The following is a 72089-nucleotide window of genomic DNA, read 5'->3' as shown; positions in this document are numbered from 1 at the left end:
GCCAGACTGGGTAAGGACAGCAGGTTTCCTTCTCTGAAGGACATATATAGCAAATCAGCAGGGTTAGAGTGACTGGGAGACAAAATTCACTCAGTAATTTAAACCAATAGGTTCATAAAACTTCCAGTCGTTTGGTATTTCTTGCTGTTTTTCACATTACATTAACTGTATTGTAGAATTACTTCCGTCACATTATATAAAGCACAAGATATAATGGGGTTGATTTTCATCTTGTCGCCCAGGTGTGAAGCTGATGTTGTGGATCGGCCGCCCGTTATAGAAACCAATCGATCTTCACATCCATTGATTTCAATGGCAGCCGACCCGTAGCGTCACTTTTGTAAGTTGAAAATCTACCCCAACATTGCAAAAGTGCCACAATAATCCCATTCAGGCCTTCCAGCCCATTATATAATTCTTATTTCAACACCGGTGTAATACCAACCATGTCACATACATTAAACCATAATTTTTAAAAATTATATTAATTCTCAGGTCGTTGGCGTCGCTGGCAAGGCCGACATTTATTGCCCATCTCTAGTGGCCCTGGGAAGGTGGTGATGGGCCTTGTTGTTGAATCACAGGTCGCGGCTTAATACAACTGAATGGTCATCTATGCCACTTCAGAGGGCTGTTAAGAGTCAATCACATTGGTGTGGGGCTGGAGATCTTTTCCATTTTATTTTTCCTTTTCTCCCCTTTTCCGCAGGTACTGACTCATGCTGGGTATTCCATGGGTGATGCTATCTCAACCGAGTGGCCATTTTACAGGTGTCCGCCTACATAGTGATTGTCGGCAGGATATTTGATCCTGGGGCATTGCAAACAACCCTATCGTGTCCACACAAACCATTTTGTGGCTGAGATCACTGCATAGTGACCATGGGTTATAGGAACCCTGACCAATATTTTTCCATTCCCTAGTCAGGAGCTCTGAAGTCATTTGTAGCACCCAGACTGAGATCAGCTAACTCACCACAGACTAGGGATCAAACTGGTACCTTCTTCACCTGTATGGCTCAATACTACAATGACCAAGCCCTTTACTTGATGAGCCACAGGTGATATGACTTAGCCCCATACACCTCTTGAGACACTGGGGAGCCCTTGATAGGGCTCAAAACTTTTGTTTCATTTTAATTTGTCATTTAGAATATGTGTGAAAGTGTTTGTGATACTGGTTAGGCTGTATTTATTGCTCATCCCTAGTTACCTTGAGAAGGTGGTGGGCCTTCTTCTTGAACCACTGCAGTTCCTATGGTGACGATGCTCCTACAGTGGTGGTAGATGAGGAATTTCAGCATTTTACCTCAGCAGTGAGGAAGGAATGGCGATATATGCCCGAGGCACTGTTTGTTTCAACTGATTGGTAGGATGTGAAATATGAGGCCTGAAGCCATTACTGCATCTTTTTGAGTGGGACTGTTGCTGCACAGAGATAAATTGCTTCAGTTTGCTGTCTATCTGAAAAAGCACGAGCTTATCAAGCTTGATAAAACAATACTGACAGGGCTGCTGAGGTTCCCACGCTTGGATTTGTCCCCAATGATATTTGTTCTCTCCGATTTTTAGTGAGTTTTCGTGTTTCTCACAGTGAGGGATGTTAGTGCTAAAGACGGAACGCTTTTCCATTTCAGGAAGTCATAGGTCAGGCACAGAATGGGTCAACTGTAAAGTCCAGCTTTCTCTACTCTGACCCAACAATGTGCCTTACCCCAACCTCACAATAGCACCCACTACACCTTTGACATTTCGCATGCTGGGAGTCCTTGGGCTCTTTGAGTGAGATTTCCAATTTGATGCCAATCATTAAAAACTAAAGGGCTGTCTTGTACAAAGGTCCTTGCATGCTAAGAATAGCATGGTTGCACAATAATTTTAATCATCAATGGTGTTTGATTGCTATCTTTAAGAAAATGTTGGGCCGATATAGACCCGTTTTGCTTTTGTACATCCACAAAAAAAAAGTTTCCTGTTTTCCAAATGTATATCTCACAGAAAGTAAGTATTCATCTCCATTTAAACACCTCAGTTAATTTTGCAGCTTCTGTAGCAGTGCGTTGTCATTCTCACAGCCCTTTGCATGAAGAAAATTTTCTGCATTTGCTTTTGACCATTCTCTTATTACTGATTCATGCTGTTATCCAGTCAGGACAGCAAAATATTTTATGGCCCTGTGTTATAAGAGCCTAAGAAAATTTGGAACAAGGAAGGGCTATGCAGCCCATCAAGCCTACTTCTTCCACAGACTATGTGAACTCCTCTCTATCATGGATATTTACTGCAGGTGGGGAGGGTGCAGGGGAATGCAGTAGCGTGTGGAAAACCCGACAAGGCCGGGTATACGGATGTCCTGCCGAGTTTAACGGCAGACCTCATTCTAATTTTTTCCTTCTGTTTCCCACCTGGCAGCCGGTCAAATTGACAGGCTGGGCGGCTGCCGGGCGGGAAAACCAGTAGCAGGAGGCCGTAGCCGGGGACACTTGAGGACGGACCCCGGCAATCGGGAGTAGAGAGGGAGTGAGAGATCAGGATTTGGGGAGAGGGGAGGTCGGCCATCATGGGAGGGAAAAGCAGAGGGGAGGCCGAAGGCTTGTTTGAGGGGCCAGGGAGAGCACTCCTGCTCCTCATGGCCCACCAGAAGTGCTGTAACAGGCATTTACCTTCTCGAGCCGGCAGCTCCTGCCTCCCTGTCGCTGTCGGGTTTCCCGAGCCCTGGGAAACCCATCACAGCAACTGTTAAATTTAAATCAGGCTCCCATGATTTAAATATGTTGATGAAGTGTCTCACCTCTCCAAGGTGGGATACTCACATGACATGAAACCCACCGCCGTAAAAATGGCAACAGACGCGTACACAGAGGGTTGGGGACGTGTTCCCTGTTCTTAAATTTTTAACCCCTGACCCTCTCCCGCCCATTGTGGAGGGGGTTAACATCGAGGCCATTGAATCTCCTGAGGAAAGCTCTGCATGAACACTCACTGATTCCTAAAGACCATTAAGGGAAGCTCCAGAATATTCATTCATCCATTCAAAAGGGAAATGGATAGATATTTAGCAGAGAAAGCGACAGAGAGTATGAGAGACATTAAGGGAGGTTTTCCATTTCTGGAAAATTGTGTACCTCAAACCTGTTATTTTCCATCTATCAATTTTAATGGACATTATGGGCATAGAGTATGCTCTTTGCAGGGACCTGAAGTGCCAAAGTGGAAAATCTCCTCCACAATATATGGGATTTTCAAACTTTGGACCTAGCTGAATGGACCACAATGGTCTGGTACTGTACATTCCTATCTGCACTATCCAACATCCTCTGGACAACATTCCCCCATCAGCTGTAAAGGCCTTGTGATGCCCCCATGGAGGGAGAGGGCCTGAGCACCATGTAACCATCACTGATGCAGTGTAGGTGCTATGTGTGCCTGAACTGTCACCGGACATAGCATGGTTAGTCTATGTGCATATTTATTGGTGCTTTAATGCACTGGGAGTGCTGGGACCTCATTGTTGGGCATCAGCAGCCAATAAGGACTGCTGGCTGCCCATAGTGTCAGCCATTTTCCCAGAAGGGAGGTACTGGGTAAGGGGGCATTGGCGTCAGACAGCCAGAGGTTCTGGAGTGTGGGAGGGAAGGCAGACTTTTTAAACATTTCTGCGGCGAATTCCCTTCTGTGCCCATTCCAAATATGTGCTGTACAGTTGCAGCGCTGCTTGGGTGCTCCAGCCACATTATAGGTGGGCGTCTCACCAAATCCACCACCCTAAACATTCACTCCCTTCACCGCCGGCGCACTGTGGCTGCAGTGTGCACCGTCCACAGGATGCACTGCAGCAACTCGCCAAGGCTTCTTCGACAGCACCTCCCAAACCTGCGACCTCTACCACCTAGAAGGACAAGGACAGCAGGACAATGGGAACACCATCACCTGCACATTCCCCTCCCCATTCCAACTTGGAAATATATCGCCGTTTCTTCATCATCACTGGGTCAAAATCCTGGAACTCCCTTCCTAACAGCACTGTGGGAGAACCTTCACCACACGGACTGCAGCGGTTCAAGAAGGCGGCTCACCACCACCTTCTCAAGGGCAATTAAGGATGGGCATTAAATGCCGGCCTCGCCAGTGACGCCCACATCCAATGAACGAATAAAAAAAAATACAACTCACATTGCGGTCAGCTTGTGTGCAAGCTCTCAGACCTCTTTGTGCTTGCCGCCTGCATTAAAACGCAGTGAGTGTCTCAGGATTTTCTAGGGCACCTGCCTCAAGGAGTATTTGAACATTTCAGTCTACATCTACTGGCTCAGTTGGTAGCAATCTCAGCTCTGAGTCAGAAGGTTGCCGGCTGAAGCCACACTCCAGGACGTCAGCGCATCATCTAGCCTGACACTTCAGTACAGTACTGAGGGAATACTGCATTGTCAAAGGTGCCATACTTCAGATAAGGTGTTCAGCATGAAGCTCATCTGCCTGCTTAGGTGGATGTTATACATCTCATGGCACTATTGGAAGGAAAGCATAGAGTCATGTTAGTAGATTGTACAACATTCTTTCCATAACCTACACCATCAAAAGATATATCAGTCATTCCCCATAGTGCTGTTTGTGGGATCTAGCTATGGGCAATATGGCTACTTCCTTTGCCTAATTTACTTCCAAGTCATTAATTGTAACTGAAGTGTTTTGGGGTGCTTTAGAGAGGTGAAGGATGGCTCTTTGTAAATTAAATCTCTCTTTTATTTCTCTATAACTAATCCTGGTGAAAATCTGTTTTATCTGTTTTAATGGAGTCATTGACTCAAAGTCAGCTGCTGTTGTTTGGGAATCTGTTACACACATATACATACATACACAGATACATAACCCTCAATACACACAGACAATACATACCCCACCCACATACATTCCCCCTGCTCACAGATACATCACCCATACATACACAGATACATCCCCGTCCCATACACATAGATATAAAACCCCCCACCCACACAAACAGCTCCTGATATTCCACCGCCCTCTCTGTCCAGACACTCAAAATGCACTATACCTGTCCTCCAAGCCTTAGAGCACCTGAATGTGGTGGGTCAGATCGTTTGGATCGCACCCCACTTAGAGGGCCTCACGCCTAGAATTGATGGCAGGGAGACAGGTGCAGGCTTCTGAATCCTGCAGGTGCCAGCCTCAAAGGGCAGGCTCGAAGATCCATGGAGAGTTGGCAAAAGAAGATAGGAGTTACCTTCGCAGGCCTCCCTTGACATGTTGCTTGGCGTCCTCTGACTATCGAATCGGAGGGGGTCCACACGTAAGTTCTAAAGCTAGCTGTTTTGGCGCCCCTCAAAATGGGTAACCTTCCATCACACAGAGAGGAAACCGAGGTCTCATCTCCATGGCTGCACTTGTCCAGTGCCTGCTGTAGATGTGCGCCCAGGTCCACCTCTCTGGAGAAGCCCCAGCAATCCTGAGAGGGGGTGGAGGCCTGACGTAATGGATCGCCAGACCCTTTTCCTCTCTGTAGTGCCTAGGAACTGAGCATTGCCTAGGTGCTATGGAGAGGAATGCCGGGGCACAGATACATATCCACCTTCTCATTTCTAGTCTCAATGAATACAATTCCTTATTTTCTTTGCAGTTGGCTAAGCTACCATTATGAGTTATTGTGTGACAAAAACCTGTAGAGACAGCATAATGCAGGTCAGAAGTCAAAAGATCAGTGGTATCACACCTGTGGTATCATGTGAACCGTACTACAGTAATAGAAGGGCTAAGGAGGGGCCATGTGGATAGCAAGGATACTGTAATGGTAAATAATGCTGGAATGTATAAAGTAATTCATTGCACAGATGCACTGGCCTTTTATTGCATTATTCCTATGAGATTGTATCAGTGTTGTTCTCTAGTTCATCCTTGGCGCCTTCAGGCTTTCAAACTCCTTCCTCCATCTGTAACTGCTGAGATGTAGCGACATGTTTTAAGTCTGGCGGGATTTGGGGTTTAACACAATGTAACTCGTAGGACAGTTTACGAACCTCCACTGTGCTGTGAGACTACAGCTGTTCCTGAACTGGCGTACTATGAAAGGATTTATGTACATCCATGTGCATTTCATTTCTGGCTAAAACAGACTGAGTTTTGCTGGACTTTGAATGTTTCTATATTCAGTGTGGAATGATCTGCCAAGTAAATTCCCATGTGACAGCACATCAATATATCTTATTTCAAGAGGGTCTTGTGATGCAAGCTAACAAAATGGCTGATAGGGTTCATCATCTTTTTAAATTCATTCTCAGGATGTGGGCGTCGCTAGCAGGGCTGGCATTTATTGTTAATCCCTAGTTGCCCTTGAGGTGGTGGTGAGCCGCCTTCTTGAACCGCTGCAGTCCGTGTGGTGAAGGTTCTCCCACTGTGCTGTTAGGTAGGGAGTTCCAGGATTTTGACCCAGCGACAATGAAGGAACAGCCATATATATTTCCAAGTCGGGATGGTGTGTGACTTGGAGGTGGTGTTGTTCCCATGCACCTGCTGCCCTTGTCCTTCTAGGTGGTGGAGGTCGCGGGTTTGGGAGGTGATTCTGAAGAAGCCTTGGCAAGTTGCTGCAGTGCATCTGGTAGATGGTACACACTGCAGCCACGGTGCGCCGGTGGTGGAGAGGGTGGATGTTTAAGGTGGTGGATGGGCTGCCGATCAATGGTATCTCACATATAGCCAACTCCACACAAGTCTAATTTTCTGGCTCATGCTCAGATACGGTTCCACGGACACTGGTCATCCACTAGTGCCTCACCCAAGTGGCCAATCTTCATGCTTAGCCTCAACAGTGAGTGCTGGCAGCATATTCTGTTAATTTATCCTTGTGATTTATATCAATTAGTGTTAATTGTAGTCAGGTGGTGCGTATCAATTGGGGACTCTCTTGTATCCACTTATTAGAGAGCTTATCTAGGATGTAGAGGTTGTGATGTTGAGCTCTGTGAATAAAGGCTTGGAAGCAACTGAAGACCAGGCTTAAGTATTCTATTCTTCACCATCTGGCTATCCAATTTATAACATATTTGATCAGGGGAATAGGGAGGGGGGTGGAATCACCATCTGATGTCCACACATCCAGCAAGGATCACTGGATAGGAATTTGTAATTACAACCTAACCTGACCTTTCCCCTCTCTACCCTAGGGAAGACATGCTAAACCATAGAGTCCCAATTGCCTTGCCAACTGGGATCAGCTAACTCAACACAGGCAAAATTAATTGCACCTTGTGTGCCACATGTATTTCACCTCAACTGCAATGACTAATCAAACAACGGAATTTTAACAAAAAGCTTCCACTTTATCACAGCTTAAAAAAAAGCCCCCTCTGCTGCCATAACTTCCTTGGAATTGCTGCAGAAACGATTTCTGTCGCACCTCCGCTGAATACAGTGGTGGAGGAAGAACAGCTCTGAGGAATTTCCTGGCTAATAATTACCAAGAGAAACAGGCAATCTCTTGTTTTCTGGTTGCCTGGTAAAGAATGGAACCTCACCAACTTTCTCGACTTCTTTGAGGATGTGACAACCCGAGTGGACTATGGAAGCCCAATGACGTGGTGTATGTTGACTTCCAAAAGGCTTTTGATAAAGTTCCACAAGGCTATTAATTAATCTCAAACTGTGAGGGTGTTTTTCCTTAAAGAGCAATTCAAGTGTATAAAACCTTTTCCAGTCATCCCGACCAAATTTCACTACACAATTGTAACTTTTGTACTTTCTTCTCGATTTTCACCGTAATTTAGATTCTTGTAAGATAACAGCTGGAAAATATCGGAGAAGATTTTTCAGAGCAACTGGGAAGGATAAACCTGATTAATGATTTAAACTGGTCAGAGGGCACCATCTCATGGCCGTTATCAGAACTGACTTTTCCTTTTATTACAGCTTCCCAGAAACATTAACCCCCAGATATTCCTTGCCCTAAGAGCATATGCACACGCAGTTCTCACGCCAACTTTGCTGGTGGTCACAAGATCACAAGATAACAATGGAAGAAACCATTAGTTCATCCACTCAGGAGCATCCTGTGCTGCTTCCAATTGTTTCTTAAGTGTTTCCAGGGTTTTAACCTCCACCACTCTGCCCAGGATTCCATTCCAAGTGTTGGTCACTCCGCATGTGAAGAAGAACCTCAATTTGAGTCCTAAAGTTACCTTTTACTAGTTTGAACCTGTGTCCCCTTGTCCTACTCCTACAATTTAACAAAGTAATATTCCAAATTTCCCTTTTGCACACCATTATCTAAAATCAGACGCCACCTTTCCAGGATGAAATGCCCGGGTTTCTACAGCCGTTCCTCATATTTCCGATCCTTGATTCCAGGGAGCAGCTTTGTGCCTCTTCTCTGCATTGCTTCCAGCTCTAGAATGTCTCCCTTGTGTCTTGTCAATAAGAACAGGATGCAGTGCTGAAGATGCGGTCTGAAGAAAGCCCTGTACAGTTTGATCATGACTTCTTTTGATTGTGTTGGCTATGCAATCCCATATTCTATTGGCTTTGTTGGACATCTTTAGCATCGAATCTACTAACACACCTGGGTGTCTTTCCACTTCATCCTTGTTTCTTTGGGAGCCCTACTTCCAAGAACCCCTTACAAAGATGATTTCTTCCAAAATACTCTAAAAAAAAATCACTCAAAAACAACAACCGTGAATATTCAACAGATACAGGAATTTTCATAAGATTCACAAGATGCTCTGTTTCAAATATAAATTGAAATACAGGAAAACATAGATTTGACCTACAAGCACATCCATCCTTGGATGAAACCTAGCCAGCAAAGTTCCCTGCTCCTAGCAGAAGTCACCAGTATAAGAGGGAGAATCCACAACTACTTGTATTTATATAGCACCTTTAACATAGAAAACTTTACAGAGGAAGGAAAGAAAACAAATGAATGTGGGTAAAAGAACAGAGGTGAGCCAAGGTGCCGAGAGTTAGGAGAAATTACCCAAGAATATGATCAAAAAGATAGGCATTTGAGATGGTTTTAAAAGGTGGAGAGAGAAGTGGAGAGATGAAAGGGTTTAGAGAGAGAATTACAAAGATTAGGTCCTACGCAGCTTAAGGATCCGCCACCAATGGTGGAGCAAAGGGAAAAGGGAGGGGGAGGGGAACACTGCGCAAGTGTCCAGTCAAAGAACCAAATGAGTCAGGAGAGAATATAAGCCTGGAGGAGGTTGTGGAGATAGGCGGGGTGGGGCTAAGAGAGACATCACTGCAGGAGTTCCTCAGGACAGTGTCCTAGGCCCGACCATCTTCAGCTGCTTGATCAATGACCTTTCCTCCATCATAATGTCAGAAGTGGGGATGTTCGCTGATGATTGCACAGTGTTCAGTTCCATTCGCAACCCCTCAGATAATGAAGCAGTCCGTGCCCGCATGCAGCAAGACCTGGACAATATCCAGGCTTGGGCTGATAAGTGATAAGTAACATTCGCGCCAGACAAGTGCCAGGCAATGACCATCTCCAACAAGAGAGGATCTAACCACCTGCCCTTGACATTCAACTGCATTACCATCGCTGAATCCCCCATCATCAACATCTTGGGGGTTACCATTGACCAGAAACTTAACTGGACCAGCCACATAAATACTGTGGCTACAAAAGCAGGTCAGATGCTGGGTATTCTGCAGTGAGTGACTCATGAGGGCAGCATGTAGATGAGGAAGAGTAAGGGAGCCCAAAGATGACTGTGCAGGGACAGGAAACGAAGATATTGCTGGACACACACTGGCTGCATTCAGACAAGTAGGAGTGGAGCCGCCTAGTCCCGCGAAGTTGGACAATGGAGGAGAATGGCAGGGTCGACTGTATCAAATGCTAAGAATTTGAGGAGGACAAGCAGGGATCGTGCACCATGGTCACAGTTACAGAGGATGTCAGGTTGACTTTAGCCAAAACAGTTCTGGTGCTATCAGCATGTTGGAAGCTTGTCTGAAAGCATTTGAACAGCGAGATTTAAGAGAGTTGGGCATGGAGCTGAGCATCAATGACACTTTAGGACCTTAGAAAGGAAAGGGAGATTGGAGATGGATAGTAGTTGAACCTGATGGATGGTCCAAGGTGGACTTTTTGAGAAGATGGGTGATGACGACAGTTTTGAAAGAGAGGCAGACAGTGCTAGTTCAAAGGAAGCCATTAACAACATTGGCTATTTTAGGTGCCAGGAAAGGTTGTTGAATGATCTGAAATTGAGTGGGGAGGGGACCAAGGGAGTAGGAGGTGGGCCTCATTGAAGGAATGAGCTTAGAGAGGGAAGACTGGAGAGAAACTGCACAGCGATGAAAGATCAGAGTTAGTGTCGGTAGGAGCAGGGATGAGAGGATGGGGAGATAGGGGCAGACGTAACTGCATGGATGGTCTTAATCTTGGAGATCAAGAAATCTTCAGAATTTGTAAATTGGTATTGGTGGTGAGGGCCAGGGGAGGGGTGTGGGGGGCAGGGTGGGGTGGAGGCATGGGAAAGGAGTTTGAGCAGGTGGGTTAGTCATGGAGAAAGGGAGCCTTAGGTCAACTTTCACTTCCAGGGTGATCCTGGAGTAGTAGAAGAGCAAGACACTGTAACTATTAGCATAGCTGAGTCAAACTTGGTGATGAATGACTAGGCTGGCTGCCTATCAGGTCCGCCCAGGTTTGTAGTCCTCTGATTTAAGGGAACAAAGAAGGAGACTGTACTAAAGGGAGGGAGGGGCAGCAGGGGGGGAATTTGTTGGAATCAAGGGCATTAAAGGCAGAAGCGAGGAAGCAGCTTAACAGGTCAACGGCAGCAGAGGTGTTGTACTGGTGGAGGGCTGGAGGAGACTGATTTAGTGAGGAAGCAGGGGATTTTTTCTCCCCACAGGTAGGTGGTGAGGGTAGTAGGATTGGGAGAAGGTAGGGCAATGAGGGTGGTAAAGGAGTGAGGAAATGGTCAGAGATCGCCTTGTCATTGATCGTGACCTCGGGAGTGGAGTGGTCACAAGAATTGGCCTGGTCAAGGGAGAAGCACAGGTCTGGGTGAGGAAGTTTATGTGATGAGTGAGGATAGGAGGATAGAGAAATCGGAGCAGAGGAGGCTAGGGAAATTTCGGGTGTAGGGTGAAATAACCGAGGATGAGAATTCACTCAGTGCAGGAGGTGAGAAAGGGAGCAGATCTGAGTGAGAAAGTGGTGTGCAGCTTAGGAGGGCAGTGAATGGCAAGGATTTTAAGTAAAAGGCAGGATAAATGGAAGATATTGAGGTGCTCAAAGGAGGAGGACGTGCTGAAGGATGGATTGGGGGTGGTGGGAATTAAACTGGGACTTAGTAAGGTGTGTCACTGTCACAAGTTCAGTAATAATAATACATTCAAAAATATACACTTCACTCTGTGACTGAAGTAACAACCACTAACTTAAAACATTTGGGAGATGGGCTAGACCAGGTTTGTTTTCTTCTAATAGTCAGTAAAATAGTGAAAAATAAATTATACAATATGTAAACTATACCTCATGGGAGCTAAATTGGGCCACATATCGTCCGTTGTGTAGGCGCTGTGCTAACTCTTAAGCCCCAAAAATGGCATCCGAGATTTATGCACACTTCCGGCGTGATGTGCACAGGACACCATCTTGGTAAAGGCGTTTGTGCACTCACACCTAACGAACGCCAGCAACATGCAGTGTGCAATGCTTTTGAAGCAGTCAGCACCATTTTCGAATTCCCCGCTCCAGCCAATGCACTGTCTTAACCTCACACAGCTGAACAGGAGTTAAAGGGCATGAAGGACCGCCCCCACCAGCACTATTTAAAGGGAGCGTGCAAGAGTTACAGGTTAGATGCTGAATTAGATATTCTGGCTGCTGGTACAATTGTGGGTGTTTGTGGAAGTTTCCTATACTTGGAAAAAGTTGCTATATTATACAGAGAGAGGTCTGGCTGGTCGTGCAGTACTGTTAGTAGCATTTAAAATAGTGTGTTGAACAAGGTAACTTCCAGACATGGGTGGCCTGCTAGGGCTTCCACTGGGAACTGAACATGACTGAGAGAATGCAGAGAGGTCACACAGCTGGCAGAAGAGGGAGGAGGAGGAGGAGCAGGGCACTCAGCAGGTGGCCATATCCAACAAGGGTCTTCAGGGACCAATTCTCTTACCTCAACTTCAGTGACGACCAGTGCGTCCGATGGCTGCGGATCACTGAAGAGGTCATGACTGAAATTTGTCAGCTGCTGCAGCAACAACTGCAGCCTCAGAGCAGGGCAAGGACAGCATTCCCTGTGGCTGTCAAGGTAACCGTGGCACTTAATTTTTACAGCTCTGGCTCCTTTCAGGCTGCTGCCGGAGATATAAGCATCAAAGATATAACAAAGCTAAATTAAGACAAGTGTAGGTCCTCTACAGTCAGAAATGGGGGAAATTATAATGGGGAACAAAGAAATGGCAGAACAATTAAACACATACTTTGGTTCTGTCTTCACAAAGGAGGACATAAATAACCTCCCGGAAATGTTAGGGAGCCAAGGGTCTAGTGAGAGGGAGGAACTGAAGGAAACCAGTATAAGTAAAAAAATGGTAGGGAAATTAATGGGGCTAAAGGCTGACAAATCCCCAGGGCCTGATAATCTACAGCCCAGAGTACTGAAGGAAGTGGCTCTGGAAATAGTGGATGCATTAGTGGTCATCTTCCAAAATTCTATGGACTCTGGAACAGTTCCTACAGATTGGAGCGTGGCAAATGTAACCCCACGATTTAAAAAAGGAGGGAGAGAAAAAACAGGGAATTACAGACCAGTTAGCCTAACGTCAGTAGTGGAGAAAATGATAAAGTTTATTATAAAAAATGTGATAAACAGAACACTTGGAGGGCATTAACGGGATTGGACAAAGTCAGCATGGGTTTATGAAAGGGAAATCATGCTTAACAAATCTACTGGAGTTTTTTGAGGAGGTAACTAGTGGAATAGATCGGGGAGAACCAGTGGATGTGGTGTATTTGGATTTTCAGAAGGCTTTTGATAAGGTCCCACACAAGAGGTTAGTGTGCAACATTAAAGCACATGGGATTGGGAGCAATATACTGGCATGAATTGAGAATTGGTTGACAGACAGGAAACAGAGAGTAGGAATAAACAGGTCTTTTTCCGGGTGGCAGGCAGTGACAAGTGGGGTACCGCAGGGATCAGTGCTTGGGCCCCAGCTATTCACAATATATATCAATGGTTTGGATGAGGGAACTAAATGTAACATTTCCAAGTTTGCAGACAACACAAAGCTGGGGGGAATGTGAGCTGTGAGGAGGATGCAAAGAGGCTCCAATATGATTTAGACAAGTTGGGTGAGTAGGCAAGAACATGGCAGATGCAGTATAACGTGGATAAATGTGAGGTTATCCACTTTGGTTGTAAAAACAGAAAGGCAGATTATTATTTAAATGGTGATAGATTGGGAAAAGGGGAGGTGCAACGAGACCTGGGTGTCCTTGTACACCAGTCGCTGAAAGCGAGCATTCAGGTGCAGCAAGCAGTTAGGAAGGCGAACGGTATGTTGGCCTTCATTGCAAGAGGATTTGAGTACAGGAGCAAGGATGTCTTACTGTAGTTATACAGGGCCTTGGTGAGACCACATCTGGAGTATTGTGTGCAGTTTTGGTCTCCTTATCTGAGGAAGGATGTCCTTGCCATGGAGGGAGTGCAACGAAGGTTTACCAGACAGATTCCTGGGATGGCAGGACTGTCGTATGAGGAGAGATTGGGTCGACTAGTCCTATATTCACTAGAGTTTAGAAGAATGAGAGGTGATCTCATCGAAACATATAAAATTCTAACAGGACTAGACAGACTAGATGCAGGGAGGATGTTCCCGATGGCTGGGGAGTCCAGAACCAGGGGTCACAGTCTCAGGATACGGGGTATGCCATTTAGAACCGAGATGAGGAGAAATTTCTTCACTCAGAGGATGGTGAACCTGTGGAATTCTCTACCACAGAAGGCAGTGGAGGCCAAGTCATTAGATGTATTCAAGAAGGAGATAGATATATTTCTTAATGCTAAAGGGATCAAGTGATATGGGGAAAAAGCGGGAACAGGGTACTGGGTTAGACGATCAGCCATGATCATTTTGAATGGCGGAGCAGGCCCGAAGGGCCGAATGGCCTACCCTTGCTCCTATTTTCTATGTCTCTATGTTTCTCACAGTTTGCAGTGCACTACTGTATAAGGGAAGTCATTGAGGCTCTGTACGCACTCAGAAACAGATTCATCTCATTCCCTCTTGACAGAGACAAGCAGCAGGAGTGAGCACGAGGGTGTGCTCGCATTGCAGGCTTCCCCATGGTGCAGGGGACCATTGACTACATGCATATTGCCATGTGTGCTCCACATCTGAACTCGGGCATATTCATGAACAGAAAGGGATTCCACTCCCTCAATGTGCAGCTGGTGTGTGACCACACTCAGCACATCAGAGAGGTCAATGCCCGCTATTCTGGCAGCAGTCATGACTCCTTCATTCTGTGGCAGTCCAATGTGCCACCTATATTTCAACCAGCACGGCAAGTCAAAGGCTGGCTACTGAGCGATAAGGGTTATCCCCTCATGAAGTGGCTTATGACTCTGGACTGGAATGCAGGTACACGTGCACAGCAGGCCGACAATGAGAGCCATACTGCCACACGGAATATCATTGAGCACACCATAGGCGTCCTCAAGCAACGCTGCCTAGACCACTATGGAGGAGCCCTGTGTATCAAGAATTGTTGTTGTATGCTGCTTTTCTGTACAACCTGGCCATTTTGAGGGGAAAGCCCTTGCCAACGCGAGAACCTGAGCAAGAGGAGGAGGAGGAGGAGGAAGAGCCGGAGGAGGAAGTGAAGGAAGAGGAAGTGCCAGAGGAGGAGGTGCAGCAGGAAGTGGAGGAAGAGGCAGGGAGACAACAAGGTAGACAGGCCCTGTCTGCCAGGGCTCTGCATGATCAGATTATTAATGAGTGATTCCAGTAACCTCGACGACACCTCCCCATTCCCCAACTGTCCCACATCCCTTACCTTTCCTCTCTCACATGACCATCAAATCGTCCTCCTTATGATTACACATTGCTTCTTCCCTCAGCCCATCGCAGAAATGAAAACCACCATCAAATACAAATTCAAATCCAAATTTATAAATTAACACGTCATAATTCAAACAAAGTGAGACTATTCACCCTTGTGCATTCCCTTACTGCCTATCTTTCATGTGCCTTTACCTTTCTTAATGCTCCTATGAGGTGCAACCCAAGTGGCTGAGCATGGGTGGTGGAAGGCTGCTGACCTTCGATTGAGGAGAGTGCAAATGGACTTGGAGGACGACCTCGAGCAGCTCTGGGCCGAGAAGGCCGGGCTTCAGACTGCACCATGGGCTGCAGCAGTCTGGCCTGGCTGGCTGACAGGCAACAGCAAGGGCACTGGCGGAATGGTGGGGGTGGGAGCAGGAATGCTGTCACCCTGAGAGAGGACAGCAGGTTTGTCTTCCTGGGCGCTACTGCCACTCTCCCGGGGCAGCGCCCCAGCAATCCCGGTGATCTGCTGGAGTACAGATTGCTGGAGTGCTGTGATGCCCTGGAAGCCCTGTTCCACAGTAGAACCCAGTGCCATGATATCAGCAGTCTGAGCTTCCAAGGCAGCAGTCTGAACTCCAAACACAACAGGCTGACCTTGGAAGGCAATGGAAGCTGTGACATCGGTCACCAGACTCTGTATCATGGTGGGTTCCACAGGGGCTATGCTGATGGAGGTGACCACCTGTTCCATGTGGGAAAGGATGGGCTCCAAGTTCTGAGCAAATCCCTTTGCCAAGTTGGAACTATTTAAAGGGAGCATGCAGGAGATACAGGTTAGTTGCTTGATTAGTTATTCTGGCTGCAAGTACAATTGTGGGTGTTTGTGGAAGTTTCTTATACTTGGCATGACTCCTCCATGCCCCTTGACATTGTGTGCAGACTTTCTGGCAGGCTTTCCAATGCACCAAGCATTTGGTTGTGTGCGTCCATCAGCCTTCTTCTGTAGCCTGGCCTATCAACGTCATCATCTGCAGCAAAACTAGTGAGTGACCTCGCCCTCCAGTGAGCTGACACCTGAGGTATCCGTTCCTCCCGCCCTGGCTCCTATGCACTTGTGCCCGGTGTCTCACTACATGCAGATCCCTCCTCTATCCTAGCCTCTAAACTATGCGCAGTGTCAGTCTCTGGCTGCGAGTGTAAGATCGAGTGATGATGTGTCTGCATCATCACTGTCATCGTCCTCTGCCCCCTCTGACAGTGCCAGTTCCAGTTCTTGGGTATCTGCAATGATAAAGGGACACGGGTTGAGTTGTGGTGTGGGGAGAGGAGAAAGTGAGACGTGCGTGCTGACACCATCTGCAGCATGTGAGTCAGAAAAGATTGTGGGATGAGGGAGAAGTGGGAAGCAGGAAGGAGGATTAGGTGCAGAGACCCTTCTTTTGGCTTGGCGTCCACTTTTGTCTGATTACACTTCTGTGAAGCACCTTGGGATGTTTTCCTACATTAAGGGTGCTATATACATGCAGATTATTGTTTTTGATGTCGAGCTCTGCTAAAGGGAACAAAAACTGATATCAGAGCAAAAGGTCATTGGAAAATGTATTTCCCAATAACTGTTTTTGGGAGGGGGCTGTCATTCAGAGATATTCAGGCTATCAACGAGCCGGCACAGACATGATGGGCTGAATGGCCTCTTTCTGTGCTGTTTGATAGTATGATACTATATCACTGACAAACATCAATGTATTTAAATGAGTATTAAATGTCACTTCTAACATTTTCCCAGTTGTTTACAATTTCGAGATTGCTGTGCTGCAGACCATGCTGTGAACCCTGGCCCGGCCCACCTGCTCTTCTCTGAGTGACCGGGCGATGCCTCCTCCCGGCCGGCAGGGCGGCGCTGTGGAACCGCAGCCGCGGTTTGTGACCTCTCGCCTCGTAGCCCGGAAGCGGAAGCGCGGGGAGGGGAGTGAGGCGGGGGGGGACAGGCTGGGAAGATGCCCGCTGCGGTGATGGCGGAAAACTCGCTGGGATTCAGTAAACTGCTGGAGCAGTGTGAGACCCAGGAGCTGGAGGTAGGGCAGAGGGAGCCGGGCCTGCGGGATACGGCGCGGCAGAAGCTGAGGCCTGGACACAGGCTGACTGACAGTTACTGGCAGACCGGGGTGTACCTGCACTCCCCGAGACTCAGAGGAGGAGGGAGAGGGAGAGGAGGAGAGGAGAGGGAGGGAGAGGGAGGGAGGAGAGGAGAGGGAGGGAGGGAGAGAGAGAGAGAGGAGAGGAGAGGGGAGGGGGGGGGAGGGAGAGAGAGGGGAGGAGGAGGGAGGAGGAGGAGGGAGGGAGAGAGAGGAGGGGAGAGGGAAGGGGAGAGGGAGGAGGGGGGGGGGGAGAGGGATATGTGTGTGTGTAGTTATTTATATATATATATATATATATAGTGTGTGTATTATTTATATATGTGCATGTTATGAATATATGGATAGAGGGAAAACACTCTGAGTTATGTATATCACACTCAGTCACTGGCAGGTTGGGTATAAATTTATATAGAAAGAGCAAACTCACGGCCTGACTGACCTCTCCCTAAGTCACTGACAGGCTGGGGGTTGAGAAAAGCTGAGGCGTGACTGTAAAAGAGGAGCTCATGCAGACACATTAAGAGACACATGCAGGAGAGACCACGAAAAGAAAGACTCACAGAAAGCTCTCTTCGATATAGAGATGTGATTCACAGATTGAAGATCAGTGGCATTAACTAGTCATGGCAGGACGGAGACAGATTGGGGCCAGATTGAGGTCAGGGAGAGCACAGTATGGTAGAGAGGGAAAGATCACGCACACAGATTAAAACAGAGAAATTGGGGGATGTTTCCGGGCCATGAGGACAGACCGGTCGGAAGCAGAGGACTCATTGAGCAATATGGGATTGTATATTGTATCTCAGTTACTTTAAAAAAAAATCATTATCAGGATGTGGTGTCAATGGCAAAAGTGGTATTTATTGCCCCTCCCTAGTTGAGCTGAGAGGTGGTGGTGGCCTTGTTCTTGAATTTCATACAACTGAATGGCATGCTGGGCCACTTCAGAGGGCAGTTTTTTTTTATTCGTTCATGGCGAGGCCAGCATTTATTGCCCATCCCTAATTGCCCTTGAGAAGGTGGTGGTGAGCCACCTTCTTGAACCGCTGCAGTCCGTGTGGTGAAGGTTCTCCCACAGTGCTGTTAGGTAGGGAGTTCCAGGATTTTGACCCAGCGACGATGAAGGAACGGTGATATATTTCCAAGTTAAGAGTCAACCACGTTGTGGGACTGGAGTCAGATATAGGTCAGAGATTGGGTAAGGATGGCAGGTTCCTTTCCCTAAAAGACATTAAGGACCCAGTTGGATTTTTATGACAATCCAACAGCTTTATGGTCACTTTTACTGATACTAGCTTTTTATTTCCAGATTTTTTAAATTGTTGTGGTGGGATTTGAACTTGTATTCTCTGGTTTATTAATCCAAGCCTCTGGATTACTAGTCCAGCAACCTAACCACTACACTAGTTGATAGGGTGGATGTATATCGATCTATATAATTTATTTTTATATATAAAAATTTGTATGTGTCTCATGTGCTTCACTGAAAACTGCTATATGAATATTTCCATGTTAAAATGCCCATAGTTGCCTCCTGTGCTTTCTTATGACAGCAGGTAGTCTACTAGGAGATTGTTAATTCTGACTTGCCTGCCTTGGCTCCCTGTCATACCACCATATGATGTATTATATTTCCCTACAAAATGCTCTAATTTTTCCTCTCAGTAATTGAAATTTTTATTGTCCAAAATAAAGTTTTAAACAAATATTCAAAAAGTTGCATATTCAAACTAATAAATTTATTCACTGAATTATCGTTTGTCTTTTAATCACTTCCAAGTTTTTACTTGCAGGCCTCAGCCTCTCCCAAAAGCCTGGGCTTGAATTTGAATTTATTAGCCCCGCGATGTGACTGATATCTGAATACAGATTGTGCGGTCTGAACATTTAGAAGATAACTAATTTCCCAGGATGCAGCAGCATCATTCAGTCAGCTGAATTGCTGGAATAATTTTCTTTGGCTTCTAGCAGTTTCTGCTCAATTGTTTTTCAGTATTATTTAAATAAAAGTTAGAGAACAATTTTCAAAAGCTTTATTCAGGTGAAGTTTATTTTGAGTTCTTTTTGAAAACAGGCTGTGTGAGAGTGAGATAAAATGACAGTGTAGTGATTACACATCTGTTGTATTTTTTTGTTTTACATTCTATAAATTTTAAGGTATGTTAAGCTGAGAGCAAGTGTTTTCCTCATTTTAGTTCATTTTACCCCCCAAAAAATTAAATATTGAAGGGGGAAAAAGCCTTGAATTATTGCACCCGTGTTTTATTGACAGAAAATATAAACATTTCAATTGCTGACAAATATGAGAGATGGATAAAAGTGTCTTTTTCATTCTAGTTTGATCACTTTTTCAAAAAGTGAAATTTTGAAAGCAAAGTCTCCGAGGGAAATGGGTAGGAGGGGCAGCAAAGAGGAAAACTGGTTGAGAGTAAGGTAGTTTCTGGCCTCACACCACATGTCCTTGAGGGAATGATACGGGAGTTGAACAAGTAGTTCAGAGGGTAAGAGGTAGGAACAAGTATCCACACAGTCTTTCACTGCTTCTACTGGCTCAGCCCTTCTCTTTTGTATTGCCTACTATCTTCTCCCACTCCTGTGCTCTGGTACGGCCTGGAAAGTTTTCTGTTGACACTTGATTGGACACCTCCACTCGTTGCCCTGTCCTTGTCTGATCCCATACTCCTATACTGCTTGCTGTTTTCTTCGAATCCCACATTCCCATACTGCCCGCTCGTTCTCTCCACACTAATGCTTTTTGCCTCGCTTGAAGCTGTGCCACCATTTGAAATTTTCCCACTTCTTTTCACCCTCTTCTGCTGAAAGCCATGTCATACCATCCTCTGCTGCCTGCTTTCTCTTTCCATTGTATTGAAAGCCAAAATGCCATTTGTGGAAAAGTTTACTTTTTATGGACAGCTTTGCTGGTGTCGTTGAAGCTGTTCTGCAGTTCATAGAGTCATAGAGCCATAGAGTTATACAGCACGGATAGAGGCCCTTCGGCCCATCGTGTCCGCGCCTGCCAACAGCCCTGTCTACTCTAATCCCATATTCCAGCATTTGGTCCGTAGCCTTGTATGCTATGGCATTTCAAGTGCTCATCCAAATGCTTCTTGAATGTTGTGAGGGTTCCTGCCTCCACAACCCTTTCAGACAGTGAGTTCCAGACTCCAACCACCCTCTGGGTGAAAAAGTTCTTTCTCAAATCCCCTCTAAACCTCCCGCCTTTTACCTTGAATCTATGTCCCCTTGTTATAGAACCCTCAACGAAGGGAAAAAGCTCCTTAGTATCCATCCTATCTGTGCCCCTCATAATTTTGTACACCTCAATCATGTCCCCCCTCAGCCTCCTCTGCTCCAAGGAAAACAAACCCAATCTTCCCAGTCTCTCTTCATAGCTGAAGCGCTCCAGCCCTGGTAACATCCTGGTGAATCTCCTCTGCACCCTCTCCAAAGCGATCACATCCTTCCTGTAGTGTGGCGACCAGAACTGCACACAGTACTCCAGCTGTGGCCTAACCAGTGTTTTATACAGCTCCATCATAACCTCCTTGCTCTTATATTCTATGCCTCGGCTAATAAAGGCAAGTATCCCATATGCCTTCTTTACCACCTTATCTACCTGTTCCGCCGCCTTCAGGGATCTGTGAACTTGCACACCAAGATCCCTCTGACCCTCTGTCTTGCCTAGGGTCCTCCCATTCATTGTGTATTCCCTTGCCTTGTTAGTCCCTCCAAAGTGCATCACCTCGCACTTTTCCGGGTTAAATTCCATTTGCCACTGTTCCACCCATCTGACCAACCCATCTATATCGTCCTGCAGACTGAGGCTATCCTCCTCGCTATTTACCACCCTACCAATCTTTGTATCATCAGCGAACTTACTGATCATACCTTTTACATTCATATCCAAGTCATTAATGTAGACCACAAACAGCAAGGCACCGATCCCTGTGGTACCCCACTGGCCACAGGCTTCCAGTCACAAAAACAACCTTCGACCATCACCCTCTGCCTTCTGCCACTAAGCCAGTTTTGTATCCAAAGTGCCAAGGCACCCTGGATTCCATGGGCTCGTACCTTCTTGACCAGTCTCCTGTGGGGGACTTTATTGAAGGCCTTACTGAAATCCATGTATACCACATCCACTGCGTTACCCTCATCCACACGCCTAGTCACCCCCTCAAAAAATTCAATCAAATTAGTCAGACATGATCTTCCCTTGACAAAGCCATGTTGACTATCCCTGATTAATCCTTGCTTTTCCAAGTGGAGACTAATTTTGTCCTTCAGAAGTTTTTCCAATAATTTTCCTACCACTGATGTTAGGCTCACTGGCCTGTAGTTCCCCGGTTTTTCCCTACTCCCCTTCTTGAATAATGGTACTACATTAGCGGTTCTCCAGTCCTCTGGCACATCCCCTGTGGCCAGAGAGGTTCTGAATATATGTGTCAGAGCCCCCGCAATCTCCTCCTTTGCCTCACACAGTAGCCTGGGATACATTTCGTCCGGGCCTGGGGATTTATCCATTTTTAGGCCTGCTAAAACCGCCAATACCTCCTCCCGCTCGATGTTAATATGTTCGAGTATATCACAGTCCCCCTGCCGTATTTCTATGTCTACGTCGTCCTTCTCCATAGTGAAAACAGATGCAAAAAATTCATTTAGAACCCCTCCTACATCTGCCGGCTCCACACACACATTGCCATTTTTGTCCCTAATGGGCCCTATTTTTTTCCCTAGTCATCCTCTTACCCTTAATATACTTATAAAACATCTTAGGATTTTCCTTTATTTTGCTCGCCAGTGTTATTTCATGGCCCCTCCTTGATCTCCTAATTTCTTTTTTAAGTATCCCCCTGCACTTTTTGTACTCCTCTAGGGCTTCCTCCGTCTTTAGCCTTTTGTATCTGCCAAAAGCCCTCCTTTTTTTCCTAATCCATTCTCGTATATCCCCTGACATCCAAGGTTCCCTGGAGTTCTTGGAACCACCCTTGACCTTTACGGGAACATGTTGCCATTGTATGGTCTCAATCTCCCTTCTGAAAGACTCCCATTGCTCCGATGCGGATTTTCCTACAAGCAGCTGATCCCAGTCCATTTTGGCCAGATCCTGCCTTATCCTATTAAAATCGGCCTTCCCCCAATTTAGAACCTTTATTTCCGGCCCCTCCCTGTCCTTTTCCATGACCACCTTAAATCTCACTGAATTATGGTCACTGTCACCAAAGTGCTCACCTACTAGCACTTCTTCCACTTGGCCGGCCACATTCCCTAGAATTAGGTCCAGTACCGCCCCCTCTCTTGTAGGACTTTCTACATGCTGGCTCAAAAAGCTCTCCTGGATGCACATTAAGAATTTTGTACCCTCTAAGCCTTTTACACTCTGAGTTCATTTATTTTTAAAATTTCCCCTCTCCTGCCTGTTTGAATTGCCTGTTCTTTTGACGTTTTCCCCATCGCTAGCCCACTTGTTAAACTTCATTTAAAAAAAAAACCTGGTCCCCCTACCGCTTTTTTGAAATTCCCTCATTGCCATTTAGAAACCCATGCCGTCATTTAAAATTTGCCTGGTTAACCTCTTAGTATATATTTTTCTATAATATATTAAACTTGCTCTGTATGTCACACTAAAACAAAAGCGAAATACTGCGGATGCTGGAAATCTGAAATAAAAACAGAAAATGCTGGAAAACACTCAGCAGATCAGACAGCATCTGTGGACAGAGAAATAGACTGTTCTGAGTGACTAGTCCGGAGAATATATCAATTTTAAAAAAATAGCAGGTTAGCCAGCATCATTGGGCACCAGCTTGATCTTATGTAGGTCAATTGGATAAGCGAGTTGAATTATCATTATCAGCCTCTAACCTAAATTGCTTGGCTGTGAACTGTATCCAGTAGCTCAGCTCACCTGCAGTATTGGGTAGAGCACGCTTCTAACCCCTCCTCCCGATCTAATCAGCATTTCTATTTTAAAAACTTTTTCTCTTAATTTTTTCCCCTCCACATCGCTTGAGTGTGTTGACTCCTTGTTGCAGTATGGTTCCATGGTCACTAGTTACCCTTCAGTACAGCACCCAAGAGGCTATTTTTCAAGTATGAGCCTCGAAAGTGAATATCTATTTGTGCGAAGCATCACAGTTGAGTGACCCTGAAGTATCCTTACATATGCACCTCTAATAGAAGAGGAGGAATTCTGGCTAAGTTTCCTACCCTAATCCAGTGATGTTAAAGCAATTGTAGCACCCTTACCATCGCTCCAATTCACAATAGCTAACTCCAGACAGATCAGGGATTGCCCCGGGACTTTCTAAGTCAGTATGGCCCAGCTATTCAGTGCTTATATCTGCTCAACCATTGGGAAAGTTAGCACTTGCAGGTAAAGGAGAAATATTCATGGAACAGATTGACACAGACTGGGTGAAACAAATGGAGGGTACAGTTGATTGTGATTTTTTTTTAAGAAGGGTGAAACTCTGGGCTTTTTTTAAAAACAAACCATGGGACTCATAGCTGAGCCAATATTGTCCTCATCCAACGTTATAGAATCATAGAATGGGTACAGCACAGAAGGTGGCCACACGGCCCAGTGCCGGCTCTTTGTAAGAGCAGTCCAGTTAGTCCCATTCCCCCTCTTTCCCCATAGCCCTGCAAATTTTTCCCTTCAGGTATTTATCCAATTCTTTTTTGAAAGCCACGATTGAATCTGCTTCCACCACCCTTTCAGGCAGCGCATTCCAGATCATAACTGCTGGCTGCGTAAAAAAGTTTTTCCTCATGTCGCCTTGGTTCTTTTGCCAGTCACCTTAAATTTGTGTCCTCTGGTTACAGACCATTCCACCAATGGTAACAGTATTCCTTTATTTACTTTAGCTAAACCCTTCATGATTTTGAACACTTCTATCAAATCTCCTCTGCTCTAAGGAGAACAACCCCATCTTCTCCAGTCTATCCACATAACTGAAGTCCCACATCCCTATTACCATTTTCTGCACCATCTCTAAGGCCTGCACATCCTTCCTAAAGTGCGGTGCCCAGAATTGGACACAATACTCCAGCTGTGGCCGAACCAGTATTTTATAAAGGTTCAACATAACTTCCTTGTTTTTGTACCCTATGCCTCTATTTATAAAGCCCAGAATCCCATATGCTTTTTTAACCGCTTTCTCAACTTGTCCTGCAACCTTCAAAGGTTTATGCACACATACCCCAGATCTCTCTGTTCCTGCACCCCCTTTAGAATTGTACCATTTAGTTTATATTGCCTCTCCTCATTCTTCCTGCCAAAATATATCACGTCCCTTCACGTGCACTTCCTAGCAGGAGTTACTGAATGGTGAGCAGGAGTGGTAGTTCTGGCCGAGTTTATTTTCCTCTGTCACTAGCCCAGGGGCATTGAAAGTAATTGTAGTGCTCCAGCTGCCACCTCAGCTGGTATCAGCCAGTTTAAATGGCTCAGTATTACAGCAAACAGTGCCTTTGCATTGGAAAAAAAAATTAAAATGGGAAGGAACAAAGCAAAAAACTTCACAACTAGATAGAGGGATTGACCTTTCCTTGCTCCTTCCTGCCCACTTGGACTGTCATTTGAACACTGATTTCCTCTCATGGAATTTTACAGAGACTCTGCACAACAGTGGTAGGGAGAAAAAGAGCAAGAAGTGAGGGTAAATCTTCATAAAATTGTGGCTGTGGCAAACCAACTTGAAGGTGACCAAAACTTCTATTTGCTCTCAATTAAAGAAGTGGATAGAGGGGTGAGAGGAGCATCTGTTACAAAACAAAGGCTTCAGAGTGACTGACGTAGGAGCATTTAGCATTCTGGATCTCGTGGGTACAAATCCTTCAAGTAGCTGCTGTTTGGGATCTGCTGGTTGTAGGGAAGCTACCAACTCTCATAAGGTTTCCACATAGTTGTAAGAATGCCGATGAATTGATACAGACATGGAAAACATTTTTAAAATTTGTACTCACTAATCTAGCACCTGTCACTCGTTTGTGTTTGGTAAACGCACTTGTTTGCACAAATGACCTTTCAGTACATATAGATCATAAATACTGTGACTTTGGGATACATTCGATTTTCTAGTGTTGCATTAGCAACAAAGTGGAACAGTGGTTTTGCCTTTTCATTTATTTAATTTGTGTTTGACTATTGATGGTCATTTTGCTAAAGAAGTGACACAATTTTAAATAGTCTCAGAAGTATTTTTCCTTCCTTTGATTTTTTTTTCTCCTTTTCCCTCTTCCACTCCAGTCATCTCTAAAAAGGCCACGTAACATTTTGGGGAAGCTCAATATTTAGATCTGCTGGGCACAGCCTACTCTGGAATTCTAAGCTTCCATATAAATATCAAAAGTTTCAAGTAAATAGCCGTTAATGTGGACCTGCTCGGCAATGCATTGATGTCACTGCACAGTTCTGTTTGCAAACCTAATAAAATAACTGATGCGTAGGTTACTTTATCAGAAGAGTAATCTCTCAACTTTTAAAAAATGTATAGACACATTTATTTCATGAACTTTAATTCACGTGTGTTTTGTGACAATCAGATGGTTGAGACAGGGAGTACAGTATAGAGCAAGACAACTAAAAAGAAAGACTTATATAGCACTGTTCATGAGCTCAGGACGTCCCAAAGCACTTTACAGCCAATGAAGTACTTTTGAAGTGTAGTCACTGTTGTAATGTAGGAAACACAACAGTCAATTTGCGCACAGCAAGGTCCCACAAACAGCAATGAGATTATGACCAGATAATCTTTTTTTAATGATGTTGGTGAGGGATACACATTGCACATTGGCCAGGACACCGGGGAGAACTCCCCTGCTCTTTGAAGTAGTTCTGTAGGATCTTTTATGTCCACCTGGGAGGGCAGACGGGCCTTGGTTTAACGTCTCATCCAAAAAATGACAGTGCAGCACTCAGTTTTATTGCAAGGAGGTTGGAGTACAAGAGTAGGGAAGTCTTACTACAGTTGTACAGGGCTTTAGTGGGACCTCACCTTGAATACTGCATACAGTTTTGGTCTCCTTATCTAACGAAGGTAATACTTATCATAGAGGTTCATTAAATTAATTCCTGGGATGAGAGGGTTGTCCTATGAAGAGAGGTTGAGAAGAATGGGCCTATATTCTCTGGAGTTTAGCAGAATCAGAGGTGATCTCATTGAAACAAATAAGATTATGAGGGGGCTTGACAAGGTAGATGCTGAGAGATTGTTTGCCCTGGCTAGAGAGTCTAGAACTAGGGGGCATCGTCTCAGGATAAGGAGTCGGCCATTTAAGACTGAGATGAGGAATTTCTTCACTCAGAAGGTTGTGAATCTTTGGAATTCTCTACCCCAGAGGGCTGTGGATGCTGAGTCATTGAATATATTCAAGACTGAGATGGATAGATTTTTGGATTCTAGGGGAATCAAGGGATTTGGGGATCGGGCAGGAATGTGGAGTTGAGGCCGAAGATCGGCCATGATCTTATTGAATGGTGGAGCAGGCTCGAGGGACTGTATGGCCTACTGCTGCTCCTATTTCTTATGTTCTTAGTACTGCATGGGAGTGTCAGCCTAGATTTTGTGTTCAAGTCTTTGGAGTGGGACTTGAACCCACAACATTCTGACTCAGAAGCAAGAGTGCTACCACTGAGCCACAGCTCAGGAGCTTGTGGCTGAAGCAGATGGTATAATGGGCAGTAGTAAAGTACATATGAGCCTTTTAAAGAGGAGCTTGTCCCTGTGGTTGATATATTGGTGAATGTTCAGAGAAAAGAGACTAGGTTGATTCTAATACTTAGGACTCTTGTAAGTTATGAAGAAGTTGTTTTCATTAGAGATAAGCAGATTCAAGAGAGCAAGGGTCCAGATCTTTAGAAGTGCTGAAATCATAAGTGATGTGGATGTAAGCAGGCTATTTGAATTGGATTGTGAGCACTGAACTAGAGGTTGCAAAATTAAAATCATCAAGCATTAATTGAGGATGACAACTTATAGAGGTGGACAAGATGTTATAAATAAGTCCAGAGCACTACTTAAAGGTAAGATAAGATATTAGAGCAAGGGTCAATTTAGGATGGGTGTCAGGAAGAACCTCTTCAAGCAAAGAATAAAGATTATTTGGGTCGGGTAGTGGAGGCAAAACCTTCAAATTAATTCAAGATCCGGCTCAATAATATAATGGGTACCAAATTGTTTTTACCTGGAATGATGTAAAATGGGTCAAATAAGTTCCCTCAACTACTTTAATTTTGTGTCTAGAGATTAGAAGAATACATTATTTTTTCAGTGTGGAATAAGTTGCTAGAAAAAATAGTCGATAGTGATTAACTCTCTCAAAACAAAAGATAGATGTCTTGGAATAGCAGTGGAGATTAGAGGGCTCCATGTCGACTAGGATGATCAAATACTCCACGGTTCCTGTGTTTCTGGGGTTGAGGGGGGTGGTATTGTCTGATGGGCATCAGGACCAGGTTGAATAGTAGAGATGTGGGAATAGATAGGTATTCCAATTTTGCTTGATGTCTTTGAGAAGCAGGAAGTAATTATGCAACACGTCCCCTTAGTAGATTAAATGAGTGGGATGGAGGCTGTGATAGGATAGATTGTACATTGTGGGAGGAGTAAGTTTTATTGGTTGGTTGTTTTTTAATTCATGTTGTCTTACCATCTTAATTCACTTTCAGCAGTACTTACTGGCTGCTGATAGTAAGCCCGTTTATTTACAAAATGTGCTGGAAACAATCAGTAGTAAAAGCACTCTGTTCCCTGTGCTGGTTTATACCTTTGGCAGGGCTTTACGCTTTAAGACTGTCTGTTAATTCTTTCCCTCATCCCTAAGACATCTGACCATGTATAAATGTGATGGTCTTCAGAACACCATGTTGCTGCAATACTTGGATTTTGTCAGTAGAGGTTGCAAGTTTCCCACGTTCCTGGTACTGAAACTCAAAACAGTCACTGACTGTTATATGCCACATTTATATTGTGGAACCAGTTGAAATGGAAGTAGTTCCACAGTGTGATAAGGCTGCTGATGCTCTGCATTTCGTGCTGTTTACCTTGCAAGATAGACTCATCAGCAGCAGCAACACGTAAGTAAGTGTGCATTAACAGTTGCACAAATGTAACAAGTTACACTTTGGCCGCAGATCTGCCCTGATGTCAAGCGCAGGTTTTACAGGCCAGCAATCTGAAAACTGTATTGGTTGCCTGCATGGGCAGTGTGAGAGCCTGCTGGCTGTCACTTATACTTACTGTGGACAGCATTCTGTCTCTGGAAGCAAGATGCTACACTACCCTTTTTGTCACTGCCTCCAGAGGCTGTACAATGATATAAATAGAGTATTAGCTTCTACCATTCCCTCCCCCTCCTGCTGATCTCAACCAGGGCAACTTTAGTGGTGCTACATTTGGCATGGGCATTACTGGCCTTGAGAAGTAGAGGAAACCAGGAAGGATTTGAGCACTTGATTGCCATCCAATGAATGTAGCTGGGAAGCGGGTGTATTTCAGGTGAGAAGAGCATCCAGCTCAGTTGTTATACCCCCTCATGGTAGAACAGCCTGCCAACACTGTCACACTTCTACAATGGCTGCTTGGGTGCAGTATCAAGGTAACCAGCATCCATGGAACCAAGCTTCTTAAGGAAGACCCCCCCCCAATAATTAGTCATGGAGCTTCCAGGAGGTTAAAATTTAGCTTCTGGCTAAAGCTGCTTTTATCTTGAAGTTCGGGTTCTGGTATTTAAATCGCTTGGAGGCTCTTTGGAGGTCAGTTGAGTACGAACAGACTGGCTCTGCGCACCTGCATTCTGCACCATCTGCACATCCACTCAGTGTCACGATTTGTGAAATTTGCCAAAGTATGCAAAGAATCTTCAGAGATGTGATTTGTACGCGTTCAGGATGGTGTACTTGTGTGAGGGAGAGCATTGGATTACGTATATTTGTAGTTGCAGCATGTCCGTAAATCTATGGCAGTCTTGAAAATCGTTGCTGAGCCGGTTCTGTGCAGCATGCAGAAGCATCAGAACTGGTTCAGAACATTAGTGGAACAGAGATGGGGATAACTGTTCTGATAGCAGATGACAGCACCCGCAAAAAAAAAAGGTGTGTCTAGGCTGAGATGGGCATTCATCACTAAATAATCACGGGCACGAGCAAATGTAGAACTTGTTCATGGATCTGAAAAATCTTTTTTTGCTTTAAATATTTGATAAAGTGCAGACTAACTACATTATTGGGGAAATCGACTTGGAGGAATGACCGAGCTTGACATTTTGAGAGAGCTGATCAGCATGCACAGTTGAAACCGCAGCGCCTCAGAGCTGATGACTGACTCTGGTGGGCTTCACGCTGTTAACATTAGTTACTCCTTACTGGATTTGAAAGGTTTTTATATTTTATTGGTACTGATACATTTTTGTCTTGAATTTGCAGGCTCCTGGTGGAATAGCAACACCACAGGTTTATGGCCAACTGCTTGCTTTGTATCTCCTACACAATGACATGTGAGTATTGAAAGAAGAGGTAACACCACACACAAACATCTGTGTCATTTCTATAAGCGTCCACCAGGAGCAAATGTTTGAGTAAGATTTTAATAAAACATCACGGTGGCTAGTGAAAATATTTTGCACACTGTCCACTTGAAGTGTGCATAGCACCCAACAGTAAATTGTAAATTTTGTCTTTCCAAATTTGGACTCTATGTAATTTGGGTCGTGTGTGCCAAGGTTATTTTGAGCCGTATAACACCAGGATGCAGTGTTGATGGTTACAGATCAATAGTGGTGGGAGCAATTTGCGGTGACAAATTAAAATTATGCTCATGTAGTATATTGGCACAAGATTAAAAAGTATTGACAAGTGAGATCTTTTCTGCTATCATATTTGGACTGATACTTTAAATAAATCTAGTGAATGCTGTGGAATACTGTCTCTCTGTCTGTATCACTGTTGTCTCTAAATCAGGAAGTGTGCTTCTGGTCTCAGAGTCTGGGCTGACATTCCAGTACATTACAAGAATTTACATTTATATAACACCTGTAATGTAGCAAACCTCCTTAGGTAATTTGCAGTTCAGGGTCTACCTAGACAAAAATAGGAGGGGAATTAGGGGAGAGAGAGTGGTTTTTGAAAGTGAGGAAGGATGAAGCAAGATGTAGGATTTGGAAACAGAGTTCCAGAGTGTAAAGGCATGTTGGCTGAAGGCCCTGCCACTAATGGTAAGGTGTGGTGAGTAGAGAATGTATTAGACTAGAGTTGGAAGAGTGGATGATGAGTGTAGGACTGGAGGAGATTGCTGAGTCAAGAAGAGTGAGTCTGTGGAAGGGTTTGTAGCCAAGGATAAGGATTTTGAAGTTGAGGACTGCTGCATTGCTGTCTTTCAGGTAAGATAGACCACAGCACCTTCTACCTGTTCCAATGGATGTTACAGGTCCCATGTCACTATTATGGTGTCTTGGTCATTATTCTTTTAACGCCCAGCCCTGCCTCACCACCACCTCTTTCAATTCCTCTACTGCTTCTTTGCTGTCAAACTGTTTGTCCAGCATCTAGTCTTGGATGGGCTGCAATTTCAACCAGCTAAACATTGGGATTATTTTCAGCTACTCCCACAAACTCCATCCCTCTCCCTGGCCACTGTCTCAGGCTGAACCAGACTGTTGGCAAATTTGGTGTCGTATTTGACCCCGAGCTGAGCTTCTGACCTTATATCCTATCTATTACAAAGACTGCTTACTTCTACCTCCATAACATCACGCACCTTCCACACCCCCACCCCCTACCTCAGTCCATGTGCTGCTGAAATCATCAACCATGACTTTGTCCCCCTTGCCATTCACCCCTGTCCTCACTAGCCTTCATTAGCTCTCGGTACCCCAGTGTCTCAAATTTAAAATTCTCACTCTTTTGTTTCAGTCCTTCTTTGGCGTCATCCCTCACTATTTTTAACCTTCTCCAGTGCAGCTCTTTGCCCTCCAAACTCTCCATTCCTGTGATTCCAGCCCCTTGTCTGTGTCCCCAACATGGTGGCCATGCCTTTGGAATTCCCTCCTTCAACTCCTCCACCTGTTCACCTCACTCTCTTCCATTAAGTCCCTCCTTAAAGCCCAACTCTTTGACCAAGTTTTTGGTCACCCCTGTTTTGACCTGATATCCATTTTTCTCCTTGCGCCTCTCTGAAATGCCTTGGGTCATTTTGCTATATTAAAGACACAGTATAATGCAGGTAGTTGTTCTACCAAAACCATCATATAACACAAACACTCATCTCATTGTAATGTTGCTGGTGCATAATGCCTGCTGAGTTTGCCTACTTAACAGGCACTTCAGTTCAAAAGCAATTCATTGAAATTTGAGATGTTTCAACATGATGAGTATTATCGATACAGTATTGGTTTTATGATCACTTTGACACCACAGAGTTCTGAGGATATTGCTGTTTGGCTTTTGTACTTGCCTAACTTTGAATGTGTATAGAGTTGATATTCAGTCCTGCACGATTGAGATTGGAGTCCAATATCCAAAAATCATACTGGAGTTTTCAGGCATGCTTCAGGTGTATTGGACCTCAGTTAGCACCTGCTTTTGATTTAGATTTGCCTCAAATGTGAACTATTTCCATGACTCCGTTTTTCTGCAGGTGCTGGTGGTAGTCTTGTCAATTGCTGACGACTATAGCAGTCACTGGTGTTGGATGTGAAGTTGATGGCTTGCGAGTTCAACATGCGACTTGACTGTACGGCCACACTCTGTGCAATAGTTTGTCAAAGACTAATCTTAATGATTACTGTTTTACTGAGGCTGCAAAGAGGTTTGTAATGGTCTGAAGATTTTGCTGTCTACAAAATAGGAGTTCACAGAAAAGTTTCCCCCTAGTTTTGGTCTTTGTCTGGAATTGTTTGAGCTGGAAAAGTTTTCCAGCTATTCGAACCTTGATGTAAATTCTAGTGCTTTGGCTTACAGTTGCACTCTCAGGCATAGCATCAGAATAGGCTAGCTTTACTTTATGCTGTTTAAGATAAAGAATAGGTCATGGAAGTTGCCATTGGCAATTACACTGCCCATTATCCCATTGTGCAATTGGCTAGAACTTGGCTGGAAATTACCAGAGATCCTCTTGGCTCAAGTTGTCAAAGGGCTTAGATTTACAAAGAAAATGTTGAAGTCCACTTTCTGTTCACTGTACTTTTCTTTGATCTGCCTAGCTACAAAGACCCTGTTGACTTTGCCACATTGAGAGTGAAATTCACATTAGGATTCAGGTAGGATGTTGTCTGTTGTGGTGATGATCAACCTGGTGAGAAGGACTCTTGCTAAGATTTTCCCTGCAAAAGAGAGGAGGAATATCCCCTGGTAGCTGCAGCAATCTGATCCTTCACCCTTTCTCTTGTCGAGTGTTATGATGGAGGAATCTTTCAGTGATTGTGCTACATGTTCCTCCCAGATTAGTTAGAGAATTCATACCAGTTGAATTGCTATTTTGATCACTTTGCAAGACTAATCTCTCCTAAAGCATTGTATAGGGCATTATTTTTTCAGTCCTGACCAAGCTGCACCAGGTTCTATTTTTGAATCGCTTTCCCGTCCTCTCCAGGTTGTTTTTAAAAAAAAAATCTAGCGCAGTTCCCTGATGTGAATTTTGTGCCAGGTAATAAATATGCTGAGAGTGACCAACTTTAATTTATATATCCACTGACTATCAGTTTTGCTTCTTATTAGATAACTATTTTGACTGGAGGTTGAACCTCGAGTTCTGAAAGGGCATAAATCTCTTCTTTGTTTCCATTGTACGACCTGGGCAAGAAGCATGAGATTGTGTTTTATTAGCAATTGTAATAAGACTGGTTCTTGTGATACTGTGTTTGGGCTTTGAAAAATGTTCCTCAACTATGTAATTTTAAAAAGGCTGTAGGATTATGAACTGGCACAAATAAGAATATCTTAAAAGGCCAGTATCAAACCCTTAAAGTAAGTAAAACTGCAGAATGGGTCGCTTATTGTTGAAAGATATTGGGCTGGATTTTCCTGTGAGCAGTGAACGAACGACGCACTCCGTTCGTTAGACTTGCACTCACCCATATACTTTTCATGGGCTTTTGCACAGCAAGTTCCTCTCATGGGACACTCAATCCAACGCAGCGCCCTCTCCCGGGCATCTGGGGCCTGTGTGAACGGGACAAGCAACTGTGTATCCCCATAACCAGTCAGATTGAAGCATGTTAGTAAGCCACGCAGAGTCTGAACCAGGAAGTGTAAGTTAGAATAGTGAATTCAATGTCAAATCAGGTACAGAAAGTGAAATAAAGGGAGGGAAAGAAAGATGGAATTAAGAAACAGAGATAGAAGGAACAGAAAGAAAAAGTAAAAAAATAAAAATTATTCTTTTTAAAATTTCCAATAACAATTTATATAGAAGAGGTACTAGAAAGGCTGGCTGTACTTAAAGTAGATAAGTCACCTGATCCAGATGGGATGCATCCTAGGTTGCTGAGGGATTGCCTTCACAGGGTCCATCTCCGACTCTTCTTCCCTTCCCTTCCCCGACATCTCTATCTCCATTTCTGGAGATAGGCTGTCAACCAATATCGATGATAAGCCCACCAACTCCCATAGCTACCTTGTACAAGCGGGACGGGTTACACCTGAGCAGGACTGGGACCATGTTCTCGCGGGGGTGTTTGCTAGTGCTGTTGGGGAAGGTTTAAACTAGAATGGCAGGGGGGTGGGAACCTGAGCAGGAAGGCAGGAGGGGGAAACAAGGATAGAAACAAAAGACAGAAAGGGAAGAAGTAATAGTGGAAAGCAGAGAAAACAAGGGCGAAAAACAAATAGGGCCATAGTGCAAAATAATACTAAGATGACTAGCAATCTTAAAAAGACAAGTCTAAAGGCATTGTGTCTTAATGCATGGAGCATTTGCCACAAGGTAGATATTAATGGGTATGATATAGTTGCGATTACGGAGACATGGCTGCAGGGTGACCAAGGATGGGAACTGAACATCCAGGGGTATTCAATATTTAGGAAGGACAGGCAAAAAGGGAAAGGAGGTGGGGTAGCGTTGCTGGGAAAGGAGGAAATCAATGCAATAGTGAGGAAGGATATTGGCTCGGAAAATCACGATGTGGAATCTGTATGGGTGGAGCTAAGAAACTTCAAGGGGCAGAAAACGTTAGTGGGGGTTGTCTATAGGCCCCCAAACAGTAGGGGAGGGCATTAAACAGGAAATTAGAGACGCATGCAAGAAGGGTACGACTATAATCATGGGTGACTTTAATTTATATATAGATTGGTCAAACCAAATTAGCAATAATACTGTGGGAGAGGAATTCCTGGAGTGTGTACGTGATGGATTTCTAGACCAATATGTTGAGGAGCCAACTAGAGAACAGGCGATCCTAGACTGGGTATTGTGCAATGAGAAAGGATTAATTAACAATCTTGTGTGGGGTCCCTTAGGGAAGAGCGACCATAACATGATAGAATTCCTCATTAAGATGGAGAGTGAAGTAGTTGAATCCGAAACTAGGGTCCTGAATCTAAATAAAGGAAATTACGAAAGTATGAGGTGTGAGTTGGCTCGGATAGATTGGGGAACTTTACTAAAAGGGATGACGGTGGATCGGCAAAGGCTAATATTTAAAGAATGTGTGCGGGAATTACAACAATTATTCATTCCTGTCTGGCGCAAAAATAAAACGGGAAAGGTGGCTCAACCGAGGCTTGCAAAAGAAATTAGGGATAGTATTAGATCCAAAGAGGAGACATATAAAATTGCCAGAAAAAGTGGCAAGCCAAAGGGTGGTGAGTGTCTGGAACGAGCTGCCAGAGGCAGTAGTAGAGGCGGGTACAATTTTGTCTTTTAAAAAGCATTTGGACAGTTACATGGGTAAGATGGGTATAGAGGGATATGGGCCAAGTGCAGGCAATTGGGACTAGCTTAGTGGTATAAACTGGGCGACATGGACATGTTGGGCCGAACGGCCTGTTTCCATGTTGTAACTTCTATGATTCGATGATTTGGAGCAGTTTAGAATTCAGCAAAGGAGGACAAAGAGATTGATTAAGAGGGGAAAAATAGAGTATGAGAGTAAACTAGCAGGGAACATAAAAACTGACTGTAAAAGCTTCTATAAATATGTCAAGAGAAAAAGATTAGTGAAGACAAATGTAGGTCCCTTACAGTCAGAAATGGGGGAAATTATAATGGGGAACAAAGAAATGACAGAACAGTTAAACACATACTTTTGTTCTGTCTTCACAAAGAAGGACCCAAATAACTTCCCGGAAATGTTAGGGAGCCAAGGGTCTAGTGAGAGGGAGGAACTGAAGGAAAACCAGTATTGTTAAAAAAAAAGTGCTAGGGAAATTAATGGGGCTAAAGGCTAACAAATCCCCAGGGCCTGATAATCTACATCCCAGAGTACTAAAGGAAGTGGCCCTGGAAATAGTGGATGCATTGGTGGTCATCTTCCAAAATTCTATAGACTCGAACAGTTCCTACAGATTGGAGGGTGACAAATGTAACCCCACGATTTAAAAAAGGAGGGAGAGAAAAAACAGGGGAATTACTGACCAGTTAGCCTAACATCAGTAGTGGGGAAAATGCTAGAATCTGTTATAAAGGATGTGATAACGGGATTGGACAAAGTCATCATGGGTTTATGAAAGGGAAATCATGCTTAACAAATCTACTGGAGTTTTTTGAGGAGGTAACTAGTGGAATAGATAGGGGAGAACCAGTGGATGTGATGTATTTGGATTTTCAGAAGGCTTTTGATAAGGTCCCACAAAAGAGGTTAGTGTGCAAAATTAAAGCACATGGGATTGGGGGAAATATACTGGCATGGATTGAGAATTGGATGACAGACAGGAAACAGAGTAGGATTAAACGGGTCTTTTTCCAGGTGGCAGGCAGTGACTAGTGGGGTGCCACTGGGATCAGTGCTTGGGCCCCAGCTATTCACAATATATATCAATGATTTGGATGAGGGAACGGAATGTAACATTTCCAAGTTTGCAGACAACACAAAGCTCAGGTGGAATGTGAGCTGTGAGGAGGATGCAAAGAGGCCATTTACAGCTACTCTGGACCCATCTTTTGTTTCTTTACTTGGCCCATCACCACCTTCCTTGCCTTGCACCATCATCCCTTTTGCATTCAATCACTCCTGCTCTCCACCCTTTCAGGGACCTTCCACTTTGTTCTTTCCTCTTCTCCTCTCTCCCCACCCCCCCCCCCCCCCACCTTCCCCTGATTCTGTATTTGCTTAAAAACTGTTTAATTTTCAACTTTTTCCAGTTCTGACGAAGGGTCATCGGCCTGAATCATTAACTCTGTTTCTTTCTCCACAGATGCTGCCTCACTTGCTGAGTATTTTATTTCAGATTTCCAGCATCTGCAGTATTTTGCTTTTGATTTTGAAGTAAGGGTAGGAATTGCAGAGGTGCTGACCATAATTTTCTAATCCTCCTTAGATATGAGGGAGGTGCCAGAGGACTGGAGAATTGCAAATGTTGCACCCTTGTTCAAAAAAGAGTGTAAGGATAAACCCAGCAACTACAGGCCAGTCTGTTTAAACTTGGTGGTGGGGAAGCTTTTAGAAACGATAATCCGGGACAAAATTAATAGTCACTTAGACAAGTGTGGATTAATAAAGGAAAGCCAGCACAGATTTGTTGAAGGCAAATCGTATTTAACTAACTTGATTGAGTTTTTTGATGAGGTAATAGAGAGGGTAGATGAGGGCAATGTGGTTGATGTTCTGTATATGGACTTTCAAAAGGTGCTTGATAAAGTGATACATAATAGGCTTGTCAGCAAAATTGAAGCCCATGGACTAAAAGGGGCAGTGGTAGCATGGGTACGAAATTTGCTAAGTGACAGGAAACAGAGTAGTGATGAACGGTTGTTTTTCGGACTGGAGGGAGGTATACAGTGGTGTTCCCCAGGGGTCGGTACTAGGACCACTGCTTTTTTTGATATATATTAATGACTTGGACTTGGGTGTACAAGGTACAATTTCAAAATTTGCAGTTGACACAAAACTTGGAAGTATAATACAGAGTGAGGAGGATAGTGATAGACTTCAAGAGGACATAGGCAGGCTGGTGGAATGGGCGGACACAAGGCAGATGAAATTTAACGCTGAGAAGTACGAAGTGATACGTTTTGGCAGGAAGAATGAGGAGAGGCAATATAAACTAAATGGTACAATTCTAAAGGAGGTACAGGAATAGAGAGATATTTGTATGTGCACAAATATTTGAAGGTGGCAGGACAGTTTGAGAAAGCGGATAAAAAGCATACGGGATCCTGGGCTTTATAAATAGAGGCATAGAGTACAAAAGCAAGGAAATTATGTTGAACCTTTATAAAACACTGGTTTGGCCACAGCTGGAGTATTGTCCAATTCTGGGCACCAGACTTTAGGAAGGATGTGAAGGCCTTGGGGAGGGTGCAGAAAAGATTTACTAGAATGGTTACATGGATGGACTGGAGAAGCTGGGGTTGTTCTCCTTAGAGCAGAGAAGGTTGAGAGGTGATTTGATAGAAATGTTCAAAATCAAGAAGGGCTTAGATAAACTAAATAAAGAGAAACTGCTTCCATTGGCAGAAGGGTTGAGAACCATAGGACATAGATTTAAGGTGATTCGCAAAAGAACCAAAGGTGAGGAAACACTTTTTACGCAGCGAGTAGTTATGATCTGGAATGCGCTGCCTGATAGGTTGGCGGAAGCAGATTCATTTGTGGCTTTCAAAAAGAAATTGGATAAATACTTGAAGGGAAAAAATTTGCAGGGCTATGGGGAAAGAGCGGGGGAATGTGACTAATTGGATTGCTCTTACAAAGAACCAGCAGGCACTCGATGGGCCAAATGGCCTCCTCCGATGCTGTAACCATTCTATGATTCTATGAATTAAAATCAGAAGGAATGAGACTCCACACTTGTAAAAGTTAATTTTCAGTGCCAGAGAGGTTGTTTGGCAGTAATTAAGACTTACCATGCCATTAAAAGTGTGCTTGGACAGGGAATGACTTGACTTTTTTTTGGCAAGATTAGTTCGTATCCATCAGCTCAGTGCAGGAACTTCACGCCGTTCTATTCATTTGTACAGGGAGCCAGCCGACAAGATGCCACTCTCGCAGAGTTTACGGAGGAAGCTTGCATCCGGCACAGCAACTTCCAGATTTCCATGTATGACTGCACATGTGCGATTGCCGCAAGTTGCTGTACTAGATGCACAGAAATAACAGTGAGCCCTGTTAGACTCGTCGTTATTTTCACAACAAAATTTGGCCCATTAAATCCTAGCCTTCCTTGCCTAATTTAATTTTGCTTTCCCTACTCAATGGACTGTTTCTGTTTTACAGCACAATATATTTGTACTGTGACTATATGCATCATAATGCACATGGCTGCCATTTACCATACTGTGTTCAAAAAAAAATCCACACTGAAACACTGAATGGAGAAATATATTCATGGTCATCTTGTACATTGGAATATGGAGAGTCTCAGTACTGCCTTCCCTGGACTGAATCCTAACATGGGTCTCTAAGGACCGAGGGAAATGGATGGAGATCTTTGATTTTTCTTGTGCTATATTCTGGAAAATGTGGCTTTGGTGCAGCGAAATTTGTAAAAGTAAATATTTACAGATGATAGCGATCTCATAGTTTGAACCATTTGGGAATTTATGTACCCACCCCCACAGATACAGAGAACATCTGCATTTAATACTTTAGCTGTCAGCACTATTTGCGTTCACACAGTAATGAATTTCAAAGTACTCTCAAAAAAAAGCTGTCAGCACTATTTGCGTTCACACAGTAATGAATTTCAAAGTACTCTCAAAAAAAAAACTGAGGTTCACTCTCCTGATTGATCCAAGATTGAAGTCCCTGAAATGTTATACCGCATAACTCCATTTATACTATGTAATTGTCTGGAACCTATCCTGCAAATAGGGTGGGTTCAGAAAACACCATGCAGTCCCTCACCACATTGTGGAGAGGTACCAGTGTATAAACATGGGATAAATGTTAATTGCTTTACAGGGAGATGGAATTCAGATCTGGGACTGAATTACAGAATTTACAGATCAGAGGCAGCAATTCAACCTGTCATGCTTTTCCACATGACAGCTCTTTAACTGGAGCGACTTGCTCCAATCTCTTTCTTCATTTTCTTTTACATTCTTCCTTTTCAGCTACTTGTCCAATTCCCCTAGAATGTTGTGATAGCCTCTGCCTCAATAGCCACTTGTTGGAAAGCATCCAAGTCTAGTTACTTCCAACATCGAAAACAAAAATCCCCTGCAATAATACTGTAAACATGCAATTTACTTAGTAACAAAACAAGGGAGCAGAGCTCTTTGCACAGTAGGGTGTAGCTACTTACTCAAGCAAATGTTAACAATTTTGGTGTCTTCAATAAAGATAACTGCAGTCCCAGGCAGTTTCTACATTTGAAACTGGCAGCAGGAGAATTTAAAATGGTGCTCTACATTTGTAGAATATCCGGTTGTTTTGAGTGAATTTAAAGTATTGGGAGTGTTTATTTTTATATATTTTTTGTTGTGGAGTTCTCTAAAAATGAAGGCTGCAAGGTCTAGGTGTTTAGTCGTTTACTTTTCACCTCTGGGACCTGGATTCGAATCCAACTCTGTCTACCTTAAATTTTACTCTTTTGCTGTAAAGGTTCCATCAAAAATGACTTTGGGCCCTTCTAAACTCACTTCTTAGTGGGCACGGGCTCACAGTGCAGAGCTGCACACAATTTGAGGCACATGCATGGTTTTAAATCCCATTTTTCCCCTCCCAGTCTCACTCTACCTCTCAATCTGTAATGGCTTCCGAACTAAACTAAAAATACACATGCCTAACTCTGACTTTGGTTGTCTTATTCGGATACACAGTAAACACCAGTGGAATTTAGGTGTTCTGATACTTGTATTTGATATTTTGATGTTGAAAATTGATGCTATAAGGATAATGGACTTGTTACATCCAAAGACATGGTGTTTCCATTAATTATTGCAGGAATACTGCAAGGTACCTCTGGAAGAGAATACCTCAGGCCATCAAAACTGTAAGTATAAGATTTTCAGAAGATTGTTTTCTATACTGCTGTTTGTTTCAGAAGCTTGGGATAGGCGGCCTGACTGTTTCACCCGTGGATAGAATTGGGTATTGGGGATGGTAGAGAGGACCATTGCAGCTTTCACTTTCTCTATAAATCCCTCGTTTGACCCAGAGCAAGTTTGGCTTTTGCGGCATCTTAAACCTTTAGTGTTGACTGAGAATTTCACAATTGGACTCTTCAGTCTTGTATTCTGCAAACCTGTTGGTAAATGTCCTGCCCAGAGTCGGTATGACTCAGAGTTGGTCATTTTAGGCTGAAAGTACATTTCTTTCTTCCATAAAACATTCTATAAGTGGTACGATAGGGTACAAATTCTGTCTATCACCGGACTTCCCATCTCAGACTGAGGTTTTTTCATTTGCTCCCACTTTGGCATCAACACTTTTTCATTCATCCAAACCAATCGTGAGAATTGCAACCAAAATCTACCAACAAAGCAGAACCTGAACCAATGAAATCACTCAATTATTTTTTAATTGTTTTGGCCGCAATCAATCGCAGCTCAAAAATCAAGACTAAGAAAAGTCTCAGCAACAAAAAAAAATCAGAAATCAATCAAAAGCAAAATACTGCAGATGCTGGAAATCTGAAATAAAAACAAAGTGCTGGAAATACTCAGCAAGTCAGGCAGCATCTGTGGAGAAAGAAACAGAGTTAATGTTTCAGGTCGATGGTTCTGACGAAAGGTCAATCAAACTACTCAAAATACATTTTTTTTAAATACAGTCACCATTTTTTCCCCTCAGCCTGCTTGACTACACACTGGTTTTAAAAAAGTACAACTTATAATGTAACAAACATAACAGTTCTCAAAAAAAAATTTAATTTCCCCATTCCCACCATTTTCCTGGAGGCCCGACTTGTTCCTGGACTGGGGGTGGGGCTGCCTCCACTAGTGATTCCCCCACCCAATCCAGACACAATGACTTCTCTCCCCCACTCTCTCCTCAGTCCTGCCTCACACTGTGACCCCTCTCATGATGCCAGGCCTTAGTCTGTTAACTCAAAGGTAGATCCTAAGAGAACCCCAACTAGTGCTGCCCGGCCCTGGGATCCCACTCCCTTTTCTTCCAGACTCAGGGTTCCCTCTCTCAGTGCTTACAGATCCCAGGATCCCTCTTGGTGATTCCAGACCTCGAATGGCCTTGCTGTGTGCACAGATGCCATGAGTCCTCCATACCAGTGTCACCCCCCCCCCCCCCACCCTCCAATACATGCTCATTCTTTCCCTCTTGCCCCCTACCCCACAAATGGTGCTGCATACTTATCCACAATGCTCTCCATAGTCCTGCTAAATCCTGGAGTCCCCTACTCCTGCTATACCCTAGGTGGCCCCCAATAGTCTCAGACCATTGGTCCTCACTCCCCCAATGCTCCCTGGACGTTGGGACACAACCCTCACTTCTTCCCCCTCCCCCCACGCCCCTGGAGTGCTGCCAAAGCCATATGTGTCCCCCTCACTGCTGTCACACTATGAAATTCCCCTCACCCCCAGTGTAGCCAGTTCCCGTGTACCCCAGTAGTACTGTCTCAGGACACCCCCCGCCTTTCTGCAGTGCTACAAGATCCCAGGACACATCATAGGCCCACCTCAGTGCTCCAGACCCTAGTAGCACCTCCAGTCTTACCATATTGTGAGGTCGGCACAATCCTTCCTGAATTGCTCCCAGACCAAAAACTTGCCTGCCACAATGCTGGAATACTGGATCTCTCTCTTTCTCCCTCCCCTGGCCCACATTGAGAAATTCTGGAACCTCCTTCCAGACCCAGGTAAACTCCAAATTCCAGATGATAATATTGCCAAACCCCAGGTTCCTCCTCCACAGAATTGTCATTTTCTAGAATCACCCACAATGATATTGAAGCCCAGGAACACCCCTCAATAACTGCTGCTAAACTTCATACTCCTTCTTAACTCCACAAACCTACCTCCAATCTAGTACATGTTACTTACCATCTTGCTGTGTGTCTGGACCTTCAAACCAAAGTTCAAATAAAGAAACACATAATGAGGGCACTGATTCACAGTTTTCACTGAAAACACAATAGAATTGCAGAACTTCATCCCCCAAAAGACTGAAAAATCCCAGAATACCATCTAATAAAAGTAGAATTTGACATAATCAGTCCCTGTAAATCAGTGATCTTGATAATATATTTTGCAGTACATGGCATAACATCCTTATTAAAATACAGCATATTCTCCTGCTCAATTTGAGTGATGCCACGGGAGGTCTACCAGTATTCTTTAAATATATAATATACCATCCTGGGAATGATGTCTGGATAACGTGGCAAAGCGATTTTTAAAAAAAGTGGTCAGAAGTGGGGAGCTTATGTTGGGGCTTTACACTGCACTGATGGAGACACTTTTGGTGCACTGTCTTTAATTCTGATCATCACACCACGAAGAAAGATTATGTACACGCATTGGCGAGGAGGCAGCAAAGGGCAGCAGGATTAACCCCTAGTGTAGAAGGGGATGAATTATGGGAAACTCAAGCTCTCTAGTCTAGAAAGAAGTTGGTTACGGTGGATAGGTACCTCACAGAGGTGTATAAAATATGAAATTTTATAGATAGCTTAATTTGACTATTTTGCATTTAAGTTAACAAAGTAAATCCAGGGACATTGATTTAAATTAGTGAGAAGTAAATTTAAAACAGACATATAAAGAATGCTTGGAATAAATCTGCTGGGCTTGGCAGTAGGGACATTCAAAATACAGCTGGATGGTATAATGGGAGAGTTAGGGTGCAGGAGGGATGAGCTTCAGTGGGCCAAATGGCCTTTCAGAGCACTGATTTTTCTCATTCTCCGATGAAACTAACAGTTCTTCATTATCCTGTTGTATCTTCCTGAGTCAACAAAGACCCCCTACCCTCAGACCATATATTTACTGATAAATACTCCCTATGCCAAATGTTTGACGATATTATTTACAGATCCTTACACAGCAAAAGAGTATCTCTGGCAGACTCAATATAGTCGACAGCATTGAACTCCATTTAACGACCAATATGATCCTAGCACAGAAATACTGTGCACCAAACCCCTTCTTATTCACTCCCATTATATGAAATTCCTGATCCAAATATCAGATGTTTCCAGTTCATGTTTTCGTTGCTCAATACACTGAACACTGCCGCTACAGTTTCTCCTCTCTTCAACTTTGCTAATGTCCTGTACCAAATGGCTTTTGGCCACCTTTTACAGTCTATACCTGACTGAGATCAACTAACTCAGTAACGATCATGAGTAGAGCCTGGGGTCTTCCTGTATGGGTCAGTTGTTCACTACTTTAACCAGCAGAGCCATCATGAGGTGCTTGGAAGAGTTCGTTTTTTCGGTAACCCCATTGTTAACTTATTTTCTTGCAATTAGAAAATTAAACATAGCAAAATCCTCCAGTGTCCCATCACTTGTAGTGGAATGTTATCCTAGAAGTACCATACATTACACGTACCTGTCCTGAATAGATTATGGGGGAATGCTAAGATTTTGGCATTGTAAAAAGTGGTCAGTTAAATCCAGTTCAAATGTTGGGCGACAGCAGTATCTCTGCCATTTCATAAGATTTCTTTTATATAGACTAATGGAGTGACTTCCTGCATTACTCAATCTCAGAAAGTCTCCTCAATTTGACAAGGCAGTTCCAGGCCAAGTAAATATTTTCCCACACTTATCACCAACATTAACAGCTGAACTCATAATTTTTTGTTATTTCAGTGATAGTTTGTTCTCTTCTATGTTGTAGGCTAATCCTGAGCTGGGAGCAGTTTGGTCTGTGGGACAGCGTATCTGGCAAAGGGACTTCCCTGGAATTTACACAGTGATTAGCTCACATCAATGGTCTGATACCATCCAGCCTATCATGGAGGAACTGAGAGGTATGCTCCTTCTCTGTGCTTCAGAATTAAAGTATTTTGAGGGGGATTGTGTGATCTGCAGTTTGAGGAAGCAGGATATGTCCATAGCAGTGGAGGGAGGATGGAGAAGAGAAATAGTCTGTAAACTGAGCTTTGACAGTTTTTCTGATTCTAAACTGCAAATCTGGCTTTGAGGAACTGTCAACTAGGCTCTGAGCAACTTTTGAGCACTTTGTAGAATCGACCTAGTGTCGCTCAGAGTAGCTTACATAAGAAATAGGAGCAGGAGTAGGCCGTACAGCTCCTCGAGCCTGCTCCACCATTCAATAAGATCATGGCTGATCTTCGACCTCAACTCCACTTTCTCACCCGATCCCCATATTCTTTGATTCCCTTAGTGTCCAAAAATCTATCGATCTCAGCCTTGAATATACTTAAAGACTGAGCATCCACAGCCCTCTGGGGTAGAGAATTCCAAATATTCATGACCCTCTGAGTGAAGAAATTCCTCCTCATCTCAGTCCTAAATGTCCGACCCCTTATCCTGAAACTATGTTCCCTAGTTCTAAACTCTGCAGCCAGGGGAAACATCCTCTCAGCACCTACCCTGTCAAGCCCTCTTAGAATCTTTTATGTTTCAATGAGATCACCTCTCATTCTTCTAAACTCGAGGAATCAATCAAAACTACCTTCCTTGCACTGCCTCTAAGGCAAGTATATCTTTCCTTAGGTAAGGAGACTAAAACTGTACACAGTACTCCAGGTGTGGTCTCACCAAAGCCCTGTACAATTGCAGCAAAACTTCCTTACTCTTGTACTTCAACCCCCTTGCAATAAAGGCCATCATTCCATTTGCCTTTCGAATTGCTTGCTGTACCTGCATGTTAACATTGTGTTTTGTGTATGAGGACACCTAAATTCCTCTGAACACCAACATTTAATAGTTTCTCACCATTTAAAAATTATTCTGTTTTTCCATTTTTCCTACCAAAGTGAATAACCTCACATTTCCCCAAATTATACTCCATCCCCCACCTTTTTGCCCACTCACTTAACCTGCGGATATCCCTTTGCAGACTCTTTGCGTCCTCCTCACAGCTTACTTTTCCACTTAGCTTTGTATCGCCAGCTAACTTGGATACATTACACTCGGTCTCTTCATCTAAGTTATTAATATAGATTGTAAATAGCTGATCCCTGCGGCACTCCACTAGCTACAGCCTGAAAATGACCCATTTATTCATACACCACGTTTTCTGTCCGTTAACCAATCCTCGATCCATGTTAATATATTACCCCCAATCCCATGAGCCCTAATCTTGTGTAACAACCCCTTATGTGGCACCTTATCGAATGCCTTTTGAAAATCTAAATATACGACATCCACTGGTTCCCTTTGATCCACCCTGCTAGTTACACCCTCAAAAAACTCTAATAGATTTGTCAAACGTGATTTCCCTTTTATAAAACCATGCTTACTCTGCCTAATCATTTATGATTTTCTAAGTGCCCTGTTACTATGTCCTTAATAATAGAATCTAGCATTTTCCCTACTACTGATGTCAGGTTAACTGGACTATAGTTCCCTGTTTTCTCTCTCCCTTTTGCACTGTGGAATAGAGTTGACACTTTGCGGATTGGCTTGACTTTGTGCTGCAGAATGTGAATCTGCACCTGGTGGCTTCACTTCATGCTGTGGAGTGGATCTGGTGCTGCTCAAAGTGGCTTCCCTGCGCGCTATGGAGTAGATCCCGGGCTGCTTCGGGTGGATTCCATGTGCTGTGGAGTGGATCTGGCATGTTCAGGATGTCTTCTCTGTGAATTATCCAATGGATCCAGCGCTGTAGAGACTTAAATAAGGAAATACGGAATGAGAAAAGCCCTTTTGGTCCATCAGTCTACGATTTCATATATTATACCGCACTTAGTTTATCTCCCAAGGGGAAAGTCTGCAAAAGTTCTTCCTAATCCCCGAAGGTAATCAAGCTAAACTCTTAGTTACTCTGTACCGCCACTAACAGGTATACTTCCTTCTCCTTTTGGTTGCCTGATTTCACCCCCCAGCAAACCATTTCTACTTTCTGCTCAGTTTTGCATTGGATTGGGGTTATTTCAGTTTTTTCTAATAGTATAAAAGCAGTCTGAAGTAGTCAGAAAATGGATATAGCATGCTGTAACCACAGTGAATGTTTTATAGATCCCTGCAGGAGGTTTACACACACTCAGACTACATCTGTAGGAACTGAGATTGTGTTGTACTGTAAATAAGATGTAAAGTAATATTTTTCCCACCAATTGTTCTTCCCATTCCTTCCTCTTCTCTTAATACCTTTGCTTCCCTTTCAGGGTACTATTCCATGGTCACTTGGTATCCTCCCATGCATCACCCAAGTGGTAATTGTTTATGTGGAAGTCTAAACATTGAGTGTGTACAAGCTATTCAGCCACTGCGGGCATTATAGTCAAAGACCTCACTTCAACACGTGAACATGTCCAGCAGGGTTTGCTAGAACCCTGACCTATTTTGCCACTCCCTAACTCTGGATGCTAAAGCTAATTATAGTGACTTTACCAGCATCCCTTTTAAGATCTACTAAATCAGTACAGACTGGCTATTGAATCTGGGACCTTCCTGCTCTATGTGCCTCAGTTACGTAACGGCTTTAAGTAGCTAAGCAATCAGCCGCCTTACAGAAGATGTTTAACCAATTGATTAGGCGATTTTCTTTTAAGAGGTTTGCATAGTTACGATTTTTGTTGATTAATTGACTGTGAGCATTCGTTCTGTCTTGTCCTTTTAACATTTATTTTTCCAAATGTTTTTATCATTTCCCAAGAAACAGAAATAGGAAAATCAAAGCTAAATATTTTACTTATTGAGTTCAGTCACTGTCAGGATGGTATTGAAGGGTCATACATTGATATTAATTATGTTGTATGTTTGTATCAACTTTGTTGGCAAAGTTCATGTTTGGCAGGAGGTTGAGACATCTTGATACCTGTGGCCCAGGGAGGACAGTTCAGTAAAGAGAACGGGCAGTGTCTTGGATTTGGTCACTGGCCATTTCAGGGCTTGCAGTTGGTGGTTTTTTTTATCTGAACAGCACAGTTGTGCATCTCAGTTGCTTTTATGATGGATTTTGGAATTCATGGGAGTGGGGTTCGGGGGGGGCGCGGGAAGCCATTCTTAAAGGTCTCAAGGAAAGGCATCCAGATTGCCTGATAGTCCCCAGTTTAAAGTAGAAATTGCGTTATCTGTTCTGGTTGTTATCTATACCATAGGTGTTTTACCCACCTGCTCCTTGAGAGAAATGTTATGATTTCTTACAATAGAGGATGCATCATGCTTCTAACAGCAAGCGTTGCATTGACTTTTTGTGTAGAAGGTAGAAGGGGCATTTGGGTATGTGTCTCCTAGTCACTTTGATCAGCTCCGGGCGTCAGAGATGAATTTCCCAGGGTATTTTTCTTTCCCTAAATTGGCCTAGGGTTTGTTGTCGTGGTGTGCTCAAGATACAATATGACAGTATTAGTCAGGCTTGATGGATCAGCCAGTCTCTTTCTGACCTTTGTTTTTGTATATAACTTCTGTGCTATTGGAGGGTGACTTTCTTAGTTTTCAATAAGCAGGTCCAGCTGTCAAGGGAATTAAGGGATTATCAGACTGATTCAGAGTCATTGTGGTCGCTCAGATTGTAGACCAGAAGGGTTGAATTTCAGGCTGTAACCAGAATGAGTGTATCTGCACCAGTGTGTGTGTGTCTGACCTAGAGTCCCTCCAGTATCCATGTCAAGGAATGACAGATTTTGTGGAGTGAGTTACACAAGTCTATATCGATCAGTCAAAGGTCACCACGCAAATACAGTTTGTCAGCTGTGGCTCAGTTGCCTCTGCCACTCCAGAGACTTGAGCACATAATGCAGGCTGAGACTCCAGTGCAGTACTGAGGGAGTGCTGCATTATCGGAGATGCTGTCTTTCAGATGAGATGTTAAACCGTAGCCCCGTCTGCCCTCTCAGGTGGACGTAAAAGATCCCATGGCACTATTCGAAGAGGTTCTCCTCGGTGTCCTGGCCAATATTTATCCATGCACCAACATCACTTTAAAAAAAAGATTATCTGGTCATGACCTTATTGATGTTTGTGGGGCCTTGCTGTGCACAAATTGGCTGCTGCGTTTCCTACATTACAACAGTGACTACACTTCAAAAGTACTTCATTGGTTGTAAAGTGCATTGGGACGTCCTGAGGTCGTGAAAGGCGCTATATAAATGCAAGTCTTTCTATTAATGTACAGTTGGCAGTTTAAACAGGAGAGTGTAGCAAGTCGAAGCCTGTTTCAGGCCCATCCTTTCAAGTTTGACAGCATGTCATGCAGATCCACCACCTTCTCAGGGCAATTAGAGATGGGTAATAAATGTGGCCTTGCTACTGTCGCCCACACCCAGGGAACAAATATAAAAAAAATGTGCTGCTTTTAAAATGACTACTGTTGATTCTTTTAAAAAAGAAGACACTGACATATATATGCACCCTCTGTAAAACTGACCGCTTCTATCAAGCAACCCTCCCTGTTTTTTGGAACATGAAAAACAGCTCAACAGTGCTGTAAATCAGCATACATTTCACTCTCTTGTTTCAGACAACTCACACTAGAATACCTGGAAGTTGCCTTCACTATTACTTCACACACAAAAGCAGAATCATTTGTCAAGGCCAAAGCCAAGGCACTCAGCCCATTTTTGGGTGGCAATGTGTGGTTCAATGAGTGAGTAAATACAGCCTGTTCCTCTTAAGTTTTAAACACTCAGGTTGGGCAGACTTTCCAACCTGTTGGCTTCATTTCCATGGCACGGGGCATGACTTGTCACGTATCATTGGCACTCAGTGCAGCAAATTTTCTAATTCAGGTCTCTTTCCCTTTGGATCAGGCTCCTGGAAGGACTTGTGAGGATTTTGCCCTTCTTTTGCCAGCCCCACACTGAGCTCACACTCTGCTGCTATGTTTCCCTCCTCAGAAGCCTGCAACACCTTTATATTAAAAGTAGCAGAGTAATTCTCCCCTACCCGTTTGGGGCATTTTAATTCAAGATGAATTTCAAGTCAGATTTGCAGCACAACACTTTTTGCCGTTCAAGGTGTCAGATTCTCCTGATGCGGTTTTAGAGAAGACCCCAAGTGGTTGAAGCAGACACTGTGATATAGAAGAAGGATAGAAAGAACTTGCATTTATATAGTGTGTTTCGCATCTTGTGGACCTCCCATAGTGCTTCACAACCGATGAATCACTTTTGAAATGTAGTCCGTTTCGTAGACAAATACAGCAGCCAACTTGTGCACAGCAACATCCCACAATCAGCAAATGAAATAAGTGACCTCTTAATCTGTTTTTGATAGTGTTGATTGAGGGATAAATGTTGGCCGGGAAACCGTCTTTTATTTGAATAGTGCCATAGTGTGGGAATCTTCCCCAGTGGCCCAGTAGAAAGGAGCAGCGGAAAAAGAGCAACCCAGAGAGAGAGCGGGAATCCCCCCACCCAGCGGCCCAGTGTAAAGGAGCAGAGGAGGCGGTGAGTCAAACAGGCAGAAATTTTTTTTTAAATGACAACACAAGGCGGAGCGGTGAGAGTAAGTTACACAAGTATTTAGTTTGTTGGCTAAGTGTTGTTGATGGTTAGTGTTAAGTTAAAGTATTTAGTTTATTGGTCAGCGTTGTTATTGGTTAGTGCTTTTAGTGATTAAGAGTTTTAGTGCTAACTAAACAGTTAAATAGCCTTAAAGCAAAAAAACAGTTTTAAATAACTGTTAGTTAACATGGGAGGACAGCTGGGGCCTGTCACATGCACATCTTGTACCATGTGGGAAGTCCAGAACTCTTTGTGTGTCCTGGAAAACTATGTGCAGAAAGTGCCGCCAACTGCTCGAGCTCAGAGTTTCTGAGCTTGAAGGGCGGCTTGCGTCACTACAGTGCATATGGAAAGCTGAGAGTTTCGTGGATAGTACGTTTCAGGAGGTGTCACCCCACAGCTACAGAGAGTTCAGGACGAGAGAGTGTGGGTGACCACCAGACAGACTAGAATGAACAGGCAGGCAGTGCAGGAGTCCCCTGGGAGTGTGGCACTCTCAAACCGATATTCAGTGTTGAATACTAGTGAGGGTGTCGACACCTTGGGGGAGTGCAGTCAGAGGCAAATCCACAGCACCACTGGGAGACTCAGCTGCATGAGAGGCACAAGAAAGTCTGGCAATTCAGTTGAGAGAGGGGATTCGATAGTCGGGGATAGACGGGCGTTTCTGCAACCGCCGATGTGGGTCCGTATGGTTTGTTTCCTCCCTGGTGCCAGGGTAAAGGACATCACTTAGAGGGTGGAAAACATTTTGAGGGAGGAAGGGGAACAGCCAGAAGTCATGGTCCATGTGGGAACCAATGACCTAGGAAGGAAAAGGGTTGAAGTCCTGCAGTCAGAGTTTAAGGAGCAAGGGAGGAAATTAAAGAGCAGGACCTCAAAGGTAGTAATCTCTGGATTACTCCCAGTGCCACGTGCTGAGTATAGGAAAAGTAGGATAAGACAGGTTAATGTGTGGCTGGAGAAATGATGAGGAGGGAGGGCTTCAGATTCCTGGGGCATTGGGACCAGTTCTGGGGCAGAAGGGGCCTGTTCAAGATGGACGGGTTGCACCTCAACAGAGCTAGGACTGTCCTCGTGGGGAGGGTTTAAACTAATTTGGCAGGGGGATGGGCACCAGGATGAAACATTAGAAAGGAGAAACAAGATCCACAGAGGCCTGGGCACTAGAGTAAAGAATAGTTCAGAAATAGGAGGGATCAAACGGGGCAAATGCGAGGCAGTAGAGATGAGTTTGGAGAGCATGTGAGTAAATGCACGTAGCGTGGTAAATAAGGTTGGTGAGCTCCAGGTACATGGGACTATGATGTAGTGGCAATAACAGAGATCTGGCTCAAAGAAGGGGAGAATTGGGTACTTAATATTCCTGGCTACAAGGTATTCAGGAAAGATAGCGAAGGAAAGAAGGGGGGGGTGGTGGCAGTATTGATTAACTAAACTATTATGGCACTGGAAAGGGATGGTGTAGTTGAGGGGCCAAAGACAGAATCTATTTGGTTAGAATTGAGGAGCTATTACACTACTTGTATGCTATAGGCCACCACATAGTGGGAAGGAGATAAAGGAGCAAATTTGCAGGCAAATTACAGAAAGATGCAAGAACTATGGAGTAGTGATCATGGGGGACTTCAATTATCCCGATGTAGACTGGGACAGTAACAGTGTAAAGGGCAAAGGGGGAGGAATTCCTGAAATGTATTCAAGAGAAATTTCTTGATCAGTTTGTTTCCAGCCCAATGAGGAAGGAAACAGTGCTGGATCTGGGGAATGCAGTAGAATCATAGAAGGTTACAGTACGGAAGGAGGTCGTTTGGCCCATCAAGTCCGCGCCAGCTCTATGCAAGAGCAATCCAGCTAGTGGATTGCGGCAAGTGGAGCATGTTTCAGTCGGGGAGCATTTGGAGAACAGTGATGATAATATCATTAGGTTTAGAATAGTTATGGAAAAGGATAAGGAACAATCAAGCGTAAAAATACTTAATTGGAGGAGAGCTAATTTCAGTGAGTTAAAAAGGGATCGTGCCCAGGTGGATTGGAACCAAAAATTGGCAGGCAAAACAGTAATTCAACAATGGAAGGCCATCCAGGAGGAGATGGTTTGGGTACAGAGTACACATTCCCATACAGGGGAAAGGAAGGACATCCAAAGCTAGAGCTCCCTGGATCTTTGAAGGTAGCAGGACAAGTTGATAAGGCTGTTTTTTAAAAAAAAGCATAGGGGATCTTGGGCCTTATAAATAGAGGCATAGAGAATAAAAGCAAGGAAGTTATATTAAACCTTTACAAAACACTGGTTAGTCTTCAGCTGAAGTATTGTCAAATTCTGGGCACCACACTTTAGGAAGGATGTCAAGGCCTTGGAGAGAGTGCAGAGGAGATTTACTGGGATGGTACCAGGGATGAGCAACACCAGTTATGTGGAGAGACTAGAGAAGCTGGGATTGTTCTCCTTAGAGAATAGGTTATGAAGGGTTTTAATAGAGTAGATAGGGAGAAACTGTTTTCACTGGCAGAAGGGTCAGTAATCAGAGGACACAGATTTAGAGTGATTGGCAAAAGAACCAGAGGTGACATGAGGAAACATTTTTTTACACAGATTTGTTATGATCTGGAATGAACTGGCTGAAAGGGTGGTGGGAGCAAATTCATTAGTAACTTTCAAAAGAGAATGAGATAATCCTGAAAGGAGTGGGACTAATTGGATAGCTCTTTCAAAGAGCCGGCACAGGCACGATGGGCCGAACGGCCACCTCCTTTGCTGTAGCATACTATGAGATCTTTTATATCCACCAGAACAGGCCTTGGGAGGGGCCCACTTTAATGTCTCATTTGAAAGACAGCACCTCTGACAGTGCAGCACTCTCTCAATACCACGCTGAAGTGTCAGCCTAGATTATATGCTCAGGTTTTGGAGTCAGGGCTTGATCCCATGACCTTATGACTGAAAATGCGAGCACGCATCCATCCAACTGAGCCAAGCTGAGAATGATAGCACAATTGGTTGGAAGATGTCTCGTTTCAGACTCACTTCTAGTCTAAAGTGGAAGAATTGTAGTATCTTCCAGTTTTAATTTTGACTATACCAACTCCTTCAATTCACTCCAAACTCATTGTCACAAATTAGAACAACCTGAGCAGAACTATTGGAATGACATATTTTACAAAATCAAGAATGTTTTAGCGAGAGTGTGAGAACAGCTAAAAATCAAAGACTTTTTCGATCTGGTCCCGCTTATTTCCTTCTCCTTCCCTCCCCCCTTGTCCCAGTTTGGAGTTCATTATTTGTCATCTGTTCTGTATTGGTTTTATGAATTTAAGGGGCAAGGAATGTTTTACTATTCAGCTGCCTCAGCTGTTGTGCCTCCAACCAAAAGCGGATTTGGTTTTTAACCTTTTTTCGTAGCTGATCCAAGGTATCAACAAACTTTCCCTCTTAAAAACCCAGCTCTTTCGGAAGAATGCCTCAATTTGTAATGCTGACGAAATGTTGTAGCTTGTGTTTAATTTTATTCTAGTTGAATCCAACATAAAGACTCCTGTCTGCAAAAAATGCTCAACTCCATAAAATTTCTCCCAGTTAACCATGTTCATCATATGCATGTTTTGCAGGTTCCTATTGACTCTACGAATCTTATGTTCAATATGTCCTATCCCAAGAGCCACATTATAGATTTTTTTTATAGAGATTAGGTTACAATCCTTGGAAAGATACCAAGGATTAGTTTGATACCCACACAGCACTAGCATACTGTGTATGTTTGCATGCACTTCGTGGAAGTACTATTGTAAAAGTCCAGGGACCTTTCTGTTTTTGAAGGAGCTATGTTAGACTTTATGCATTCTAACGTGACACAAAGTCTACTCATCATGGAAATGTTGTCTCATTGATGGTGCTCTGATAGGTTTGCTTCTCCTGCAGATCAGCTGTGGAATGAGTACAGAATCTTCCCTGTGTAAATTCTGTTGCCTTTGAGTCACTCCTTTCACAGCTTTCCCAAGCATCTTTTGCTTGAGTGGATAAGTTGCGTTATGATATTCACGTCACATTGGTTCATTGTACTATATTTTAAAAATAATACCAAACAGGTGTTTGCTGAAAGGTAGTCAGTGTAGGTTTGTAGCTGATTTACCAGTCTCGCAGCAGTTCAATTCATTCTTTTTAAGATGCTACAAGACGACGTGCCTTTGGTCTCGTTGCTCAAGCGTACACCTCGATTAGCGCCGATGATCTCGCAGCCTTTGTGGGGCTTCCAGTAGAAGATGCTGTTAAAGGTAGCATTTTTACTGATTTCTAAGACACATGACCAAATATAGTTATGTACAAAAGTAGGCATTTTAAAATGATTATTTTGCCATTGCTGCTGGTCGTGAACTCCAGTTCCACAAGAACTGCTTCATGCATCCGGGCTCGGATCCGAAACATTGCGTGACTCTCAACATTTTCAAGTATTTGTATGTGTAAAAATCTAACATGCTCCAGATGCTTTGGACCAGATATGTTTTTCTTTTTTTAATATAAACTGTGTATCAAATGTGACTGATGCTCTTACGGATACGATAAAATCATATTAAATAAAATGCAAAATAAAGCTTCAGCTCAGCTTTCAATCCACTGTTAAAGAAAATTTGGGTGAAGATTGGAGCAGAATTTAATCTCCAGTGTGTGAAATGTAATTGCTGCACTGGTTGCAGAGTTGCAACCATTTAAATTAATTGTGCAGTAGAGCACTGTGAGGTACATTGAGGCCGTAAAAGCCAGCTGTGCCAGATAAATGGTCTCTGGGTTTATAGAGTTTGAGGCTTTTATAAAAACTACAGTATCTCATGCCAAACTTGGTGTTACATCGCATGTTGTCGTGAACAGCATGTGCTGTCCTCGCAGAGAGACACGAGTCTGGAAGTTATGCTTTGTGATAATGTACAAATCATTCAACACCTGTGAATTTAGTTCTTTAATCCAGTTGAGATTTATTAAAAATATACACGTTAGCGACTCCATTTAAAAAAAAAGCTGTTAAATGAATTTCAAACACATACATTAATTGTTCATACAATAATATATCTCAGCATCATTTTCAGGCTGAGGTTTTTATTGGAATTTTGTGCATTAACTTCTTGCTTTAATCCTGAGGAAGTCCTTATGACATTGAAATCATTTATGCCATTAGAAGCTTAGCTTGCCCTTTTTAGCTTCAAGATATCTAATTGGACATCTACAGATTTGATTCTGCATTTGGTTATACAAATCTGAACTCTTCAATCAGATGACCAGCCTTTCATTCTTTGTCTCTGTGTGTCTCCTTCCCTCCCCCCTGCTCCCCAGCTTTCGACCTCCCCCAGCTTTCGTGCTCCCTCCCTCTTGCGCACATATACACACACACTAATTGTCAGGCCCTGCTTCTTGTGTGGAATGTTGCTGAACCCGAACGCCATTTGGAAATAGAGCTACAACGTTGTAGTCTTGATTCTGTGCAGCATGCTCCCTTCTCCTGCCACATGTTACACCTTCAGTTCTTCCTGTTCTTGGCTATCCTGTTGGCCCTCTTTACAGACAAGAGATTTTTTTTTTATTGAGAAACCAAGGTGAAGGGCCATGGCTCATAGTGCAGGTCTTCAAGGTTGGAACGATTAGGAGAAAAGACAAAGTCAATTAAATGTGATTAGGCATTGGTTTGAAAAGACTACAGTGTAGGAGGCATGGAAGATTGAAGGAGATGAGATCTTTGGAAACAATGGATTAAAGATGCTACATGAGTCTTGATTTCAATACTGTGGGAATGCAGCTAGGAAGAGCATGTAAAATGGCAACAAATGAGGAAAACCCAGAGCAGCATTGATGGTAGCCTCAGTACAATAGAGACAAGGGGAGAAATTGGTATGCATTTCGCCTGTGTTCACGGGTGTCTGCCTAAAACAGACATTAGGCACGTTAAATATGTAAATTAAGGGCATAGCACTCTTTGAAGGACCTCAGGCAACGAGTGGGGCATGATTCTTCGGCGGGCCCTGTGGCCTTCACGAGTCACGATCGAACCCCCGCTGCAATGCCCCCCCAGAATTTACCTGAGGGCTATTGCTGGCGTGGTAAACAGCCCAAAATTGATGTCTTTGCTCGAATGAGCTGCCCGTGGAGGCACAACTAGTGCCAGCAGCTTGCGCCAAGTAAGCTGATGAATGTCCATCGATCCTCAGGCCTCTTGGTTTGGGTGCGTGCTGGTGGAAAACAGGCCGAGACCAAAATCTACCCCAAACAATGCTGTAACTGCTTTGGAGGAAAGTTATGCTAAATACATGGTCTCCTGTGAACTAGGTGGTACTATGTAAACATCTAGGCTGCAGGACAAGTTGCCACAAGATAGCCATATTCCAATTTATTTGGTGTAGTCTTTTAATGGACGCAGACAATTGTATTTATAGTTCATCTACATACTAGTTGTTATCATATTACAAGATTAATTGTATTTCTGTGATGACTAAAAATTTAGGCTCTTTTATATATAAAAGAAAATTGCCTGAAATGTACAGCCAATAGATGTCAGTTGAACAAGTCAGGTTAGTGACCAGATGCAGTCAAGATGCCATCACCTAACCACATTTAATTGATGTACAAAAGGTTTTTGTGCTGTTAATTTTAGCTTTACAAAATATTCCACAGATGTCTGTCAGGTTTCTTCCAGTATAGAGAAGATTTAAGAAATCTTGATAATTGGCCAGATAGCTGTATAAAGCAAAAAAAATGCCCCGCCTGCCATCTATAAAATTCAGCATTCGTGTCATAACTCTACAGTAAACACTACATACAAACAAATATGAAAGTGTGGGAACAACTGGAATTAAATTATATGATTGAGTTGTCTAAGCACTACAGTCACTTATGGAAAAAAAAATGTATTTTTTGCCTTGTTACATCTGTATCTAATTGCTGTGTTTTTTAATGGTGTTTTTCCATCTTTCCAAAGCTCAATCTAGTTTCCCTTCTATTCTAATTGCAGCTGTATTAGAACAAGGTTGGCAGGCGGATCCTTCAACACGAATGGTTGTACCCAAAAAAACAGGTAGGTGGTGCTGTTGCTCTACTTTTCTTTTTTTTAAAAATTGCAGCATTTGAACAGGAAGTGTGAAAACAGTTGTGTATCTGCCTTTTAGCAAATGGAAAGATTACTTTATACTTTGCATGTAAATCATTTCCCCTAAAGCGGACTGACAGAAATAGTCTGGTTTGGCTTGAAAGCCTTTTAAGTTATGTCTGCATCTGATTGCATCTCCAAAACGCTTATTTTTTTTGTTTGCCTTGCTTCCTGGAATCACATTTCATGCGTTGGCTGTAAAGAAATCCAATGAGAAAGACACCTTCTCAAGTTTACTTGGTGACTTCAATGTGACTTGAATGCAGCCTTCCATTAAATGTTTATAAAGCAGTCTTGATGGATTTTCCTTCTGTATCCATGTGATTGCCATTCAACAGATGTTTTGCAGATGTAATTTATTTAATGATTGCAAGGAGATTTTTTCTGCTGGGATAAAGAAAAACAAATGACAACCATGCATAAAAATAAAAGGAACTTGCTTTTTGCATTTGATTTGCCTTTTCCTGTTTATCCTGGGCGTTTGCTACTCCCTGCACTTAGGCTGTTTCAGTTGAACACCAAAAAAAAATGTCCATTACATTTGTTTGAGTCCCCACTTCATAAATGGTAATGTTAACATGAATATGTAAAGTGATTCATTTGCTTTTTTTTGTCATTTTCACAGAGCCTCCTCCAGTACCACAGATTCCTAATGAACAACAGTTGGCCAGACTAACTGACTACGTGGCCTTTCTTGAGAACTGACAAACCACCATCGAGAGAGAGAGACAAAACCCAGCCGCGTCAGTTTGTTGTCTTGAGAATGTGACGGAGACCAGCAGAATTTCTCCGTATGCTAACCTTGACTAAAAGGAGACTCTTTACGTTGCTCTTGAATGTTCTTGTAAATATCAATGTCACTAAATTAAAAGCCCCCTCCAGGGGATATCTAGTGTTTTCCACAAAGTAAGTTTTATTTTCTTTGAATCCCACTGACTGACCTTCAGAGAAACCAACTGAATTCCACCCACATTATGGATTCTGAAACTTCCTGCTCTGCTTTGAGTTTATCCAGTGATTTGGACTGTTTATTCATGAGCAAACACAAAATCGCATAATGTAGCTGTGCATAAGATCTACTGCATTACAGAAACCAGGACTTTTTTTTCAGTAGTTTGTGTGTTTAACGAGCTACAATAAAACTTAGTGAGAGTCTTTTTTCCCCGAAGATACTTTGTATCTGGTTAAGGAGTAATATAATGCTCTGATCACTAATTAGTGGGCATTAAGTTTGAAAATATTTTGAGAGTTGAGTTCTTATTTATACTGTACATTTGATTACTGTTTAGCAATGGGTTGAATGTACTTAAGTGAAGCTAAAATCTTTTCACTTTTTAAGAAAGAGACGGTGTCGGAATACTACTGTGTTGTTTAGGAGCGATAAGACACAAGGTTGCATTCTCCACATGATGAATTTCCAATCCCAACCTGTTGAGTGGAGACCAAGCACAGTGAGGGGGCAAATAACGAGAGAGAGTCACCCCCAGGACATGCCAGTGCATCTTCTAGTGGCACTTGCAGAGACCTTGGTGTGGGTCACCACCAGTGAATGATAAAAGGCCATTCAACCCATCAGGCCCACTCCTCTCAGACCATTTGGACTCTAACCTATTGTGAATTTTACTGCACCAATTAAATTTTCTCAGGGAGAGTTTTGTGCAAACCTCTACAACGACAAACCATCTGCAGAGTATTTGACCATCTTCATGTTTCCACTGTTCAATTCTGTATGGTTTCCCCTCGTCCCAGTTTCTTCCAACCTTTAGTCTTAACATAGAAACATAGAAAATAGGAGCAGGAGTGTAGGACATTCGGCCCTTCGAGCCTGCTCCGCCATTCAATATGATCATGGCTGATCCTCTATCTCAATACCATATTCCCGCTCTCTCCCCATACCCCTTGATGCCTTTTGTGTCTAGAAATCTATCTAGCTCCTTCTTAAATATATTCAGTGACTTGGCCTCCACAGCCTTCTGTGGTAGAGAATTCCACGGGTTCACCCTCTGAATGAAGAAATTTCTCCTCATCTCAGTCCTAAATGTCCTACCCCGTATCCTGAGACTGTGACCCCTCGTTCTGGAGCCCTCAGCCAGGGGAAACATCCTACCTGCATCCAGTCTGTCTAGCCCTGTCAGAATTTTATATGTTTCAATGAGATCCCCTCTCATTCTTCTAAACTCGAGTGAATACAGGCCGAGTCCACCCAACCTCTCCTCAGACGACAGTCCTGCCATCCCAGGAATCAGTCTTACGAGACTTGTTCATTTTAAACCTGTGCCGACTAATCTATAGGTCCACTAGCCTGCTTACATATACATTACCACTGCCTCTCAGCATTTCAACCACCTGGATCTCATAACCCTCACCCCCATCACTTTTTCACCAATGGAAAGTTACACTCTGCAAGTTTCTAGAGGAGAACATTTATGAATGGGGGATGTGGAATGTTCAGGCAATCTAAACATATGATTCAGTGAGGTGATGTATCCATGATTCACTGCTGGTGAAAAGTAAACTACCATTTGGTTTCTGGCATTGGAATACAAACATTATTTTTATGCTGTCCATAAACTTTCATCAATTGCTTATTAAACTCTGAAGTATTACGCATATTTAGTTTTATGATGGGTTGCATTCGCACACTGACCTTTCACATCTGTGAGTTGGGGTTGAATCCTTTACAGACTTGATGGTATGTAAGTCTGCTTTTGTAAGAATTCTGTCTGAAATGAATTTGGGACTGTCTGAGATAGTTTCTATTGTGTGTAAATCCACAGTCCAAACCTATAATTCAGCATTAGTGTACACTTTCAATCTGACAAGCCACAAGGATGGCTAGTGTTTGAGCTATAGGTGTCTCACTGGTGCAGTGAGGGTTAAGTTGGGGTTAAGAGATTTTTACGGGAGCTGTAGAGGGAGTTTTAACTGCATTTAAACCATGTCTTAGCTGACCTTAAGAGTGCTTGATGTCAGTGTGCAGAATGCTTTCCCCTGCCACTAGCCCATAATCATAGCTAACCTGGAAGTGTTTGATGTGCCAATGTACACACAACATTCCCCTGCATCTAGTTGACCTAGGAATACGTGATGCTGTAATTGGGTGCAAAATGGAAAATTTGGTCACAGGTGCTGACATCCCTCATAATGTAACCACATTAACATTTCTCCCCCACCCCCCCAAACAAAAAGTTACAGGTATGTACCCATGATGTTTTAACATGGTTCTTTGCTATATGTGGTCTGGGGGAAACGGGTGTTGGCAGTGTAGCTTGTGTCCAAATAATGGTCCTTTGTGAGACAAATTTGAAGGCATCTCTGCCCTGTTCCTATTGGTGTCAATTCTGCAGCACAAAACTAGCTATAAATAAAACAATTCCTTTCCAGTTAATGTTTTATGGTCAGACCAGTCATGCTCTCCTAAAGAAGCTCTTTGGGAGGTTTGTTCTGATCTGGCTGCCGTGCAGTACAGACTGGAGGTGATCTGACACCTCCAGGCAGGAACTTGGAAATGTTTTTGGGCTAACGAGTAGTTTTAGTAACACAGAACTAAATACTTCAGCTGGGGTTCTCCCTGAGCAATTCAAGATCACTAAATACTTGCCTGGTGAGACTGTAAGTTTGCAAGTGCAATTATTCTGGGGAGATCCCTGCAGTGTCAGCACCCACTGGAATCTGTCGGCACTGTTATGCTATGAAGGGGTTACGGGGGAGCATCTAACGATTTCCATGTGCTGCTCTGGCACTTACCTGAGATCTACTGAAAGAAAAGAACCCAGCTCTGCATTTTAGTTTTAACTGAAGGTCAAACAGCAGCTCATGAGCCCCAAGGAAATATGCCATTGGAATGGTGGAGGTCAGGTCATTTATGGTAGAGTGCCCTTAAAAATAAAAACAGGCAATCATGTAGTGGCAGTTCAAAAACTAATCCAGCTTGTATAGGAATGCATGGAGACAGTGATGAAAAGTTGGAACTCACCCAGTGGGAAGGATTAAAGAGGAAGAAAATAATAGAAGTAGGTGACCCCCCCACCCCCAGTGACTCAGTGAGTAAATGCAGGAACACAGGATCCCTGGTTTGTGCCGAGTTTGCCGTTTTCAGTCAGCACAGTAATGGGAATGCTGTGGTTAGCCTCCGTCGGTCTGGGCTGGGGAGAGACAAAAATCCATCCAGCAAATTCCCCTCTCTTGTAGGACTGTTACTTGGCTGCATAAGCTCCTGATCATTACGTAGTGACTGGTGTCACAAAGTGCATGTGTGCAGATGTTGGGTGAACCCAGGAACAGGCTCATTTGCAATACTCCTGGTAATCGAATAACTCTTAACACTCAGGCTCACAAGTGAAGAATGGCCTGTTGGGCTGGTAGCTCCTGTGAAACCGTGCTGCAGAACGAATCATCTTCCTCAGAAAAGGAATGAAAGTTGGAAGGAAAAAATTAACAGTACACGCTGCCAGTGTGCACCTATGCTATTAACAGAGTGTCAGGGTGCATGATCATTGCCGAGATCTCTGCCAAGATTGACAACAGCAAGGTTTGGTCGCCCAGTGGTTATGGTACTTGACTAGTAACCTAGATGTTATAAGTTCAAATCCCATCATGACAAGTTGTGAAATTGAATTCAATAAATCTGGTCATTCGTAGGCTGGCACCAGAAACAATGGGCTGGATTATACGGTGAACAAACATCACATGCCTTTCGTGGATTGTCCTATCAACAAACGGCACCCGCCATTCGCTAAACTTGCACTTGCCCATAGACTTTCTATGAGCTTCTGCATGGTAACTTCCTCTAAATTAGAGAGCCAAACAGCACGACGCCCTCTACAGGGCATCTGGGACCTGTGTGAACAGGGCAAGCAACCCTTAACCAATCAGATTGCAGCATTGTTAATAAGCCGTTGAAGGGATTCGCAAAATTTCACATGTTCCCCCCACCCCGAAGATTTATTGGAGTTATTAAAGAAACCCTGGTGTGACTGTTTTTAAAAAATCCAAGGTCTCTCAAAATGGCTGCAGTCAGACAAATGGCCGAGGACCGGCAGATTTGAAATTGCATTCTCAACAACTTGGCAGGCTTCGTGTCTCAGACAGGTTTCTTTAAACAATGCAGCTGCATTCTAGCCCTGAGGCAAGCTATCAACATGGCCGGCCAACACATCAAAATTCGAGCAGGAAGTGATCGCAGGACAAAAGGTGAACCATCAAGGTACATTCGGAACAATGGTAAAGCAGTTAGCGAACAGATCGATACAGGAAATGGCCATTAATGTAAATGGGCCAGAGATGGGGTCCTTTGTCTTACGTTTCGTGCTTAAATCAAACAATGAAGCAAGCTGATAAGGTATGAAAAAAAAACCTGTTACCAAGAGGGTATAACTGGGGCTGCCCAGTATCTCTCGCTTGCTCTTCTCTCTTCGCCTCTTGGCCCTGTCCTGTCTGTCTGCTAGCACCTAAGAAGGAAGGCCATTCAGTAAACCTCGCAACCACATGTCGACGGCAACAGCAGGCACAGGGGCCAGGCCTTTTCATCTGTTTTCACCGGTGAGCATTAATTTTCTGGCCGCCACAAGACAACCTAGCATAAGTGTAAGGTTGGGGGTTAAGGGATATTGCTAAACTTGTGATTTTAGAATTTTCCCTCGATGTGTCCATTTCTTTCAACCCGATAAGTGTAAGACTGTATTACATCCAGAGCGATTTCTTTATCTTCTGTATTATACTGTTTACCTTGTAGTTTTAGTTTTCTTATTAATAAACATTGGTTTTCTTTGTACCAATCCACTGGTCTGTCTGTCTGTCTTTCTTACCACTCGATAAGTCCTCAGCTCAGAATCAGGAAGGGGTAAGCGATTCGCAACCGCACTGCGGGCAGGGCAGCTCAGGAAAACATAACTGGCTGACCTATTATAAGCCCGAGTAACAGTAAAAAAAAGAAACTCCTTACAGAAATGGCGAGTCAGGCAGGAGCTGAGGCGAAAGTGTGTAACAAGACAGACAGTGGTGCGGAGGAGGAATCCGCAATGGAGATAAGGTTGTCTGCCTATGTGTGCGGCAAGGTAAATATCGCGAAAAAGTGGGTGGGCGATATGTTAAAGGCCGAGCGTCCCATAGATGCAGCCATCCAGTGGACAGCAAGTAAACAGTATAAGAAAGGTATTGAGAAGGCGGTCTGGCTCTTGTGTTTTAAAAAGCAGGTCATGGTACTAGACCGTGCTGTAGCAGCGCGAGCAGCCAAGATTAAACAGTTGACCCTAGAGCTGCAGGAAAAGACAGCAGCCGAAGAGCAAGGGATAGCAGCGCTCCAGGCAATAAGCCAAGAAAGGGCGCAGATGGCAAGGGACCACCAGGCAAAGGTAGAGCGCCTGGAATACCAGATCGCTGAACTCAAAAGTAGCGCTAGAGGTCGAATGGAACACCTGGAATACCAGGTCAGAGAGGCGAGAGGCAGTGAGGTTCGGTTAATGGATAAGATCCACAGCCTCACGCAAGAATTAAAAGAGCAGGAGGAGAAAGTAGGCGAGGTAAAGGCAGCATATAAGCTGGCCTGCGCCCAGAGGTTTGAAGAGGCAGATCATGGCCCCTGCAGGCAAGAAATAGAACGTTTGGGCATGGCCTTAGCGAGGGCGAAGGGCATGGTATGCCTCCTTAGCCCGAAGGCGGGCCAGTCGGATTTTACCGGCAACCCAAGCAGGGAAGTCCCACAGGCAGCTCCCAGAACGACACTGGTTAGGGAACCAGAGGCTTCACGGCCATCACCCATAGCCCCGAGTTTTCAGGAGGTCTGGCAGCAAGGGGGGGTGGAGGATGAAGCATTAGGGGAGACCCAGAAAGCCCTGGTAGATAGACCAGGACTGGGACCAGTGTACCCCCTCCGACAACGGAGGTACGGCCCGCCCGCCGATGGCGAGGACCTAGGGGCCATCCAGAACCAGTTTGTAGTGCCGCATGGCACCCCACAGCTCAGGGCCATGGTTAGCCATATCCCTAAGCTTACAGTGAGGGGAGACCCCTCTTTACACTTCCGTGAGATAGAGCAGGCAGCGTGCGTTAATGACTGCGATGAAGCAGAACAAGCAAAAGTGCTGCTGTTTTCTCTGGGGGGTGACCTCCTCCAAACCTTATCAGATGAGTGCAAAAGGGGGCAGAAAGATTACGAGGAGTTAATGGATGAGATATTGGAGGCCATGGGACTAAATGATGGGAGTCCGTTCGCCCGGGTGGGAAAAACGGTACAGCTCCCTGGGGAGTCCCCACAGGCTTTCGCAGACAGGCTGCGGCCAGTCTACCGGAGCGCATGCCCGGGAATGCCAGGGCGGACACTCCTGAACAGAGATCAATTAGCCCACTGGCTCCGCTGTCTCATGACAAACTGCCTGCCCCAAATTCGAACACGAGCTGCGGCCTGGTTTGACCCCCGTAGCCCCCAGACCACCGAGGAAACGGTGATCCGCCAGCTCACGATAGCATTTAAAAATATCAGGGGTATCGAGACGCCCCAACCCAAGGGGAAAGTCCATGAGGTTAAACCAGGGGCCCAGCATAAAAGGGAATGGCACCAGGAAGGGAATCGTCCCGCCCAGGCTAAGTTAAACTGCTATGGGTGCGGGAAGGACGGCCACTGGCAGAAAGATTGTAATAACCCCTGGAAGGATACTAAGGGAAAGAATCCCACCGCCCCAGCCCAAAAGGCAGCGACGGGGGAGGCAGAGGCAGGAATTGCCCCCGCTGCCATGGAGTCATTTTTTGAGGCCATGCGATCTTTTATGGCCAGCCAGGGAAGAATAGCAGCCACTACCGGTGTGGTCGCTCCCTCAGCCCCCCCTAACAATGCCCCGCTATGACTAAAGCCCGCACAGCCTGTCTACCTGTGTGCTCTCAGGTATGATGGATGGAAAAGACCGCTCGTGCAGATGGAGGTCGAGAAGGTTGAAGGGACTTATCTGCTGGATACGGGGGCATCATGCACCGTGATCCACGCAGCTAATCCCACCACCTCACCTCTGTCTAGCGGAGTTCCATACGTTCTATCGGGGTTCACTGGCAAGGAACAGGCGGGAACATTCTCCAAGCCGCTCTCAGTCCGCCTGGGCCCACTCCAAACCAAGTGGACGTGTGTCCTGGCGAGGTGGGAAGCGGAGGGAGGAAAGGGGATCCTAGGGGCCGACTTCATCGTGGGCCACGGGATCCTCGTGGATCTCCACAACCATTGCCTTTGGGGAGCCGAGACGGGTGAGGAGAATGGCGTGGTCGTTATCCCAGGAAAAGAAGGGAAGGGAACCCTGTGTACTGTGAAGCCAAAAGGAGGTTATGACCTCGGGCTCATGGTGGAGGGTGTCCCGGAGGAATTTAAAGCAGTCGTGCAGGCTCGCATGGCTGCGTTCGCCACGCACAAACACGACTGCGGGAGGGTCACCGGGTTTGAGGTCAGGGTAGACGGAGACCCCATGGCCCGGCCCCAGAAGCAGTATAGCTTTCCTAGAGAAGCAGAGCCCGATATGGAGATGGCCATATCCTCGTTGGTGCAGCAGGGAGTGCTGAGGCCCATAGCCACTCATGTTAATTCTCCGCTTTGGCCGGTCAAGAAACCGGACAATTCATGGAGAGCCACGGTGGACTATCGGGTGCTCAACAGCAATATCCCCGCGTGTGCCCCCACAGTGGCAGCAGTTGCCGACCTCATCGGAAGCATTCCAGCATCCGCGACTACGTTCACGGTGCTGGATATTTCGAATGGGTTTTGGTCAATCCCCTTAAGGAGGGAAGACCAGTATAAGTTCGCTTTTACTTTTAAGGGGCAACAGTATACTTGGAACTGCTTGCCGCAAGGTTTTCATAACAGCCCTAGCATCTTTCACCAGTGCATGGCGAGTAGTTTAAAGGAATTTAGCCAGCCCCGGCAATTGGTGCAGTATGTAGACGACCTGCTCTTGTTTACCGACTCAGTCGGGGAGCATGGCCCGCTACTGGCCGAATTGCTGGAGCTGTTGCAGAGGAAAGGTTTTAAAGTGAACCCTAGGAAAGCGCAGATCGGCCAGCAGGAGGTGAAATTCCTGGGCCTGACCGTCCGCGCAGGGGAACGAGCCATAGACAAGGCTAGGAGGGAAGCGGTCCAAGAGCTACCGGTCCCCAGTACTGTGAGGGGTGTGAGGTCGTTCTTAGGGCTAACAGGCTACTGCAGAGATTTTATTGAGGATTATGCAGCCACGGCAGCCCCTCTGCTCCAACTCCTACACAAGGGAGTGGAGTGGTCTTGGGATGAGGGGTGCCAGGCAGCATTTGTCCAGCTCAAGAGGGACCTGCAGACCGCACCAGCCCTGGGAGCGATAGATGGAGGGAGAGAGTTCTTTCTGGAGGTAGCGGCCAGTGGGGATAATCTCAGTGCTGTGCTGCTCCAGGAGCGGCACGGCAGGCTAAGACCCGTGGTCTACTCCTCCAGAGTACTCACTGACGTGGAAAAGAGCTACTCAATTTGCGAGCGGCACCTTTTGGCCACGCACTGGGCTGTGAAAAGATCCTCGATCTTCACAGGCACCTCTCCTATCACCCTCCTCACACATCACACGCCCACCCAGATGCTTCTGGACGGGAGGATCAAAGATGGGACAGTCAGTAGTGCCCGCATTGCGCGCTGGACCCTCCTCCTTTCCCAGATGGATCTGAGGGTGAGGGGCCTTTGCGAGCCAAAGCTCGCGGCTAACATGGTATATCCTGGAACAGCCCATCAGTGTTCCATAGAAGGGGTGTGGGAGGCGAACATTGGTCTACGGGCCGGGATACATCCCACAGGCCGCGAGATCTATGTAGACGGTTCCAGCATGGTATCCGCTGGTGAACGTCTCACGGGATGTGGAGTCTATGACCCATCGGCTAATATTGCCTTGGCGATCAAGCTCCCCAGCACCATGAGCGCCCAGCAGCCTGAACTGTCCGCGGTGGTGTATGTGGTTACCCACCCCGAAATCTTCCCCACCCCATACACGATTTGCTCGGACAGTATGTTCACTTGCAACTCGTGCACGGAATACCTGGCAATCTGGTCCCGTCGCGGATATACCTCCGCCGACGGGAGGCCCTTAACAGTAAAACCCCTGCTGGAGAAAATCCTGGCAGCCGTGGGGGAGGAAGGCGAGGTCTTCATCCACAAAGTGAAGGCCCACTCCTCCACAGAACCCTGCAGCCAGGGCAACCAGCAAGCCGACACGCTGGCCAAGGAGGGTGCCCGCACCGGCATTTTCTGGGACCCCTATGGGTCCGGGCCCGTGGCGGCAGTCAGAGGCAGGGGTGGGACCCAGAGGAGCTTAGGCGTAGCATTAGCCCCGGATCTTAAAACAGTCCAAGCCCAGGACCCTGTCCTGAAAACCGTCACAAGCGCAGTGAGCGAGGGTAGGAGGATAGAGGGCCCTTACGGCGCGGCAGCCCTCTCCATAAGAGAGGGCATGCTGTTCAAGGAAGGACAGTGGGTAGTACCCCAGCAGCACCGGAGGGAGTTCCTTCAACTGGCCCATGAAGGGCCGAGAGCAGGACACCCCGGGCCTGAGGCCACCTGGCGGCGGGTGGAGCAGGCGGATGGTGGCCAGGTCTCCGGGAAGATGTCCGCGAGTTCTGTGCCAGCTGTCTTGTGTGCGCTGCAAATAACCCCGACCCCCATAGAAGGAAGGTGCCCATGGGACACGTTAGGAGGGTAGAGGGACCATGGCAGTCGATCCAGATCGACTACATCGGGCCCCTACCCACCGCCCAGGGAGGCTACAAATACTCCCTCGTCCTGGTGGACGTGTTTTCCAAGTGGGTCGAGGCCTTCCCCTGTAGAAAAGCCACAGCATTAGGGACTGCAAAGATCTTGGTACGGGAGGTGTTCTCGCGGTGGGGACTACCCCAGTTTGTGGAGTCCGACCAGGGAAGCCACTTCACCGGCCAGGTCATGCAGAATACACTTATGCTGCTCGGTATTCAGGGGAAGTGGCACGTAGCCCACAATCCACAGTCCTCAGGGATTGTGGAACGCATGAACCGCACCGTCAAAGAAAGGCTGAGGAAGGAGACAGCGGACTCACCCCGAAAATGGGCAGAGGTCCTGCCTCTAGTCCTCATGGGGATCCGGGCCAGTCAGTCAAAGAGTACGGGGTATTCCCCGCACGAGCTCATGACCGGTAGGGTCATGAGAACCCCCACCCATGTCCTAGCCCCAGTTCTTACTGAAGGGCGGCTTCGGGAGGTAAACCGGGATAAATTCGCCCGAACACTCCTCGAGCGCCTGAAGCAGATTTACGAACAGGCAGCAGGTAGTCTGGGGAAGCAGCATCGGAATAACCGATTGCTGCTCGAGCCTAACAAAAGTCATCAGTGGGAGGTAGGGGACCAGGTAATGGTGAGGAACTACGCCCGAGTGGGGAGTTTGGTGCCACTGTACATGGGACCCTATAGCATAGTAGATAAAGCCAGCCCCATGGTTTACGCTGTAAAATTGCCCCGGCGGACGAAATGGTTTCATATAAACCAATGTAAGCTGTTTAGATCGGAGGCGAAAAAGCAGGCAGCTGGGATCCAACCCGAGGTTAGAAATCCCCAGCTCCCAGCAGGTCACAGCTCACAGGCAGTACCTGCAGGGGCAGTCGCATGTATCAGGGGAGGAGTCACCCAGAGCCCTGTCCAAACCACTCCCCCTCTCTTCTGGGACTCAGGAGGGGAGGAGGAGGAGCCCGAGGCAGGTAGCCCCGCCCCCGACCCAGGTTTTGAACCTGGAGAGGAAGACTCTCAGCCTCCGGCAGCAGGCAGCGAAGGGTTGCCTGTCCCCAGCTCAGACTTGGGAAGGGAGGAGCCACAGGGGAAAAGTCCCCAGCCAGCGAGGACTGCGACCCACAGCAAGGGTCCGCTCGCCAGGGTAGCCCCACCAACAGCACTTCCTAGGAGGTCCCCTCGGACACCCCAGCCTAGGAAGACATGGTCGCCGGCTCCCCAGTTTAAAAGGGCTACCTCCCGCGTTAAAGTTAAGTCGAAAGACAAAGGTCCTCAGCCAGCAGTCGCGGGCTGTGAGGGACCGGAAGTAAAGGTCAGTACAGCCATGCCGCAGGAAGCAGCCTGCAGCAGTCCTGACAGAATTTGAGCTGGCCGCTCGGAGACGGGCGGCGGATGTATATAACTTTAGCAGTTAAGTTTGTAGTTTTAAGTTAAGATGTATAGGTTTATTATAAGGCGTGGAACCGTAATGTAATTTTAAGATGGAACCGTTCCAGTATTGTCTACGTGAGCCGAGGTCCAGGGACCCGCTCACACTTCACCCAAGCCAGGCAGCCTATAGGGAGCCCGGCCAGATGTTCTTTATCTTTTACAGGGAATGTTCGGAGGAGTGATCCTGCTCGCCCTGTCTGGACTGAGCCTCGCGAGAAGGGGCGACACCGAGGACCACCACATCTTCGGATGCTCTGGAAAAACGGCGCCCCTCGCCCACGATGGGAGTGGCCTACGCGAGGCGGATGAAATCGCCTTGTACACTCACGAGGGGAGCTGGCCCGGATGGCTGGGGTCAAATTCGACCCAGTACTCGAGCCAGGCCGGTTTTTCATACAGGGAGACCTCCCTCCAGTGCCCGAGGATACGAATTATCACCCCAAGGATTAGCGTCACCGTGGGAAAAGGAACATGTTTGTCATGTAAAGGCAATGTTCCCCTGGATAGGTGGTGGTGGCTTAGGAAATTAAGTAAGGATATGGGGAACCCCAGGATAGAGTGGGAAAGGTTAGGGAATAACACCCACAGGACCATCACAGGGACCCAGGGAGGGTTAAGTGTGTGCTGGGACAAATGGTGGGAACCGGATCAGGGGATCTATGTTTGTATGTGGGGTTCAGAGAAAGTCTGCCCCACAGGCATTTCCATCATTTTCCACAGCCAGTGGCAAGATAACGGGAGGCGGATGGACTGGAAATTGCGCCTGAGCGCATGCGTGATCCCATACTCCCCAATCTCGGTTAATGCCACTGAATTAGTAACCCGCCCCCGACAGCCCCTGCCCACGACTGTGACGTCACGTATGATAGTAGAGGGATGCCTCGCCACCACCAAGGGACCAGGGAACGGCTTGGTGCTAGTACCTACAGACCAGGCACTGTATCAAGGGGTGCACTACGCGGTAGCCTCCGTGATTTTAAACCTCACCGAGATACACCTACCCGCGTGGTGCCCTACAGAGACCGCACAGTTGTATCAAGCCCTCTTAAAGAGATGTTCCGTAAATTTTATCAGTTTGATTTTTCAGACGTTGACAGAACCAGACTATACACCCACGAGCTTTTGGACGGGATTGGGAGACAAAGAAGGGGTGTTTTTAACGATGTCTTAACTGGTTTTAACACGGGGTCTTCTGTCATCAACAGCTTAGATGACATCGAGCTGCAGACCCAGATTAATGGTTTAAAAACTCAATTAAAGAAAATATTAATCGATGCGAATAAGGTGGTGGGTTCGGAACTGCACGAAGATCGGGCCATGACTCTCCACTTAAAGGAGATCATAGCGGAGCTGGAAAAGCATGCAAAGATGGTGAATGCGCTCATTAGGGAGGGTCGGAATGCGTCAGACCAGGCGGCGCAGAATGAAGTGTGCGTGCTGTATGGGGCATGGTTGCTGGGCGAGGCCCGCAGCAATCTGGAGGATCAGCAACAAACACCTCGCAGCCCTCCACCCTTTTGAGAATACATTAAGTCCGTGCCAGCTCCGCTTAGCTTCTGAGGCCTACCCAGTCCCAGTGGACTGTGGGCGTTCCAACCACACCATCATAGGGATAGTTGTAAGGATGCCAGTCATGGGCGGGACGGCCCGACCCGCGCCGGTGTACAGGGTGGAGAACATTGGTGTCATTCAGGGGGGTGCACACGTTCGTTTCACAGCGGTCCCGCCCTACGTCATAAAGTGGGAGCATGGTATGACGGGTACTGACCTCTCGGGGTGCCAGAGCCGGGGATCACACATAATCCTGTGTCCCCAGCACTTGAACGCCTATTCAAAACCGCAGTGCGGGTTCAGAGCTGCTGACGCGAAGCCTATAAACTGCACCATGGAAGCCATGGCACAAGGCCATGTTCCCCCACAGGTGGCGTATATAGGAGGTGGGACATATTGTATCACCACAGCAGCGTCTCACTACCAGCATGGTCAGCACAGCTGGTGCGCGGTGAGTGACAGCAGTTTCTGCTTTAAACCCCAGGCAGAAGTTCAAGTGGCACAGATACGAATTGTCCCCATCCCTGAACCATCCACTGTTCACCTCACTGTGAAAGAGAATTTCACCAACCTCCAAAAGTATGTAGCCCACTTTGGCTACCAGATCCCCCCTCTCCCAGAACACCTCGTTAAATTATTAAAAGCAGTAGGGGTGTCCCAAAAACACTTTTACACGCTGGAACAGAAGACTGTCCAGATAGGGGCCGATATTCTGAGTATTACGACCCCACCCTGGTGGGACATCCTTGAGAATATAGAGGTCCCCTCCTGGATTCGTCTGGCATCACACGTGCTAGTAATCTGTCAGCTCGGGATCGTCCTCTACCTGGTTTGCGTCCAGTGTAGCAATAGGGGTCTCAAGGTAGTAGTTAGAACACAAAGGGTATGGAAGGACCAGTATGCTCGGGGAGACGAAACACCCGTGTGAGTTCGGGGACGCATCCCTTGCGAGTGATGGCAGCCTGTTTCATTATTTTAATAAAGATGGTCCCTTCCGTTTGTTGTTTTCAATAAAGTAATGTTTACGTTTTGATGTTATTTTGAATAAAGATTGTTCATTGTTGTGTTGTATAGTATGCGAAATACTGTTTCATCCCAAGTGGTGCAGGGGTATTTGGACCCCTCCGTGCTGGGATTGTTGTAGTTCAACCTTGTTTTCTATCCGAATGCCTGCCATACACTGGGGTTCTCTCCAAGTAAGGGAATGTATGTGTCGAGGGATTAGGGATAGGTAAATAAAGGGGAAGGTTGTTTGCGACGGTCAGAAATCTTTGCTCACCTTGCATGGACACTTCAAGCAAGTTTAAGTATCCACAGGGGGGAGTGAAGGGATTCGCAAAATTTCACATGTTCCCCCCACCCCGAAGATTTATTGGAGTTATTAAAGAAACCCTGGTGTGACTGTTTTAAAAAATCCAAGGTCTCT

General features: G+C 45.1%; 1 protein-coding gene across 4 annotated transcripts; it reads left to right on the top strand.

Moving 5' to 3' along the window:
* The first annotated feature begins 16986 nt into the window (after window positions 1-16986).
* On the top strand, window positions 16987-57850 carry cops8 (COP9 signalosome subunit 8). 4 transcript variants are annotated; one of them, XM_067987921.1, is made up of 8 exons: window positions 16987-17105; window positions 29602-29672; window positions 32376-32432; window positions 40218-40266; window positions 44078-44210; window positions 53982-54089; window positions 56810-56872; window positions 57570-57850. In XM_067987921.1, exons 1-8 carry the CDS (start codon window positions 17028-17030, stop codon window positions 57647-57649), a joined length of 639 nt encoding a protein of 212 aa, XP_067844022.1. In that variant the 5' UTR covers window positions 16987-17027; the 3' UTR covers window positions 57650-57850. The 4 variants fall into 4 exon arrangements, with proteins under 4 accessions (XP_067844022.1, XP_067844021.1, XP_067844024.1 ...); XM_067987920.1 differs by having other exon boundaries at window positions 56777-56872; XM_067987923.1 differs by lacking the exon at window positions 32376-32432.
* Window positions 57851-72089: the final 14239 nt, after the last annotated feature.

The sequence above is a fragment of the Heptranchias perlo genome, chromosome 7 (assembly GCF_035084215.1).
Source record: "Heptranchias perlo isolate sHepPer1 chromosome 7, sHepPer1.hap1, whole genome shotgun sequence".
Taxonomy (NCBI): domain Eukaryota; kingdom Metazoa; phylum Chordata; class Chondrichthyes; order Hexanchiformes; family Hexanchidae; genus Heptranchias; species Heptranchias perlo.
This window is presented reverse-complemented; position numbering and strand designations above follow the sequence as displayed.

Bases quoted from the DNA above. Each gene is read 5' to 3' on its own strand.
- cops8 (XM_067987920.1), top strand. From the start codon at position 17,028: ATGCCCGCTGCGGTGATGGCGGAAAACTCGCTGGGATTCAGTAAACTG. The intron at 54,090-56,776 runs GTAGCATTTTTA...ATCTTTCCAAAG, and splicing joins AGTAGAAGATGCTGTTAAAG to CTCAATCTAGTTTCCCTTCT. The intron at 56,873-57,569 runs GTAGGTGGTGCT...TCATTTTCACAG, and splicing joins GGTTGTACCCAAAAAAACAG to AGCCTCCTCCAGTACCACAG.